At 43.8% G+C, this 71,861-nt stretch overlaps 2 protein-coding genes across 8 annotated transcripts; both read right to left on the reverse strand.

Moving 5' to 3' along the window:
• Nucleotides 1–12,418: 12,418 nt before the first annotated feature.
• Nucleotides 12,419–26,337, reverse strand: prrx1b (paired related homeobox 1b). 3 transcript variants are annotated; one of them, XM_034583279.1, is made up of 5 exons: nucleotides 25,611–26,337; nucleotides 19,774–19,949; nucleotides 17,269–17,450; nucleotides 14,373–14,432; nucleotides 12,419–13,260 (listed from the first exon to the last, which is right to left on the reverse strand). In XM_034583279.1, the coding sequence occupies exons 1-5, from the start codon at nucleotides 25,855–25,857 to the stop codon at nucleotides 13,203–13,205; spliced, it is 723 nt and encodes a 240-aa protein (XP_034439170.1). In that variant the 5' UTR covers nucleotides 25,858–26,337; the 3' UTR covers nucleotides 12,419–13,202. The 3 variants fall into 3 exon arrangements, with proteins under 3 accessions (XP_034439170.1, XP_034439168.1, XP_034439169.1); XM_034583277.1 differs by having other exon boundaries at nucleotides 12,419–13,258; nucleotides 14,367–14,432; nucleotides 25,611–26,334; XM_034583278.1 differs by having other exon boundaries at nucleotides 12,419–13,310; nucleotides 14,367–14,432; nucleotides 25,611–26,333.
• An 8,325-nt stretch (nucleotides 26,338–34,662) lies between these two features.
• On the reverse strand, nucleotides 34,663–40,704 carry gorab (golgin, rab6-interacting). 5 transcript variants are annotated; one of them, XR_004613660.1, is made up of 6 exons: nucleotides 40,455–40,704; nucleotides 39,926–40,340; nucleotides 38,740–38,841; nucleotides 38,487–38,627; nucleotides 35,745–36,288; nucleotides 34,663–35,713 (listed from the first exon to the last, which is right to left on the reverse strand). XR_004613660.1 is itself a non-coding variant. In XM_034583275.1 (6 exons), exons 1-6 carry the CDS (start codon nucleotides 40,507–40,509, stop codon nucleotides 35,832–35,834), a joined length of 1,128 nt encoding a protein of 375 aa, XP_034439166.1. In that variant the 5' UTR covers nucleotides 40,510–40,703; the 3' UTR covers nucleotides 34,663–35,831. The 5 variants fall into 5 exon arrangements, 4 of the variants coding, with proteins under 4 accessions (XP_034439166.1, XP_034439165.1, XP_034439167.1 ...); XM_034583275.1 differs by having other exon boundaries at nucleotides 34,663–36,288; nucleotides 39,926–40,085; nucleotides 40,128–40,340; nucleotides 40,455–40,703; XM_034583274.1 differs by having other exon boundaries at nucleotides 34,663–36,288; nucleotides 39,926–40,091; nucleotides 40,125–40,340; nucleotides 40,455–40,703.
• Between the last annotated feature and the right edge of the window lie 31,157 nt (nucleotides 40,705–71,861).

Here is a 71,861-nt window from a genome sequence, read left to right on the forward strand (position 1 = left end):
CACTTTATTGATAAGAAGATAGAAGTTATTGAGCAGCAGATATGATTACAAATCAATAAGTTAAATACTCAAAACAAACTTTAATCAAATGTCTCGATTGTTTTCAGCTGAAGTTTACTTCATCCTTTTCCTTTGACGTCAATTTAAATGTTTTTTATTTTTCCTTCATTTGACAATTTAAACTGTTTCATTTTCTGTCTTTGATGTTTTATTTTGTGAAGCACTTGGTAACAGCTGTTTTGAAAAGTGCTATTAAATACAGTTATTAAGTTTAATAAGTTTAATTACGGTCGTGTTAGTTCTGGTCATGTTAGTTATGGTCATGCTAGTTAAGGTCATGTTAGTTGTGGTCATGTTAGTTATGGTCATGTTAGTTGTGGTTATGTTAGTTAAGGTCATGTTAGTTAAGGTCATGTTAGTTGTGGTCATGTTAGTTATGGTCATGTTAGTTATGGTCATGCTAGTTATGGTCATGTTAGTTAAGGTCATGTTAGTTATGGTCATGCTAGTTATGGTCATGTTAGTTAAGGTCATGTTAGTTAAGGTCATGTTAGTTATGGTCATGCTAGTTATGGTCATGTTAGTTAAGGTCATGTTAGTTAAGGTCATGTTAGTTATGGTCATGTTAGTTATGGTCATGTTAGTTAAGGTCATGTTAGTTATGGTCATGCTAGTTATGGTCATGTTAGTTAAGGTCATGTTAGTTATGGTCATGTTAGTTGTGGTCATGTTAGTTAAGGTCATGTTAGTTATGGTCATGCTAGTTATGGTCATGTTAGTTAAGGTCATGTTAGTTATGGTCATGCTAGTTATGGTCATGTTAGTTATGGTCATGTTAGTTATGGTCATGTTAGTTGTGGTCATGTTAGTTAAGGTCATGTTAGTTATGGTCATGCTAGTTATGGTCATGTTAGTTAAGGTCATGTTAGTTATGGTCATGTTAGTTAAGGTCATGTTAGTTATGGTCATGTTAGTTGTGGTCATGTTAGTTAAGGTCATGTTAGTTATGGTCATGTTAGTTAAGGTCATGTTAGTTATGGTCATGCTAGTTATGGTCATGTTAGTTAAGGTCATGTTAGTTATGGTCATGTTAGTTGTGGTCATGTTAGTTAAGGTCATGTTAGTTATGGTCATGCTAGTTATGGTCATGTTAGTTAAGGTCATGTTAGTTATGGTCATGCTAGTTATGGTCATGTTAGTTACGGTCATGTTAGTTATGGTCATGCTAGTTAAGGTCACGTTAGTTACGGTCATGTTAGTTATGGTCATGTTAGTTATGGTCATGCTAGTTATGGTCATGTTAGTTAAGGTCATGTTAGTTAAGGTCATGTTAGTTATGGTCATGTTAGTTAAGGTCATGTTAGTTATGGTCATGTTAGTTGTGGTCATGTTAGTTAAGGTCATGTTAGTTATGGTCATGCTAGTTATGGTCATGTTAGTTAAGGTCATGTTAGTTATGGTCATGCTAGTTATGGTCATGTTAGTTATGGTCATGTTAGTTATGGTCATGTTAGTTGTGGTCATGTTAGTTAAGGTCATGTTAGTTATGGTCATGCTAGTTATGGTCATGTTAGTTAAGGTCATGTTAGTTATGGTCATGTTAGTTAAGGTCATGTTAGTTATGGTCATGTTAGTTGTGGTCATGTTAGTTAAGGTCATGTTAGTTATGGTCATGTTAGTTAAGGTCATGTTAGTTATGGTCATGCTAGTTATGGTCATGTTAGTTAAGGTCATGTTAGTTATGGTCATGTTAGTTGTGGTCATGTTAGTTAAGGTCATGTTAGTTATGGTCATGCTAGTTATGGTCATGTTAGTTAAGGTCATGTTAGTTATGGTCATGCTAGTTATGGTCATGTTAGTTACGGTCATGTTAGTTATGGTCATGTTAGTTGTGGTCATGTTAGTTATGGTCATGTTAGTTGTGGTCATGTTAGTTATGGTCATGCTAGTTATGGTCATGCTAGTTATGGTCATGTTAGTTATGGTCATGTTAGTTAAGGTCATGTTAGTTGTGGTCATGTTAGTTATGGTCATGTTAGTTAAGGTCATGCTAGTTATGGTCATGTTAGTTAAGGTCATGTTAGTTGTGGTCATGTTAGTTAAGGTCATGTTAGTTGTGGTCATGTTAGTTATGGTCATGTTAGTTGTGGTCATGTTAGTTGTGGTCATGTTAGTTATGGTCATGTTAGTTATGGTCATGTCAGTTAAGATCATGTTAGTTACGGTCATGTTAGTTATGGTCATGTTAGTTATGGTCATGTTAGTTGTGGTCATGTTAGTTATGCTCATGTTAGTTAAGGTCGTGTTAGTTAAGGTCATGTTAGTTATGGTCATGTTAGTTGTGGTCATGTTAGTTATGCTCATGTTAGTTAAGGTCATGTTAGTTATGGTCATGTTAGTTAAGGTCATGTTAGTTATGGTCATGTTAGTTGTGGTCATGTTAGTTGTGGTCATGTTAGTTATGCTCATGTTAGTTATGCTCATGTTAGTTAAGGTCATGTTAGTTATGGTCATGTTAGTTGTGGTCATGTTAGTTGTGGTCATGTTAGTTGTGGTCATGTTAGTTATGCTCATGTTAGTTAAGGTCATGTTAGTTAAGGTCATGTTAGTTATGGTCATGTTAGTTGTGGTCATGTTAGTTATGCTCATGTTAGTTAAGGTCATGTTAGTTATGGTCATGTTAGTTAAGGTCATGTTAGTTAAGATCATGTTAGTTATGGTCATGTTAGTTGTGGTCATGTTAGTTATGATGTTTACAGTCAGACAGTTAAACATCAGAAGCTCCTGTATGTCGATATTTGACTTAATGTTTCTGTTTTCACATTTTCCTTCATATGAAAAGTCTTTAAGTCGAGATGTTTCCTCACTGAACCTCTGTGTCTGTGTCTGTGTCTGTGGCTGTCTGGTCTCATGTGACCTCACATCCTTTAAGTGCTTCCTTTGTTTCCTTCTTTATTTTTAGTTTCCTTTCATCTCCCCCTCAGCTCCTCCCCCCTGCTCAATGACTGTGTGCCAAACACTGCTCCTGTGTCACCTGGTGGCCAAATGCTGAACTACAGCTATTTCTATTTATTTGTCATCTGCATATTTTGTCAAGGAAGGTTTTGTTTTCTTGAGGACACGGACACACACACACACACACACACACACACACACACACACACACACACACACACACACACACACAGACAGACACACACAATACACTATGTTTTAAAGCTAGTTAATGTTTTATTTAAGGAGAACTCAATGTGCGTGTCTGTGTGAGTACATTCTCATATGGATTTGTGTGTCCTTGCATTGAATGTGTGTGTTTTCTGGGTGTGTGGATGTGTTGGTGAGAGACATTTCTCTGCTGCTCTCTTCAGTTTCCTGCTGTGTTTGTTTGAATTTGTCATAATCGTGCATGACGAGCCGCCTGCGGTCAGGACACTTCAGCCCACTGTTAATATGAGTTCATTCCTGCACTCAGAGCTGATGCAGTGATCAAGAACCTCATCGCTGGAGGAAACGCGCCGCTCGTCCGGGCCTGGCACTGAAACCCATCAGATCCGGGGGCCAGTCGACCCACAGGTGGTTCCATCATCACCAACACATGTTGCACAGCTGCTCAGAGCCGAACGCTTCAAGGCTGCATTTATTTATTCTTACTATTATAATAAATGCTTTACCATAAAAGCCCCAATGGTCCATAACATAAATATTAATGTGAGATGAGTCATTGCTGTATTGACATTTTTAATCTAGTCAGCAGAAAAGTTCATGACGTGTATTTAAGCCAGTTACAGTGAAAAGGCTCAAACATTAGCATTAATTTAGCATTTTGCACTAATTGTTTGCTTCATTAGCTGAATCGTACAAGCTAACGTCACTGATGTGTTTGAATTGTAAATGTTAAGTTTCATTTACTTTCAGTTGCAGCAGTTCCCATGAACTCACTCCAGGCTCAATGCTAAGCTAAATGCTAAGCTAAGACTTGAACAGTGTGGATCCATCGTCACAAACCGTCAGAGATTTTCTTTAAGAATGAATAAAAAACTTTTTTTATTTTTACTTGATCAAATTTAAATTTGTTGTTCTGATGCACAGACCTTTCCAGCAGCCGTGATGGAAACAGGAAAAGATGAAGTGTGTTATTAGGACAAAATGGAGTCACATGGAGTCACAGTAACTGATGAAGACTTGTTAATAAGAGGATTATACATTGGGTGAGAGTCGCTGTGTGTTTCTCTCATTTTCTCCCATCATCCCTTCGGTCTCTGAGGATTTGTGTTCGCCTGATTTACTCAGAGGAAAAGATCCACAGCAGAACAATCCAACAACAGGAGGAATAAAGATGAAGAGGAGTCGGTCCTCGGGGGGCGTGAGGTGTCAGCAGGACTTCACCCGTTCAGACTGATGATCACAATCCCTCTGCTGAGGAGTTTAAATGAGGCTTAAAGGGATAGTTCACTGAAAATCTCCTCATTATCTACTCACCACTATGACGGAGGGTGAAGAACACGTGTGGAGTCTCGGGGGTAAATGGGGACTCCTTCTTCAGATGTAAAGGTCCAGTAACAGGCAGGAGGATCACAGAGCACATTCAGGCTAAAGACTTGGTGTCAGTGAGGTCGTTTCGAGTCACTTGGATGACACCACAGGAGCAGAATGGAGCCATGTTGTGTTTTTAAATGTTGTTTCATTACGTCTGAGCTTCGGTCACCAGTTACTTCAGTTGTATTGGATTTGGCTGCAACGCTGTTTTCCCCTGAGACTCCAGAAGTGTTTTGTGCACTGAAACACTTCACCCCCCCCCTCCATCACAGTGGAGAGTAGGTAATGAGTGAATATTCACTTCTGGGTGAACTATCCCTTCCATGACATCGTCGCTGGTTGTATTTCCATGGGATTGTTTCAGATCAGATTCAACTCTCTCCTCCAAGTTGTGTGATGGAAAGTCACAGTTGTATTTCCAGCAGACAGACGGACAGACGCTGGAAACTGCTGTGTCAGAGCTTATTGTGGATGCTTGGCTGCCCGTGAAGCTTGGTTTAGTTTATCACGCTCCATGAGCACTGAAATCATCGGTGTTTTCCTGTGCATGTGCAGCAGAGCGAGCAGACGCTGGATCACATGGAGGATCCACTACAAGTCCAGAGAGTGGCTGAGAGCAGGGCGTCACCACGACGACTGAGGACACGGAGGTGACGTCCCCCGACTCCGCTCTGGCAGTTTGGGGATTTAACAGCCTGGGAGGAGAGAGCAGTTAAAGTCAAACACATGGTGAGTCTGCCACAGGCTGACGGCTTTCACTTATACAAGTTCAAGGTCAATGAAGTTCCACGTTTCAAGTCAGAATTTTTCTGAAACCACAAAGTCCAATCCTGAACTAACATTTCTGTGGTTCTGTTCATTCTCACTGAGTTTGTTCCATCACTTGAACAACAAACTATTGATTTGTTGAAATTCTAGAGAAAGGTCCCAGTGATGAAGGTCCCAGTGATGAAAGGTCCCAGTGATGAAGGTCCCAGTGATGAAAGGTCCCAGTGATGAAGGTCCCAGTGATGAAGGTCCCAGTGATGAGAAGTCCCAGTGATGAAGGTCCCAGTGATGAAGGTCCCAGTGATGAGAAGTCCCAGTGATGAGAAGTCCCAGTGATGAAGGTCCCAGTGATGAGAAGTCCCAGTGATGAGAAGTCCCAGTGATGAAGGTCCCAGTGATGAGAAGTCCCAGTGATGAAGGTCCCAGTGATGAGAAGTCCCAGTGATGAAGGTCCCAGTGATGAAGGTCCCAGTGATGAGAAGTCCCAGTGATGAAGGTCCCAGTGATGAGAAGTCCCAGTGATGAAGGTCCCAGTGATGAGAAGTCCCAGTGATGAAGGTCCCAGTGATGAAGGTCCCAGTGATGAGAAGTCCCAGTGATGAGAAGTCCCAGTGATGAAGGTCCCAGTGATCCAAGCACACACAGAAAGACCCACTCATCGAAATTTCATACCTAAACATAACTCAACACAGTTTAGTGCGATCATTCTGGGTTTAATATTTTACATTTGTACATTAAAATGTGGATTAAAATGTTGGACATTATTTTGAAATAAGTCTTAATATCAGAAAAAAGTTTTCACACTTGGCTAAAATGGAAAAGTGAATTTATCTGTTGAAATAAAATGTCATGACACTATTTTTTTGGAGTTCATGTTTGAAAACAGCTTCAGGGAAAGAGCTCAGTGTGTGTGTGTGTGTGTGTGTGTGTGTGTGTGGAAGTAGTGATGGTAGGAGTCGATTACTGGAAGAAGAAAAACAAAGAAACAGCAGCGTCAGAGTTTCTCTCCCTCTCTCTCTCTCCCTCTCTCCCTCTCCCTCTCTCTCTCTGTCTCTCTCTCTGTCTCTCTCTCTCTCCCTCTCTCCCTCTCTCTCTCTGTCTCTCTCTCTCTCTCTCTCTCTCTCTCTCTCTCTCTCTCTCCCTCTCTCTCTCTCTCTCTCTCTCTCTCTCTCTCTCTCTCTGTCTCTCTCTCTGTCTCTCTCTCTCTCCCTCTCTCCCTCTCTCTCTCTATCTCTCTCTTTGTGTTGCTCTCTCTCTCTCTCTCTCTCTCTCTCTCTCTCTCTCCCTCTCTCCCTGTCTCTCTCTCTCTCTCTCTCTCTCTCACTAATCAGGCATTAGTTTAAACATCATTGTTAAATAAGGACAATACAAACATTTCCTCTCGGCTGGAGCACATCAGGCACCTGCCACTTACACTAAATGGATAATTGAGAAAAAAATAAACTGAGGGGTCCTCTGCTGCAGGCCAACTGGGGGAGGGAGGGAGAGAGAGAGAGAGAGAGAGAGAGAGAGAGAGAGAGAGAGAGAGAGAGAGAGAGAGAGAGAGAGAGAGTTTCAGTTATCCAGTGTGTGTGTGTGTGTGTGTGTGTGTGTGTGTGTGTGTGTGTGTGTGTGTGTGTGTGTGTGAGAGAGACTGGAGGGGTGAGCGCACGCACAGCCACCAGCGGGGGGAAAATTGAAGGCAGATTTTCCACGGCAGGCGTCGGCTCCAAATTGCTCGTTTTGGACAGAGAATTTGCTCTGGCACGAGATGTGACAATGATATTCATTTCAGAGCTCGCCCCCATTTATACCAGGCTGAACAAACACACACACACACACACACACACACACACACACACACACACACACACACACACACAGAACCAAAACTATTAGTGAAAACTCAAACTGCCTTCAAAGGAGAAAAAGAAACATTCCTCATAGACTCAAGTTCAGGCCCTGATCAAAAGACATAAACTGTATCGCTCTCTTATAGTGACTCTCTCTCTCTCACACACACACACACACACACACACACACACACACACACACACACACACACACACACACACACACACACACACACACACACACACACACACACAGTGTGTCGAGGGATACATGCGCTCAACCAATCCTGGGTCAGTCTCAGCTGTCAATCATTTTTATAACATCGATAACTAATTCAAACCAAACTGATCAGAAACACTTGAACAAACATCAGTGAGATCAGAACGACCTGAAATGACAGAAACTAACGTCTACTTTTCATTTTTAGTTTGATCTATGTCCCATTTGCTAACATGGAGGGGGGGGGTATATGATCTATGCTGCAACCAGCCACCAGGAGGCGATCAAGAGGATTTGGCTTCACTCTTGGGAGCTGTCATGTGGTCTGTGGTTTAATCAGATATTTATTGATTTAGTCATAGTTTTAGTTTTGGTTGTTTGCCGTCTCCCCTGAAATGAACAAATTAAAAGACATTTAAGACGTAAATCTTTGTTAAAAATTCCTTCTTATTAAGTTTACGTTTGTCTGCGTGAATCTGTGAGTTCTCAGAGCAGCAGGAGGAAATAAATCCAGCTCCATGACAACTGGGAGGCACCAGAGGAAACTGTGATGATGATGGAAAGCTCCAGAACCGGCACTAAATGGACCAATGTGTGACTTATATTCATTTAAGTATTTCTCTCAGATATCATTTAATATCTCTTCATTCCACTGCATCACGTGTCGAACGTCTCGTGGGAAGATCGATAGAGAAACAGGTTTCACTCATTCAGTTTAGTTAGAATAAAAGGTTTTTAGTTAACAGACTTGGGATTGAGCAGATAATTAGTTTTCTTATGGTTTTATTGTGTCATGGTTCGATTCTTTGAAGGAATCTTTGAGTCACTTGTTTTTGACACTTTGCTGTGTGGTGGCCTGTGAGGACAGTCAGTGTCCAGCAGAGGGAGGAAGAGTCACACCCGTCCTCTGAGGAAACCGTCTGATTATTAAACTGACAGTTGGAGCAGAGGTCAGACTTTCTTCGTGGAATGGCCGACACTCGACAGATAAATCCGTCTTTTCACCGCTTCTCGAAGGAGGGCGGTTTGAAGGCAGAACGAGTTCGGAGCACAGGCGCACCGTGAGGCCGTTGGATGATGATTCATGTTCAATTCCCTGTGGTCACAAATGTCTGCGCTGTCCAGACTTCTCCATATTTCCCAGGTCGTGCACGTGTTCTGCTCCAAGGGGCCGGACTTCCTGTAAGACATCGACACACTGCTCCAAACACTCAGAATAGTTCCTGCACCACGAGGGAGTATGAACCCGGCGATGATTATATAGCGATGATGATGTCTGGGAGCTCACGTCATGTCACTCACCATAATTGTTGTTTTGGTTGTTGCCCTGCTGGACCTCAGCCAGGACCAGAGCGCTCGCAGCAGCAGCCATTTTAAGTTGAGCCAGAAGCGTTTATCACGGTGGAATTAAGTTACCTCCAGGACGAGAGGGGAACTATCTTTGTCACTGTGGGAAAACACAGAAAGTGACTTTTAGGTCCTGACATCCTGTACTTTTGAGTCTCTGTCATTTAGAGCAAAAGGAGCTCAAACTAAACTGAAATAGACGTTTTCATGTGAATGACACACAAACATGTCACATCGCTAAAAAGAGGTCGTAAACTTTAAATCATCTGTGTAAACTTGTTTATAACTCGAGTTGTTTTATGTCGAGACGTTGACAGAAGACTGGAAGTTACAGTTGAAACCAGACGAGACGCCTCCAGCGAATTTCTAATGAACAAATGAGCAACTAGAGGTGAATCTCAACGTCTCGGTGACACGCGAGGACGTTTCAGAGGTCGTCCGGCTCGGTGGGAATCGTTCCTCTGTGGGAATCCACTAATGTTTGAGCTCCATGTTCTGGTAATTGATCTGATATCAGTTGAGACCAGAGAGAAGCACTGACACAGAGATCTCGACGATCCTGAGCCGCTATAAAAGAAAAGAAAGAAACTTGAAATCATCTGACCTCCAAACCTTCAGTCTCAGTTTGAAACAAACTGGTTTATAGGACATCCTCAGCCCAGGACTCAACCGGCTGTGACGTCACCTGTTGGTTCGTAAGCCTCAGTTTTAACATCTTGTTCAGCGCCATCTTGGTTTTTAGAAGCCAGAGGTAATAAGGGGTGGAGCCTAACTTAGAGCTCGAGGACACCTGTCACCTGCACCCATTGGACGGTACTAGCTGTCAATCACACTGTGGTATCCCCCCCCCCCGAGTTTCTACTCATACTCGACAGTTTCTCCTGACAAATCAACGACGTTTACACAAAAGACGCGTTTCCACGAAGCTGCTGACACGACCAATGGAAGTTAATATTCTTCTGAGGTTCTGATGTTTAGATGCATCCATGTAAACCAAAGACCGTAAGAAACCGCCCCCCTCTCTCTTTGACATTAAGATATTAACACGTGTTGATGTCCACGTTTTTAATGATGTTTCTCCTTCTCTACAGAATCTTGTTTTTTTCTTCTGGGCAGAAACGATCGTAGAAACCTCAACTGAGACTCACGAGTAAATCTGAATAAAATCAGCATCTTTTTCCAACATCTTGATCAGAAAATGCTGATCCCTGAGTATCCAGACTGAAAAAGCTGATTATTGTCGACACTTGGATTTATGGATTAACTCTTTCAGCCAGATCCTGACTTCAGAAAAGTTGGATCGAGACGCTGTGAGAAGATCTGACGAGCTCTTTGTCTGAAGCTGCCTCGCCACATAAAGAAAACGCTATTTCTGCTATTTCTTGGCTCCGACAACTGGCACCAGACAAAAACACTGCTGCACAAACGTCCAATATGAATTTAATACTGAGCGATTCAGAGCTGCTACAAGGATACGACTCAAGTTGTGATAGAACAGAGTAAAATGAAGTTTACGTTGTGAAATAAAGTGTATTCTCTCAAAAACAGGAAAAGAAACCGTCTTCTTCATGTGGAAGCAGCCAGATTGTCTGGGTTCCCGCAGAAGAAGAAACGCTGAGTTGTTGGCGATGGCTGAACGCTCCACATGGTCATCAGCGTTAACCTTGAGACGGCAGATTGAAGTTAATTATGTTTCCTTTACAACCCAGCAGAGAGAGAGTCGTGCATCTGTGTTTAGGAAAAGTGTGTAATAATAGTGACTTAATCACACAAACAGTGCAACCTCTCCGTCAACTTGACTCTGCGTGGAAACTCCACATCGCGGGACATTCTTCTGGTTGTTCACCCAAACCACACACTGTTAACAGCTGTGCAGTATTTCACTCAGAGGTTTCTCTTCTCGTCTCTTCTCTTTTTTCTGCTCTCGCTGCCGAGCTCTTTTCCAAAACCACTCATTAATAAAGTATTTGTGATCATGTGGCACTGACAGCGGGACAAAGATCACTGCAGGCGGAGAGGGAGGGCCGAGAAAGCAAAGGGATGGGGGGGGGAGCAAAAGTCAAGAGAGGAGAAGAAAAAAAACAAAGAGAAAAAGGGGATGAAAGAGGAAGAAAAAAGGGTTTGGATGTTTTAGAGGAGAAGGGTGAAGAAACGCTCTCTTTCCCGCTCGCACTCGGCTCTCAGACTCCCCGCCCCTCCCTCGCTCTCACTGTCTCCTCTGTAATGAGCTCCAGATGTGCTGCTGAGGGTGGGGGTGGGTGGGTGAGGGGGAGGAGAGGGAGTGGTGGTGGTGGTGGGGGGGGGGGCTTGCCTTGTATGTCATGTGCTCAGGCGAGGAGAGACGCTGTCCGAGGGGACGCTGTCAGGCCTGATGGAGTGGCTGGCCGCGGCCTGGGGGCGAGGGTGGGGGAGGGGGAGGGTGAGGTGGGGGGGTCAAAAAGATCTCCACATCTGGAATCACTTCAGGTCAGCCCAGGGCCCGGCCATGAAAGGTGAGAGGGGCGCCTGGCAGGGGAGAGGGGGGACAGGAGTCTGACACTGGACATACCACAGAGCGAAACCAGCACAACACAGGAACCAGAGGAACGAGGAAGAGTCACAGCGAGAAGCTTCAGAGAAACTATTAAACATCTCACGTTGAAAAGAATCAAACCCAAAACCATCCGGAGCAGACTCAACGAAGGGAACAACCTGAGCGGAGCGTTGGCATATTTCTAACAGAAAAATTACTCAAGACTCAAAAACTGATTTTCAAAGCCGTTTCCAAAGATTCTGGGAAAAACAGATATTCACGCTCGTCGCATCTAAAATATGAATCTGCACAAAGTCGAGAAGTAAAAATGACGAAAAGGCTCAAAAATCTAAAGCAGCACTGAAGTAAAATACAACTAATGAGGAGGAAGTGAAACTGTGGACAACTGATGACGGGAGACGCCGGAGGAAGTCGAGAGCCGCAGATCGTGGAGAGAAAAGTTTCCTGAAATAATTTGAATTTAGAAAATGTTTTTCATGCCGAGTTCAGCAGAAGAATAAGATTGAGTCAAAGTTTTACAGTGTAAATCCCCTTCGCCATCATCAGAGTAAATGAAACGTTTCATGAAACAGATTCCCGTTCTCCTCGTGTGTCTGTTGTGATGGATGCTCCTCTGCAGCGGTGACATCACTTATCGAGACTCGACAACACGACCACATCGGCTGCAGTTTCATACGAGAACCCTTTTACGGCCCTTGTGCGCCGAGCGAGGACGACTGTCGACATGTGTTTGTTGACGGTAAAGGTTACGAGGGGCCAAGGAGAAGAAACACCTTGTCTGACAGCCGCGCGGCTCAACGAGGCCCCGGGGCCCTCCATATTAAGGAGAGGATTTCCCTGCTCATAAATATCCGGTTTTTAAGATGGAAATTTCAGGTTGTGGTAATCAGGAAAAAAGAAAACACACAAAGCAGGAACAGCTTGAGGTTTCTTCTGAAGCAGAATCTGTTCTCGAGTTGTAAATCTCCGGTTTATGGGCCGTGCACGAGGTCCGGGATCATTTTGCTTTCCAAATGGTCTGAACCATAAACATACTTATTTCTTTTAGTTCCTGAAGCAGAGTTTCGGCCTCATCGTATATTTTTCTTATGATTCGTCACAAATCTTCCAGGCGTAAAGATCCAGTCAGAGTTTGTTCGAGGACACAAACTGGGAAAGTAAAAACTCTTTAAACTGAGCGGCTGCACTGCTTGAAATGCATTTTTATTCATATACAAGTTTTTATTCTGTTACAGATAAAGGATATCATAGGAAATGAGGAGAATCTTCTGGTTTTGGTTTCAGAAATACATTAGCTTCTCCTTTATATTGGGCTATTATATGAAAATGTTTGATTGTCAGTGGTATAACATGGAAAGAAATGTGAAAAAACAACTATTTAAAAAAGTTTGCATAAATGTCAGAAAGTTCTTGTCGCTTTGTTGTTGATTTAAAAAAGAAAATGATAAAAGAAGAGTTGTTGATCCCAGTTTGAGTCTTTTTATCTCCACCGCAGACGGACAAAGACAAATCCACGTGGTCCGTCCATGAGTCTCAGGCGATGCAAAGACCTCTGGGTAGAAAAAGAAAAAGATCTCTGGGAAACTCGCCCTCCGTCTCAGTCACAATCACAAAAGTAAAACTACGCAGATATTCAGCTACAACTTCCAACAAGACGCCTTTTTTACAAAGAGTTCAGTGACGCTCGGGATGAGAAACAAGGCGACGCTGGGACAGAATCCCGACACCGCGTGGTGTCCTTCATTTTTAAGTGGAGTAGAACGCCATCGAAGTGGCTCCATCAGAGAGGAGAGGAGGCTTCGCCGTCCAGGTCACGTGAGATGATGCTCATCCCGGAGACGGCGTCCGACCGCGGGGGTCCCGCGTCCCCTCGCCTCCCCCTCCTCCTCTCAGTTGACCGTGGGCACCTGGTTCAAGCTGTATTCCTTGGCTTTGAGCCGCAGGTTGGCGATGCTGTTGGCCATGTTCATTCCCTGGGACGTGTTGGTGTTGGAGCAGGTGGGCGGGTAGGTGGCCATGGTGCTGAGAGACGAGAGGAAAAGAGGCGAGAAGGTTACGTCACCTGAAGCTGAGGCTGAGGAAAGAAGAGAAGGAGCCTTGAGATTCAAACTACATCGGACAAAACACACAAAGAAACTTCAACAGGGTTTTTGCATTTGAACTCATCAGAACATGAACGATTAGAGAATCAGGTTCGTTTTAACTTCAGTTTGTAACGAACAGTTAAATGTTCTCGTTAGTTTCTTGGATTAAAACTTTTGTTTTTAATTCACAAACCTGGAGAAAACTTTTCTTTTCTTTGAATCTTCTTTAGAATTAAATTCCACTTTAAAATCATCAAGTAAAATCAAATAATTATTATCTTCATGCTTTGTGTCTTTTGTCCTAATTGTTTAATCTCTTTTTACTCAATTCAGTTATTTCTGTGTAAATTAATAATTTACTTGTTTAAGTTTGAAACTAAATCAATCACACATTTGTGCAGATTATTTGGTAGATGAGGGGAAGATGTATATTTTTCTCCTCTTTATTTGATCCTCGGCTCCTGCACATTAATCATTTCATTCTGTTATTTTCACATGACGACGTTGTCAAGATAAAAAAGTAAATTTTGTCATTGAAAGAAGAATTTAGAAAAACTTTCCGTTTCCTTATCATTGTGTGAAGATTCATCAAATGGTTTTAAAACGTCGACACAACACGACCAATCAGAGAAGATGCTCACTGACAGATTCTATATCTCAATCATATTTTAAGCTTCGTCATCTGCTGGTTAACGGCAGAAAACAGAAGAGAAAACACTCGTTTATAAAAAGATTCTCAGTGGTTCAGGTCGAGGTTTCACAAGAGGAGCTGAGTCCAGCGCTAACTGGACGTGTTTGTCTCTTGTCACGTGTTTACAGGTCTCTTCAGGACGAGAGGTGAAAAGTCCAGAGATGCAAAAACACTGTTAAAGTCATTAAGAGACAAAACACAATAAAAAAATAAATAAACTCTATTTAAGTAAAAATGAACAAATGAAGTCAGACTAAATATGATCAGAAAACATTTGTAAATCAGAGTTTTGAGAACATGAACTTTCTTTACAGACAACAGGAGAAGAAGCAGAAGTAGTAAAGTGAAAGCGTACTTGTTCTCTGAGGGCATCATTTTCTGTGGTACTCGTACTGGCCCCCCCTCCGGCATTGGATACCAGCTTTAGGATAATATACACAAGCGTTAGCAGCACATAGCAGGATTCACACAACAGAGTCCCCTCGCCGCCCCGCGTCCCGCCCAGCAGCCCAACTGTGCGTCGAGGGTTGGACATTTTCCACCGAGTCTCGTGACGGAGGATTACTGTAAATCACAACGTAACCAGAGTCACAAGAACTGTTGCCCAGCAGAGCGCCGTCTCTGTGCAGCGTTCATTATCTGGTGTAGTGTAGCAGCGAGGGGTCACGGGGTCGACGCTGGATTTAATACGGTTTGTTTTCACATTATCACCTCGACAGAGGGGTCACGGGATCCGTCCACGCTCACAGAGGAGAGCGCCGCGAGAGGCGGCGGCGGAAAGGGTGTTTTGATTCAACACAATTAGTGTGAGTGAGGAGAGAGTTCTCTGAAGTGAAGAAAAGGGTCAGAGGGACGAGTCCAGCTCGGAGACACAGAAGGAAAAGGACAGAAGACACTTGTGATCGTATCTGGGACTTCAGTGTTTTACAGCTGCTTCGGGACATTAGAGCTCAAATATGAAGCAGCTGAACAGTGACTGATGCTTTATGGACGTAAAGCATCATCGCATTTAAAAATGTCTAATGATGTCTCTTTGACTCAGAATAGAATTCATTAAAGATTCTACAAAATAATACACTGTGATGGTAAAATCACATTTTATTATAACTGTGACTGAGCTTCACTGTGTTCGAGCGTTAGCAGCATCCACGAGGATTTTATTCAAAACGTCAAACGTGAGAACTTTTAATCAAATTCACGTAACGATTGAAGTTAAACATAAATACTTTGTCACTGAAATTCTGCAAATCATAAAACACAGAAGACTGAAGGTGTCATTTAATGTTTTGCTTGTTGTATTAAAGTTTGAGTTTAAACCTAATAGAACAAAAATCATGCAATAAAAAACAGTTTCATTAGAATCACATGTTTGTCTGATATGAGAATTAATGTCACTTAAACAGAAATTAAATCTGACATTTTGATAATAAAATAAAGACAATGGAGTTCTTTAGTCTCCTTGTTATGCTCGATGGTGAACATGAGAGGTTCAGTCTGTCTCTGTGATTAAATGAGGAACGTGCAGCATCTTGTTAAGTTAAACTTCAGTTTAAGTTTCATAAATAATAAAATCCTTGATGTTTTGTCTCATCAGCTCCACGTGGTCGTCAGCAGCAGGACTTTGAGACGTGTGAGAATCTAATGAAGACAGAGGAAAGTGTCTCTTCAGAGTCGACTGGGACGATTCAGCTCCACGAGACAAACTGGGATTTGTGAATATGAGCTGGACAAATAAAGTTTAATTGATTGATTCAAACAGAGAAACTCCAGAGCATTGATTTTATTAGATGGATTTTTCCTAAAGGATTTTTTTTTTTTAATAACTTTTCTCAAATTAAATCTTTATTCTCATATTTGGACCTTAAATAATATTTTTGTCTTCAAAACGGCCCAAATACTCTGAAAACACTTATTGTATCTTTACTTAACACATTTTGTTTGATTTTTAAAATTCTAAATTTATAAAAGAAATACTTCTCATATTAAATATTTGACGAGAATGAGATTATTCACAGCTACGAGTCACAGGTCCGTTTGTCTTCAAGCAGCAAAGTGACGAGTGACCGTCAGTGGAATAAAGAAGGAAACATTAGAAATAAAGGTTCTGATGAAGAACCCGACTTTCAGCTCGTGAACTTCTGTGTTTGAGTGGAAACTGAAGCAGCTTCAGAGTTAAAAAGTCAGACAGAGAGTGAATAGAACAGATTGAACAGATTTCAAAGGATCAGTCGACATTTTTTCTTATTATCAACAAATCTCCTGAAAAGACTGAAGCCAGTGACGTGTGGTCACTTCCTGTCTGCGGCGCTTACTTCCTGTCTGTGGCGCTCACCACTGGTTCCTCATGACATCGTGAATCTTTAAAAACACGTCACAAAGGTGTGTGTGTGTGTGTGTGTGTGTGTGTGTGTGTGTGTGTGTGTGTGTGTGTGTGTGTGTGTGTGTCATAAACTACAGTGTGAACATGTGTGTGTGTCTCTGGTGTGTTTTACTCGTCGTTCCCTGTGAGTTTTCAGATTTGTTGATAATAAAGAAAACAGAAAGCACCAGCCTCTTCCTCTCGTGCTCTCACACGTTCAGGGCGTGTAAATAAAGGTGGAGTGAGACGCCGCGCGGCACAGATGGTCGAACGACCTGCGGCTCATGACCGAGGGTCAGTTTGAGTCCAGGTGGATCAGAGGAGATGAAGACCAGCGAGCCAAGAATGAAGAACATGAGCAGGTAGAAGAAGAGGAAATGAAACAATAAGAGTGTGTGTGTGTGTGTGTGTGTGTGTGTGTGTGTGTGTGTGTGTGTGTGTTCACATGCAGTTATGTGGTATCAGCTTGTGTTTTTTGAACCGAAGACACATGAGAATCAGTTTTTCTTTCTTTCTCCTTCTAGTATTTTCTGATCTTTCTGTAATTTATTTACTTTCCTCAGTTTTCTTCTATCCTTTGTTTCTTTACTCCTTTTCTATCCATCTATCTATCTCTCTATCTATCTATCTATCTCTCTATCCATCTATCTCTCTCTCTCTCTCTTTCTATCTATCTATCTATCTATCTCTCTATCTCTCTATCCATCTATCTCTCTCTCTCTCTCTCTCTATCTTTCTATCTATCTATCTATCTCTCTATCTCTCTATCTATCTTTCTATCTATCTATCTATCTCTCTATCTCTCTATCTATCTATCTATCTATCTATCTATCTTCATGGTGCAGTTCAGTGTTAATGGAAACGTCAGGTAGCTGGGTGATGTGAGTGTGGACTCTACCTGTAGGGGGCGGCGCTGCCCCAGGACAGGTAGTCGTTTGGGCGTGGCGCAGGGCGTGGTACGATCGGCTGCTCCACCGCCGTCACGTCCCCGGAGTAAGACTTGAGGAGCGAGGCGTTCTTGCTGGCCAGCATGGCGCGCTCATTCCTGCGGAACTTAGCTCTCCTGTTCTGGAACCAGACCTGGAACCAGAGAGAAGAAACAACGTGAACAACGTCTCGACGCAGACACGTTTAAAATCACTTTAACCTCGTCAGGCGATGTTTAAAGTCTGATCCTGTTGTTTCCTCTTTGTCTCTATTGTTTTTATCGTTAGTGACGTCATAGAGAAAACATGAATGCATCACATGACATGATAGAAAACACTGACACCAGTTCTGTTCTTAAAGTGGAGGTCGTTAAGCGTTGGAAGGTTTGTCGTTGTTTCACTGACACGACATGAGCGGAGCTACAGAGGTCGTAAAATTCATTTAAAAAGAAATCAAACAGACCAGAAGTTTTTCTGTTTTTTCTTCCAGATGATTCTCTGCCATCTCTCGCTTCTTTAAAACATCACTCCTCCCTCTCTCCTTCCTCTGGGGGGGGGGGGGTGCTAATGTTGTTCCTCAGTGTGGTGAAATCAAATCCATTATTAGACGCTGCGAGCGCTCGGAGGGGCTCGCTGTCCGCTGACGCACGCCCTCAGGAATGGACCCAAAGTCTCTTTTATCAAAGGATTTCTGCATCGCTCTCTGCTTCACATTAATCACAGATGTGCTGCTTCTCTCCCTCCATCATCACTGTTTCCTCTCCCCCCCCTCACGCTGCCCACGGAACACATACTTTCACTGCGCTGATTAAAGAGACGCCAGAGAAACTGAAAAGACGTTATAGATTCACATCGATCTGCAGGAAATGTTCCCAGTTGTCTTTTTATTTGTGTCGTTGTTGAAAACCAGCGACTCAGACCTTGTGTTGTCAAGTCGAACTTTCTAGTTTCACAGTTTATCTCAGAGTTTCTTCCTATTTTTACAGTTTAAAGGTCATAAACACAACCTGCTCTGCCACTAGATGGCGCACTAGATTTGTGAAGCCCAGACGTTGAATAAAGATGGACGACGCGTCTCCACTTCCTCCACAAATGAAGCCAAAAATATCACAGACACCAACAGACGCGGCCATCTTGTGCATTTGGAGCCAGAGTCTGTGCAGCAGTGATCGGGGGGAACAGGCTCTAAACCAATCAGGAGTCAGTCTCAGCTGTCAATCATGATGTCGCCGCCCGTTTTAAAATCAGGAAATAACTCATTAAACCAAACTGATCGGAAACAGTTGAACCAACATCAGTGAGATAAGAACGAGCTGAAGTGACAGAGACATCTTTAACTTTGATCTGTGGAGACCAATGAAATCGTCCTGTAGACACAACCAGCAGCTCAGCGTGCGTTGTCATGGGAACTGGAATCACGAAGCATCATCATGTGAGCGTCTGAGACACGTAACTCACTAAATGAGTTTAAACTCATCAAACTGCAGCTCAGCGAGTCTCTTCTGCAGCTGCTCAACATGGCTGCCATCGTTCGTGCAGTGTTTAAAACACAGGTCGAGACTCACGTGCACTAACATGAGCACACGAGCGTCTCCGCTCAGCATCAGTCTCTCATCTTTGTGTTGAAGAAGTGATGAACCCGTAGTTCAGTGAGAAGTTACTGAAGTCTGCTGCTCCTCAGAGGGGATGGAAACATTTCTGTTGTTGTTTTCTCTATTTGCAACTTGTTGAGCTCTCTCGTACATATATAACTTAATGACTAAAATGTCATATATGTGACCTTTAATAGTGAAATTATTGTGTGTGTGTGTGTGTGTGTGTGTGTGTGTGTGTGTGTGTGTGTGTGTGTGTGTGTGTTCACACGGTGTGTATCAGCGATCTGCAAACCGCTGAGGAAATGAGACGTCATTACGTCCACTTTTCTGATCAGATCCAATCACGTCCTCTGGGGACCAGCTGCTCACAGGCTGTGGTCCCGAGCTGCTGTGAGTCTGATGGAGTCTGATGGAGTCTGATGGAGTCAGAGCGGAGTCGTCCACTTCTTATCAGACGCTGCGTTAATATGAAACCTCAACGTGGTGACTGATAACTGCTGCTGCACTCAGGAGGAACAGTGAGAGGACGAGGTCAGAGGAAACCAGGAGGATGTGAAGGAGACGTCTCCACTGATATCTGACCTGAGGCCTGATGTGTAGGAGTGGGTGGGATTTGACGCAAATAAATAATATAATAATAATAATAACATAATAAATGTGGATCTAGTGAATTTAAATGTGATTGGATGAGGAGACAGGATCCATTAATATCCCACCAGGTACAAAGCCTTTCTTCTGTGCTGCACGTTTAACGTCCTCAGGTCTCCTCCTGCTACGTAACCATGGTGACCGTTCAATCGGAGTATTACTTCCTGTTTGATCAACAGTTGAATGTGATCAAATCCCTGCAGCTGAGGGTCTGAGGGAGGTCACCGCTCCTACCTGGACTCTGGCCTCGGTGAGGTTGACCCGGCGGGCGAGGTCCTCCCTGACGAAGGCGTCGGGGTAGTGTGTCCTCTCGAACACTCGCTCCAGAGCCTGCAGCTGGCTGCTGTTGAAGGTGGTCCTGTTCCTGCGCTGCTTCCTCTTCTTCTTCTCCTCCGTGTTCATCTGTTCATCTGCAGAGGAAGAGGAGATCAAGTTAAACCTTCATGCGGGTGAAGCAAAGTGCAGCTCTGCCCACAGGTGCTTTGGTTTTTAGCTTCAGATGTTATTTTCTTTGCTGGAGGGAAACAAATGAAGAAGTAAGAAGTTTAAAGCTCCGTGTCGGAACACATCAGAGTTTAATAACAGACAGAGACTTGTCCTGCTGCTTCAGGCTGAAGAGCCTCCTCACATTCACCTTTCAACACACTGATGTTCATCCCGGTAACGGAATCATGACGAGGAACACGTTTCATTTTCATGTGAATCGTTTGATTTGTACTTTCATGATTTTAAATCCTGCTCCGGTTCTTTTCCAAAAAAACTAAATAAATCAATGGTCATATTTGAAATATCTCACAGCGACAAGTTCAAGTTTTAAAATACTTGAGAACGTTACATGACTTCTTTCTCACATGGGAGACGGGGGCCGAGGAACAAGGACCAACCTACAGTCGCCATTTTACTTTTCATCTGTGAGAACAGACGAAACCGTTTCTCCCTCAGTAAAACATCGAGTTTCTCCGTCAAACCTCCGGAGCTGAGACTCGCAAAGTCAGAGAAGCTTTGACGTGAAAATGCATCCAAATATCTGAAGTTTTTCACAGACGTTTCCAACCTGACGCAGCTCTGTCCTCCTCCTCTCTCTCTCTCTGTTCTCATGATTCCTCTCTCGACCACACTATCAATTAAAGGCAGAAATAACAAAGAAGTACAGAAACACGTCCCGTCTTAAAGGGACAGTCCTCCCACGTAAAAGAGTTGGACACTTTGAGGTTGGAATAAAAGGGTTTTTACATTAATTCATTCGTGGCATCGCTCTTCAAAAAAATTAATTATTCTCCATCACAGAGAGAAAAACATACTTATTGTTATTGATTATTATAAATTCATCAGAAACCGAACTCAGCTCAGAAACACACAAACATGGACGTTTACACATTTACTTTGTAGTTCGAGTGAAACATGAGGGATCTTCAGCAAAGACAAATCACTTGTTCCCTGATCTACCACCTCCATAACACACAAACAGACACACACGCACACAAACAGCCTCAATAACACACAAACAGACACACAACAAACACACAAACAGCCTCAATAACAAACAGCTTCACTAATAAACAAACACACAAGTGAGCAAACAAACAAAAGCTCTTCAGCAAAAAGACGATATAAAATTAAATCTGCTGTGAAACACCCTCCAGATCAGTGTGTCTGTGGGTGTGTGTGTGAGTGTGTGTGTGTGTGTGAGTCTGTGTGTGTGTGTGAGTGTGTCTGTGGGTGTGTGTCTGTGGGTGTGTGTGTGTGTGAGTGTGTGAGAGTGTGAGTTGGAGCCTTGTGGCAACAACGAAACCACAAAATAACACTTTCACAGAGGAGTGAGAAAAGAAAACAGAATGTGCTCATCCATGTTCAGGCCTAACGCACGCACGCATGCACACACACACACACACACACACACACACACACACAGACACACACAGACACACACAGGCCCACAGTACATTCACACTCGTCTTTTGAGTATTTACACTTTAAGGAGCTGTTATTCATATTTTCACGTCTACAGATTCTGGTTTTAAATTGTGTGTGTGTGTGTGTGTGTGTGTGTGTGTGTGTGTGTGTGTGTGTGTGTGTGTGTGTGTGTGTGTGTGTCTTCGTGTGTGTGTGTGTGTGTGTGTGTGTGTGTGTGTGTGTGTGTGTGTGTTGCTGGTTCTGTTTTGGAAACTTTTGGTTGTTATTTCAACACAACATCTAGAATCATTGTTTCCTGTCTCGTGTTTTTCTTGTTTCTTCTCACTTGTTTTCACTGAGCTTGTTTGTGAAAGACGTTAAATCTCTAATCATCGTTTTCTGTTGTTGATATTTAGTAAAACTGGAGACAAATTAAATATTTTAACATCTAATATAAATATATTTACTACTTGGCAGCATCATGTGCTTGTTTTTAATAAGATTTATCATGGAAGTGAAAATGTCATTTTCTTATTATATTAAATTATATTTTTACTTTGAGGAGTTTTCTGCAGCTTTCCCTCAAATCTCATGGTTTTCTTCAGCGAATGGAAAATAGATAAATATCCTGAGGACGACGAGAGTCTGAAGCTGAAGAGATTTAAAGTGAATGTGTCTCACTCAGATAATAATTCATTTAAAAATACATCGTATTCGTACGTTTGAAACCCTGAGACATCAGGTCGACTCAGACATGTGACCGGTCACATGAGACGTAAAGCTCGGATTTAAACGTTTAAAGATTTGAATGCTAAACAACCACGACACACAACATTTACTACACACACACACACACTGCAGCATCTTCTCCATGAAACAGTGTGTGTGTGTGTGTGTGTGTGTGTGTGTGTGTGTGTGTGTGTGTGTGTGTCATTGTTGTTTGTTTTGCTGTCAACATGGGGTCTAATGAGACCCCCCCACACTCCCTCCACAGCCTCAGCCAATCAGGAGGCAGCTGAGAGTCAACAAGTATAAACAGATTGAAAATGAAATGATCGATAGTTTCCATCGTTTTGTCTTTCAAACTAAAATCTGTACTTTTATTACCTTGTGTTTAAAAATGTCTGATTTCACGTATATGTTTTCATTCAAAGGTTTTTTTACTTTATTCACTATTTTTACAGGAAATTGGTGAAAAGTTTGAATAATTTCACATAATTTGATGAAAAAGAAGAAACGTTTCTCATTATTTAATGAATTTTATTACAGCTGATTAAATCTTTTTTCTGTTATTTGTATTCTCCCCTCAGACCTGATGTTTTCTTTCTATGTTTTCTCTATATTACTCCTATATATTTTCATTCTGTCTTTATGCTGTAAATCTTTTTCTATAATTATAATATCTGTCTTTATTGTAATTTGTTATAGAGACACAGACATTAAGTCAGAGGGAACATAATGAAAATCTTATTTAAGACCATTAAAGGTGGAAACAGTTTTCTATCTTTAACCTGAGTGAAGTTTATAAAATATATTAAATTAAATTAAATTAAAAGTCTCGAGTATAAAATAAATCTTTGCTTTTTTAAGACTGTTAAGTTAGTGATGCGTTCAGGTTCAAAGTGATCGGGCGTAAATTTAAGAACTGCTGAGCTTCATAATCTTTTTACCCTTTGACCTTTAATTAAAATTAATCCTCTAACACGTGAACACTTTCACTGAAAAGTGATTTGTTTCTTCTGATTATTTCAGACGAGAATTTTAAATTAAATTTAACTGAAAAAAAGAAATGTTCAGTTTTTCACGAAACAAAAGCAACAAGTTTTAATTTTTCTTCGTCTTCTCTTTTTGAAAATCTTTAAAATATATTCAGGCTCAAAAGCAGATTTTTGGTTCCTCAGATTTATCTCATGATTGATCTTTTTTTAAAGTAATGATATGAACTATAACTTTCTTGTATTTTATTTAAAGGTTATTCTTCCTCCGGCCGATGTGTTGCTGCTTTATTCCATTTAAATCAGCACATTGAGTTTCTACCTGTTATACAATTTAATATAAAGCCTCTAAACAAATGAAACATTTTCCTTCTCAAAATTATTTGAGGAAAAGTAGAAAATACGAAAGTAAATCACCAGAACCTGAAATTCAAAGTGTGGAGTTTTTAAATAAATGATGTTCCTGCTGTTTTGATGTTTGGTTTACGACACTTTTTAAATTCATTTATTTTACCACACAAATCTCTGAATCTTTTTATTTTCTCAGTTTGAGTCTTGATTTTTTTTTAATTAATCTGCAGTTTCAGTCTTAAACTCAGTTTTTAATTGGAAGATAAAAAAAAGAGCAGAGAAGTTAAACTGCAGCTGAAAACGCAGATTTCCCCTCAAACATTTCCCCTCAGACAAAATGTTGATTTCCCACCGAACCCAGAGAAAGACGTGAAATGAAAACCGGGACGCACGTGATGATTCTGCCTGTTTGAGGCTTCACCACAAAAAACTGCAGCAGCAAATAAATGTAAAAATATATTTTGGGGAGGAAGAGAGGTATTTAATAAAATACAGTTATTATTATTGTTAAATTACTGTTAAGTTATTTTGATTTATATCACTTTTAGTGGCAGAACATGACAAAATTAAAGTATAGAATTTAAATGTTTCTTTTAACCTTTATTTCTTTAAAATTAAATTGAAACTAATAAACAGTTATTGTTGGAAGTAGAAATTTGACTCTGCAGGTTTCACTCAACACGCTGATCTTCACTTTAATTATATTTAATAAATAAATAGTAAAATTCGAATTAAGTGAATTTCCGAGGTGGACGAAATTAAATCTAAATAAAATCCAAACAGAAATTTAAGTAAATTATATTTTTAAAACCTTCAGAATGTTTTTTTCTTTTTTTCTGCGTGTTCAGGAAGATTTTGATTCAAATCTGTTGGTTGATAATTAAAACTATTCGATCAGAGCCGCTTCTTCAGCCTCATCTTCATCATCTTCATCCTCCTGGTGAGACCAACACGTGGATGAAGCCGAGCTCATTAGCAACAATCAGCCAAAGTTAATTAATGTCCAAAGTCATAAGTGCAGAGCAGCGATTATTGATTCTACAAGAATAAAATATAAGTTGATCATTTCTGCTGTTTCATAATAAAAAGTCCTTTTATTTCCTCTGGAATCAATGAACATGTATTTGTATGAGTTGGTGGATTTTAGTAAAAATTGATTTAAAATGTTGCTTTAACGTCAATAAATTAAAAATTAAAAATACTGACTGCGTAATTCAGTAAAATCTTGTAATGATGTAATGAACCTTCTCGTCAACATTTCACAATAAAGGTAAAAATGTTTCTGCTGATTAAAGATTTTCTGCAGATTTGTCCTCGTTAATTGAGACTCGCGCGCTAATGATGACAAACGGCTCGGCTCCGATGTTGTGAAAGAGTTTGACAGGTCGAGAAGAACCGAGAATTAACGACGTGACCCGAACTTCCTGCAGCACATTTCAAAACCAACAATAACACCGGAGTCAGAGGAACCTTTCTGTTCTGTTGGACTTTCTGCTCTTCGTCCAACACGTGACACTTTAACTCGAGTTAAACTCACCCGAGTCTTCACCTGGTTTATTCTACATTCTGCTCTCTTCTGGTAGTTCCCTCTTCTCCGGCGGCTGCTCTGGGATCAGTAGCCGCCTCTGAACTCACCAAACTCGGACTCATTCGCCTCGTTTCCTCGGAGCAACTAAAACCCGTCGCTTTTATTACGATTCATTTCACACGTGAATCCAGAAACTAACGCGCACGTGGCGCAGTCGTCGCGTGACTCGCTCTGTGTGTTTTCAGAATAAAACCGCGGCCTTGAATTTAGTATTTCCACAGGTTATAAACCTCGTGGTTATGGAGGATGAGCGGTTTGACGCGCGGGCTCCTTCACTGACCGTCAGCCCCAAAGTGACATCACACTGTTAATGGTTAATTAATGGCTGTTTGGAGAGAGGGGGGGGGGGGGGGGGGGACTAAGTGATTCCTTCTCCCGTGCGCGCGGATCCATCCATGCGCTGCGAGGACGCGTTCAGTGGAACCAGGTGAGAAGATGGAGCTTCATTACGCACAGATCTGATTTACACACATTCATCACTAGATCTGGTCTCACTCCGGTTTCAGCCTCTGTCGGTAACTTACTCTCCTGCTGGGTCGTGTCGCTCCCGCTCGTCAGCCCCGGGGACTCCAGCATACTCCTCCCCGCCTCCCCGACACCCTCGTCGGCCTGGCTGCCCACCATCTCCCCGGCCTCCTCCAGATCCAGCAGGTGGCTGACGGAGAAGTTCTTCTTGGCCTGCAGCGTGTCCAGGTTCGACGTGATCGGACTCTCCAGGCGGTTTGATAGCGTCGCTTGCCTGTCCATCACGTGCGCGTAGCTAGAAGTCATGACGCAAGAGGGGAACTGCGCGAAACGCGGACACAGAAGAAGAACCGAGTAGATCCGTGCGTGCAGAAACGCAGCGCGTCCACAGACCAGACCCGGGTCTTCGTGTTCAAATCCAGACCAGCAGCGGAGCCGAGGCGCAAACAAACTTCTGCAAACTTCTCTCTCCTCGTCTGCGTCTCCAGAACAAAACCAATCAATCCATGGAGCGGAGCGTGGCACCGGCAGCGAGTTCTCCAGGAAACTGCTCCTCTTCCTCCTGCGGGTCCGACACGAGAGGTTCCAGAGGAGGAGAAGAAGAGGAGGAGAAGAGGAAGAGCTGTGTTCCTTCTCTGGTGGATTCACTTCTGAGCAGGACGCGCTGCTGCTGCTGCTGCCGATGATGATGATGATGATGATGATGATGATGGTGACCAGATGCGCAAAGCTCCGTGTGCGCGTAAAGTTCGTTCCACCGCAGCTTAGAGGAGAGGAGGCTGGACGTTAGTGCCGCACCTCTCTCTCTCTCTCTCTCTCTCTCTCTGGGTCTCTCTCTCTCCCTCTCTCTCTCTCTCTCTCTCTCTCTCTCTCCCTCCCTCCCCCCCTCCCTCTGTGTGTGTCTCTGTCTCTCTCTCTCTCTCTCTCTCTCTCTCTCTCTCTCTCTCTCTCCCTGCAGAGGGTGGACACACACTCTTACACACTAATAGAAGACCCACAATTACGTGGCGATGCCTTTATACTGTGTCTGACGTTTCACAGGCCCCCATCGCCTGTGCCCCCCCCCCCAAAAAACCCCCTTCCGGCCCTTAATGAGTGTGTGTGTGTGTGTGTGTGTGTGTGTGCAACCATCGACTCTGACCACAAGTTGGTCCACATGAGACCAAACTGTCAAAGCAACATTCTTTAAAAATGTAAAATGAATTAGTAACTTCATGCAGACTCTGCGTCCGGCCCCCGGGGGCCCCTGTGTTTGTCAGCGTATCTTTTGACATTATCCATGGAAATCGTTTAAAAAGGGTTAAATGAGTCAAACGTCTCCGGCCACAGAGGAGTCACTGGTTTGAAAGGGTTCTGAACCCGTCTGTTTCCTGTGGGGACGCTGGTGCAGCTTCTCTTTCTGAGGTGAAGTGACACAAAGGAAATATCGTACGTGAATTCACTGATGTTTCATTTGCGTTGATGAGTCCGAGCTCAGGTCGTCTGTTTGTTCAAAGTTTATTAAAAGTGAGCGTCCACATCGCAGCAGTTTGATGCGGCTCCTCATTGGACCTTTAACACTGAAGCTGAGTGGGAAGATCATTTAACGTGTGCACTCGCCTGTTTAAAGACGACTGTACGCTTCACAATGACAAGTGGAGCTGTGGGACGGATTCAGGCAGACATGTTGGAAACAGACTCCAGAGACGAAGGAGTCGCTCTGTACGTTACAAATATATATCGAGCTAATAACGTGTCGCTAACGTCAGATAAACCTCGGTCCTGATCACAGAGCCGAAGGATCCACGGGACTTTCCACCGTCACCAACTGACTGTGGACAATCAGTGTCCTCTGAGCAGAGAGAGAAAGTGAAGTGGTATCACAGTCAGATTAACAGATCAATCTGCTCAGGTTCTTCAAAGGAGAAGGAAAATCCCTCTTTGGACGCCTGTAACAAGTCGTAACTCCCGATGATGGGTCACAACGTTTACTTTGTTTTAACCGACCACAAACCAGAAGTATTTGGAGCCTCACTCGAACCAGAGCAGATTTTCTGGGTCATATTTTTCTTTTTCAACAGTCTGAAAAAAGTTTCCCTGTGAAGTGAAGAGCAGGAAAAGTCTCTGAAAATGAAAGTAAAGTCTTCTTGGTCCTGAGCTGTTGCTGAGCTGGGTTAGGGCGGAGGTGGGGGAGGCGGGGGCTGAAGGAGGGAGTTGGATGGTGGAGGTGATGGGGGGTGACGGGGTGGGGGTGGGGGGGGTGGGGGGGGGGGGGTTCGTGCGTTCAGATGGCAGGAGTCGACTCTGGGCTCCGAGCTGCCATAGTAGACATCCCGTAGCTTCCAGCCCCCTGATCTGGGAAAAGAACACTTGATGCCATCAAAGGGAAGCAGATTGAATCCAGATGTGCTTCTCTCGGTCTTTCCATGTATTTAATGAAGGCGCAGGGATAGAGTCGACTTTTTCATCATTAGTTTTCCCCCAGATTCTCTTTTCCTGCCTACAAGTCCATTCCGGTGCCAGCTCGGGCAAAAAGGAAAAGGCAGAGAGAAAAAACCGGCCTCCCCACGTCTCAGACTCTCAGTCGTCTCCTCCGGAGCCTCCAGTCTTTGTTCAGAGCTCCATGTGAAACTCTGCGTCTCGCTGCTGCAGTTCGTCAGCGGCGAGAGGAAACGTCCAAACTCCTCTCAGAGGAAAACGCCGTCCTGCAGCTAAACGCCCACGTCACCACGACCATGTTAACGCTCGAGTTCATTTAGAAAAATTGGGTTTTGTTTCGGTTGAATAACATCAGGAGGTTTAAATCAGCAGCTTCGGAATCATCCTGAAAAAGATCCGACATCGATGAATTTAATTTTCCGTGAAGTCAAATCTGATTATTATCGAGCACGTTTACAGACAACAGATGTTTGACGGAGAGGACGAACACAAAGAGATAAAAACATGACGGTCGGTGTATGAACGGATAAAAGCCTGAGGATCCACAGTAGAATCAGTTTGAAGTAGAATCATGTGAAAACATGATTTCAGGATCATCTGAGAGAACTTTCAGATCCTGGTTTGAGTTCAGACATGAGGCCCACGTCACTGCCGGCCCCCCCCCCCAACCCCCAAACTCTGCCCTCGTCACAACACATCACTGAATAAATGCAACACAACTTTACCAGGAAACAAAATGGAGACAAACGAAGGAGAACGTCTCTCAGTCGAGCTCAAACCTCCGTCAGGGCCCAACAGCTCCTGGAATCTGTAACACGACTGAAGACTCATAAAACGTGTGGATTCTGAATCCACGTGATCTCAGCTCCACATCGCTGCTAGTTATCAGTTTGTGAAACATCTAAATTCACTGGATCCAGATTTTAGTTTGGATCCAAACCAAATCAAACACACTCACAGATACAGTCTCTTAAATGTCTCATTTCCTTTCAACAAGATTCGTGAATTACCTTCTAAGAAATTGGTGAAAACATATTTGAAAAAAGTTCTATCTTGCAATGTTGAAGATCTAAAAACATCCTGGAGCATGTAGAAGCTGTTTCCTGCCTCGTGTTCCCTCCTCCCACCACGTTCACTGGAATCTGTTCAGCAGTTTGTGTGACAAACAAACTTCCTCTTAGAAAATGAGTTTCAGGTTCTGCTTGAATTCGATTATTAGACAAGTTGTGTTCAAACAAACAAACTAAGGTTCAGTCACGTTTCCTGCAAACTGCAAACAAACTGAATTTAATACAAACTAGTTCAAGCTTTGTTTTTTCAAAATAAAGCTACTTTACGCACACATTAGACACAGCAGACGAATCAAAACAGCACGTTGCTGTGAGGCCTGACTCTTCAGATGATTGGATCATTAACGACATGTTGAGCAGTGGGAGGAAACCTCATGGTGTCACTTCCTGTTTAACCTTTAAGTGGCCTTGCGTCCCGCTGCCAACACGTCAGTGTCATTTCTTCAGAGGCAGCGTTTTATTTTCTATCTGTTCCACAAACTGTTTGTATCTGCTGCTTTAATCCAAACCAAGCGGTTCTTAACGTCCCCACATGTCAGCGTTACAGTCGCTGGTCAGGACGCTTCTGGGCTCAGCTTCCACTTCCTGCACCACATCAATCTTAAGGAGGATTTTTACCCTGGTTCACGTTTAAACTGCACAGATGCAGAATTCACTAAACGGGTCTGAAGAGGAACCGGATCATAAGACTCCAGAGACTCTGCTCGTCGCGTCAGGACTGAAAGTCTGAGCAGGGAAGAGACGTGAACCCATGAGAACCTGCCGACCCTCCAGGTGAAGAGTGAGTTACAGGTGAGAGGATCTCATCACACATGGAGGTTCATCGTTTCACCGAGCGTCAGAACCTTCAGCCAAACAACAGAGCGTCGGCCCTCATCACCTAAAGCTCTGGAACCTCCTCGTCCTTCCAAGTTCACGTCTTCGTCTTCTATGTGTACGTCTTCTTCATCCTGAGATGTTTGTGTTCTTCATGGACTCACTCTGACATGTTCCAGAGTTTTTACCAGGAGGCAGCAGGAGCAGATCCAGAAGATGTCCAGAGACACTGACTCAGACGTTTGTTCTCACAGACAGAACCTGCAGAACTTCAGACTTCAGCTCATGTCTGAAACAGATTTTTGTCTGGTTGAGTTTGGATAAATATGAATAATCCAAAAGTATAATCCCACATGTTGTTTAATGATGTATTTTGTTTGTGTTTATACGACAGTGCTAGTTATTACTTTATAGATGGAACAGGTTTTCACCTGTCTCCGTTTGATTGGCTGATTTCTTAGCATCAAACTACAAAGTTATTTCTTCCCTAACCTGGTGGTGCGATGGTTCTTGAGGAAAAGACTTTAAAAAGGCAGATCAGATTATCTTGTTCACTTTCTCTCACAATGTTCGAAGACAAATAAATCATTTCCCCTGTTGTCTTTAAATTCCCCCGATGGGAACTAGATGATCGTGCAGGACTGCTGGCGGTGGCGGAGGGATACGCTCTCCATTCTAGTTGTAGATTAAACTGAATGAAAATCAGCTACAGCTTTAAAATGATATTTAAAAGTAAATGCGTGAGTAGAACCTCTCCTGTGATAAATATGAAAACTACAACATGTAAATATTGGGACTGCAGAACATTTGGTTTTGTAGTGACGCGTTCTCGTGATGGATCCGACACGTTTAAATAAAACGCTTCCTCTCGTGTCCTAATGTGTTTTCTTTCTCTGTTGATTCTGTGTTGACTCAGGCTCTTTGTGCACAAACGGCCCCCGGGCTAAAAGTGATGATGATGATGGTCCCGGGCCGCCGCCGCCGCCGCCGCCATGCCCGCCGCCGCTGTCCAGTGACCCCTGGTGCTGATTGGAGTAGCGTCTTGGCCCCTGTCCTGTTTTATTTCCCTAATTGGAGGTAAATGGCCTCTTTGTTGACTCTTTACATCCTGTGCAGGGAAACATATGTTACAGACACACGTCCCCCCCCCCACCAGAGCTCTGACTGATTGCAGCGGCTGCACCGGGATTTCTCATCATATGTAGGCTGCCTGTGGGTCTGGACAGCCGAGCCGAGCCGAGCCGAGCCGAGCCGGGCCGCAGACTCTGAGCTGTCAGCACCGTGTAGTGTCGATACTGAACGTGGCTGCAGGTCATTTATTTTACTGGAACGTACAATACGACTCAAATAGTTTCTCTACATTAAACCTGATAATAAAGCTTATACAAGTTTATATATATTTATATGAATATTTCACAGATGTGTACTCCTGCCATCGTGATGTGGAATATTCGGAAGCAGCTTTTTTGGTTTCATAATTACAGTTCATCTTGTTTTTCTGTTTATCTTTAAATAAATAAATCATGTGTGTTGATGTTAAACTGGTTTTACTGTTACTTTACAATAGAGTTTGATGTGATTACATTTAAAATCATCTTATTTTAAATATATTTAGGAAAATGCCTGCATGTCTAAATATAGTAAATCTTTTGTTATATTTTATAGCTGACAGATATCCCACTAAATGTAAAGGTGTTGTGTTTGTTAAGGTGTTCGGATTTAAATGAAGTGAAATGAGTGTTTCCCATGTTGAAGTAGTGAAGTGGTGTCAGTTTAAACAGAACTGTAAATAAGAGTCTAAATTTCCACAGGAAGACGACAGCCTGGTTATTTTTATATTTTAAATCGTGGCTCCGGCTGCCGAACGCGGTGCATCCGTGTAAACAGCAGTACTTCTGCTCCGCTGAGTAAATGTAGGTTGCATGAAGCATCTTTATGTTTTACGACCGGTTGTGTGTTGCGCTGCTGTTGTGTCTGTTGTTGCTGCACCGTTGTGACTGTAAACGTTCTGTGGTGGTGTTCCACAATCTGCTGCTGATTACAACAACACGCAGACTTTATTTAACAGAGCTCAGGGACCGTGTGAAATTAATTCTCATTATTACAGCACCGCAACCAGGGGCCGTTCAGACGTCACCACAGACTCAGGCTGCTCCGACGTGTTCATCATTCAACGGTTTCATTTAATGTCCTGAAGTCAAACTTTATATTGATCATTTCTTTCTGTTTTAACTTGAGTTTTTTATCATTTATTTTCCCCTTGAAGTTTGGAAGACCAAATCCACCAGTGATAGAAAAGATGAAAACCGAGCTTTCATAACTTAAAACAAAAACAATGCTAAGAAAGGTTAGGAAATAAAAAGTCAACGCAGCATTTTGACTTATTTCAGATTTTGACTTATTATCTGGTAACTTTGATTTTGTGTTATTTTCTTTCACTTCCACATTCAAACAGAATTTTATTTTCTCAGTTATTCAAGCATCCAAATCTGAAGAGTTTCTTTCAGTGAAAGTGTTTAACTTCCTCTTATTCAAAACTTTATCAAGTTGACAGTGGAGAAATTATTAATTTGACTGCAACAGTGAAACTTTAAATCATAGTAAAGTTTGATAATGAGATTATATCCAAATTATATTATTATCCTGCAGTTTAATTAATCTGGGGAAAAAAAGAGTGAATGAGCTCTGATATGAAACTCAGTTTTATATAAACACAGATTATATATTTCTCAGTGATGAGTTTAGATCCGAGTTCAGCTGATCAGTGAATCCTCCACATGGACGAGACTTTCAGTAAAACCTGAGTTTTTCCTCTTTGAATCTCGGACTTCTCAGGTTTCAGGGTCTTTCTCGACCTGTCGAGGGACGACAGCGCCACATAAATCACACTTTACTTTATAAAGCGTCCACTCTCTGAAGTCTGGCCCAACACACACAGACACACACACACACACACACACTTACCGATGGAAATGTGATTTCCAGTGTAGAGATCCCTGCAGCCTGAAGCTCGGTTGGATGCCTTAATCTCCGCAGCCTGCATCTTCTCATTTTCTTGTCATGATCCGGGGCACGTTTCTTTTCTAACACACTCACACACTCACACTAATACACACACACACACACACACACTAACACACACACACACTAACACACAACTCCAAACATGGTGACAATCGTCGCTCTTCTTCCCTTTTAATCTGAAAAGAAACGAAACAGCCTCTCAGATTCAGTTTGTTCAAGTTCAAGCTGCAATAAATAAGAATTTTTCACATGAACTTAAATTAAAAATAATTTTAGTTGAATTAAATAAATATAAAAGTGGGACTTTATCAAAGGAGGAGACTTTTAAAAACAACCATTTGAAATGTACTCATGTTCAGGGCCTGAATTCAGAAATGATCAAAGCTGCTAAATGGTCATCTCATCATGTTATATAGTTGTTATACATATATAGTTGTTATACATATATAGTTGTTATACATATAGTTGTTATAACATATATAGTTGTTATACATATACATGAGACTTCATTTCATTATTGATTTATAAAATGTTAAAGTTCATTTATTAACTTTATAAACTCTCAGTAAAGATACCGTCCTGGAAACTAAAAACACATTTTTGTTAAGTGTAAAACATAAAGATCCAACTTGTTTATCAACTAATCAACTTGTTAAAAAGGTTTTATTGTAAAGTGAGGGATTGAAAAGAGGCAGATTTACATCAGCTTATTTATTTTTAATTAAAGAGTAAATTACAAACTTAACACACTTAATTTAGATCTTTGAATTTGCATCACTTCACAAAGATGCTTCATATTTAGTAAAATTTTAATCTGCAAAGTTTCTTTAATTCAAATATTGAATTAAAGAAATATTGTGAAGTTAAAATGTACAATATTAAAATAAGTATCAGAAAACTATGAATACTCACACTAGAATTGAAGCTGAGTAGAAGTGTAATTGTGTGTGGTTGAGGTGAATTTATCGGTAGTCTGGTGAAACGCTGGACTTCAACGTTGACCCCGGGGCAGACGAGATGGTGGTCGCTCTCCTCTCCGAGCTTCTGCCTCCCGACTAATTAAAAGAGCTGTTTTTACGGCGTCTCTTCAGCTGGCAGATGTGACCGGAGCGCTGTAAAATCTCAGAGCAGTGTTACAGAAACACTTACTGCACTTTAAAAAAAGAGCGAGGACTTGAAACAGCGAGGGGAGTCGCAAAGTGCTCCCTCCGTCTGAATTCTTCCAGCAGCAGAAACCTCAGTCCCGCAGGTAAATCATCCCAAAACTAAATGGAAATCAAAAGAAACAAAATACACGAAAGGAAATAATGTTCTTTTAGTTTATTTTAGTAAAATATCAAACAGTAGTGTGTATAATAAACCCTCTCACCTTTTAAATATTTCAGCTTTAAATAACTTTTCTTTGCACCGTTTACTATGAACATTCAAACTAATGAAAGTTTGGTCAGAACCACAAACTGGAGATCTTTGTGTTTTGTTCCGTGTGCAGCGACAGAAACAGTCCGTGTGCAGCCGAGAGCGTCGGCACAATGTGAACAGATATCATCTTACCGCTCAGAGGCTCCGCTGCTGCAGCGACAGACGACAGAGAGCTCTGAGGAACAGACCCAGGGTCAGCTGCCACGACACTCGAACACGGATTCACGCTCACTACAGGAAGTGAGCGGGACCCGTGTTTCCTCCTCGCCACAGAGACACAATCAGAAACTGTCGTCATCTGCAGAGATTAGTTCACGTCTGATGTGAAACCACATGTTCTGCAGCTGAACGTGACCGAGTTCTCTGTTCTGCTGCTCATACAGACACCAAGAGTTTCATAGATTCACTTTCAACAAAAAACCTTTGGACAAACAGAAATCAAAGTCCTCAGATATCAAATAAATACACGCAGCCTGGAGTGATCTTAAGATTTGTACAGTTGATATTTGCGTTGACGTGTTCTCATTCTTTTCTGTCTAGTTTTCTATATTCATCTTGTGAGTTGTTGTCGAGTATCATCGCCGGCTTTGTGTTTTTATGTAAAGTTAAATGTGTCTCTTGAATCATCAATAAATTCAATCAATTGATTAAAATTCTGAAACAGACATCAGACAAACCCCGTCTCCAAACAATCATGTGTAAATGGCAATTTAAAAAAATAAAGTTACATGGATTCTTTTTTTTTTTTTCAGCCCAGAATCAAAGAGAGTTTTGTGCCTCTCGGACGAACTCGTACGTTCTGAGTCGAGGAGACGATGGCTCCTTCATCAGGTGCAGGAGATTCAACCTTCCTCCTTGTGTGAAGCAGAGTTTCTCTCATCATAAAGTGTCTCAGTGGTCAAACCTTTAAACCTTAAACATTATTAACTTGATACCGAGGTCCCATGATATCACCGGTGTGGCGACCGTGGTGCAGATCCGGTAACTACGCTCAGTGAAAACAGTAAAAACTGTTGGTTCTGATCCAGAACCAACTGAAGTGACATTTCTGTTGACTGAAGAGGTTTTTTATATTTAAATGTTGTCATACGACACTTATGTGGAAAATTCCTGCTGAAATCACATTTCATTTGTTTTCCTACAGACGGTTTTTGCAGCAGCTGAAGTTTACTTGACGTTTTCCCGTCTGTTCTGGGTTCAGATTAAGACAGAACTGCTCATCTTGGTTTAATTGTGCAAACTGTGACAGATGAAGCTGAACCTGGACCAGAGCGCCTCGCTGCCAGACCCTGACGGCAGCTGATACGCTGGACGTGGAACCTCCGTTTGTAGAGAACACATTTGGATGAAGTCACTTCAGTCGGGACCAATGACTTGAGGTTTGATGCCAGACTGAGACAAACTGTTCAGCAGACCTGCATCAAGCTGTGACTCTCACTGACAAACTCAGTTTCATTTTGATCCCACGGTGGAGAATGTGTGATCGTGTCCAGATGTTTTACAGAGGAGGTGACAAACTGTGCTCTGTGATCATCAGGACGCCACCGTCTCGCTCCGGACGCCGTTCTCTAATGTGTCACAGTCCTGTTCAGTCTTTGGTGGTTCACTCATTGTTTTGAAGTCTCCCTGGACGTCACCTCCGCTCTCCTCCCTCACACTCTCGTCCTCTGTCGGTTTACAGACTTCGGCTGATTGCACTGCTCCCTCCTGGTTCGCCACTAAACCGTTTCTCTGCATCTCCGCACAGCTTCTCCTCTTCTTCTTCTCCTTCTCCTCCTCGTCCTCCTCCTCTTTCAGCTTCTCCAGCACCTCCTCGGTAGCCTGAAGATGCAGCTGCTGCATCAGCTCCTCCAGCTTGTGGGCTTTACGCAGCTCGTTCTGCTGGATGATGGCACAGAGGTGCTCCGTCATCTGCTCCTTCACCTCCGTCTTCTTGTGCAGGTCCAGTTTGGCCGTCACGTACTCGGCCTCCGCCTTCTCGTAACGTTTCCTGTCACAAACGTGAGGAAATAAAGAGTTTGTCACATTATGGTTGATTTGTGCATTAATCTCAGTTTTACTTTCCCTTATTAAAAACTGTTTCTTTACATGTAGAGCAGTGATTCTCAACCAGGGGTCGTGAGATGGTGGTGAAGAAAAAATATATATATTCAAAATAAACGTACTTATTTTAGACTGGGAATTGTTTCTATGTTACATCTGCTGCAGCATTGATAAGATCAGCTGGAGACTCAGAGTCAGAGAAAAGAATAATCGAAGCATCATGATCCTTCTTCAAGTGAGAAAACACTTCTAACACAGACAAAGATTTCATCGCAACAATTTTGATGATCAATAAATAGTTTAAATAATTAATGAGGACAAAACGTGTTCTGATTCTTTGAAGATTTTTCTGATTTGCTTTATTCTTTTTAATTTGAACATCTTCTCGTCACATGTGACACACGTTCATTAATCCTTTAATTGAATTTAATATATAGTTGACAGCTGCAGCTCGTGTTTGAACATTAATGATTGTTTGGTGACTGAGAGAGAGTGTGTGTGTGTGTGTGTGTGTGTGTGTGTGTGTGTGTGTGTGTGTGTGTGTGTGTGTGTGTGTGTGTGTGTGTGTGTGTGTGACCCTGAACAGAATCTTGTTTATCAACGTTTGATCAAATAAAAATCAACGTTTTAAAAACTTTGGCTTCTTTTGTTAAATAAAAAAAAAAAATAGAGAAACGTATTTACATTACTCAAAAATAAAAATATGCTGTACTGGCACTGGCTGTGGATACTTTGGGTCCCAGCCGTGGTGAGGACAGAGTGGAATCCTCCCCCAGCGCCGGACACAGAAACGTTGTTTTAATTGTGAGGAACAGAACACAGAACAACTCGCGCTGCTTGGAAACGCTGCGGCAACAAACCACACAACGTCAATCACTTTCAAAAGATGAATTTTCCCGTCAGGGTCTCATGTTCAAACCTCAGCGAAATCTCCACAACTGATTAAATCAACACAACCATAACACAGTCCAGTGTGATGAGTGTGTGAAGGTCAGGTCCACGTCCCGTTACACAAACACGTGTAATGAAGAGTGCGCATGACGACACAACAGGCTGCACAAGGTCAACTGGAGATTTACTGGATTTCTGTGAGCAGATGTCGTGCTTCATTATAAAACTCTTTATAAACACCACTTTATTTTATATTTTACACGTTATTCAGGATTTTACTGTTGCAATCATTAATCTGTGTGAGCTGGAGCAGAAGTGTAGAGAGACTCTGGTGTGCATCACCAGTGTGTTAATAAAGACCGGTTCCTGGAAAGCAGCTGCAGGGGGCAGTGTTTGGAGTTTAGAAAGGGCGTTTACAGTAGAGCTGCTGTGTTTCACCCAGTGAACACAAAGTAAAAGCTCCTCTGGGAGAACACAGCTGGAAAATGGTGTTTTTATTGATTATTTCGTTGACGCACACATTTCTGTTCAAATGTTAAAAACAAACTTCATTCACTAACAATGTGTCCCAGTGAGTAAACGTCAATATTCTGATATTAAACCAGATTTATACAATATTCTGAATTAGGCGTCTTGTAAACTGCTTGTTCTGAGCATCACAAAATGAAGACATGTGGACTTTTCTAACTTAGTCACATTATGTAGACATGTATACGTCTTATTCACATTATAACGTCCTGTTGGAGTTTTCACATTAAACTTTCTCAAGTTGGGTTGTTTTTTAATTCTGGTGGGAACATTTGTTGCATGAGTCATAATCAGACTCTGCTCATGTAAACAGGAATATTCTATCAGCAACTCATGTAAACATAACAATGTGAGTGATGTCTTATTCAGATTAAAAGTCAGGTTGTTGGTGTCATTGTAAACGTCGTCAGTGTTTGGTGGAATCAGATAAAGTGTTTTAATGTTTTTCTTCCTGTGGTTAATCTGCCAAAGCGGCAGCAGTGTGCGGGGCCAGTTGTCCACGATGACCCAGCGTCACTGAGACACTTAAATCCAACTGTGACTAAGAACAGCTGTGACCAGTCAACGTGTCTGCTGTGAGACGGCTCGGTCAGATGTGCACGAGCTCGCAGTCAGAGAAGCAGGTGTTTGGGATTCGTGCCTCTGGAAGTCCCCGACTCGCCGTTTAAAGAGTTTCCTCAGCGTGTATATCTGTCCCTTTTCAAGTGAGTGGAGCTTGTGTTGTACCTGGCGGCGCTGTAGCCCCAGCTGGCTTGTTCTATCTTCTCTCTCAGGATGCCGATATCATTGGACACCATGTCATCGAGGGCCTGCAGCTCCTTCTGGATCCTCTTCAGCTTCACAGCTTCCGCCTGCGTCTGTTTGGACCTGTGCACAAACACACACGTTTCAATTCTTCTCCTCCACCTTGTTTTACTTCCCCACAGTTTTGACCAGCGCCTGCCGTCACATCGTGCTGCTTACACAGACACACACTTACTTCTCAGCTATGGTTTTTGACAGCAGAGCTTTCTTGCGTTTGTTCCCCTCTTCCATGACTTTTTGTTCTTGCTGCAGATGCTCCAGACGCGTCTTTTCCCGTCTGACACACAGAGACAACACAATTATTCAAAAAGAAATTCAGAACATTCACCTAAAGGAAAACATGCACCTCGAACTTAGTGGAAGTTTGTATTCTATGGTTTATGTCAAAATAATATGAACCAGATTCAACCATCTGTAGAAAACTATGCACACTTCAGAGTTCAAACACTTTAGACTCAGCAAATAACATCGAGTAACCTCAAACAAATCCCTGGTTCAGGCCTCATGGTCACTGATGTGATTTGCTGCTGAAGTTACATCATCAGATCTGCACTGGATTCACACGAGTGTTTGTAAGAGCTGGAGCTCCCACATGCATGTGCTGAACCTTATGGATGATCATACATAAAGATGGACTCTCTCCATCAGCCTGTAACAGCCTCAGACCTCAGACTCTGCTCACTGACCCACGTCTGAGCATCATGAAGAGAAGAACTGTGTTCGAGTCTCACATCTGTAAAAAACTATGATGTGTTTCCAGTGTCAATCAACACACGTTTAGATTTGACCTGATTGACAGCTACCGCCCGGTCTGCTCCAGCAGATCTAACCAACACTGGTTCCTCCCTGAGGTTTGAGTCCGAACACCGACTGATCACAGGGAGACTACGAGGGTTATAGACAGAGCAGCCTTCATGTTGTTCTACAGAACAGAACCAGGTGAGAACAGAACCAGGTGAGAACAGAACCACGTGAGAACAGAACCACGTGAGAACAGAACCAGGTGAGAACAGAACCACATGAGAACAGAACCACATGAGAACAGAACCAGGTGAGAACAGAACCAGGTGAGAACAGAACCACGTGAGAACAGAACCAGGTGAGAACAGAACCACGTGAGAACAGAACCACGTGAGAACAGAACCACATGAGAACAGAACCATCTCAGAACAGAACCAGGTGAGAACAGAACCACATGAGAACAGAACCACGTGAGAACAGAACCAGGTGAGAACAGAACCACGTGAGAACAGAACCATCTCAGAACAGAACCACATGAGAACAGAACCACATGAGAACAGAACCAGGTGAGAACAGAACCAGGTGAGAACAGAACCAGGTGAGAACAGAACCATACTAACATTTCCACCTCTTGTTTCTCCAGCTCTTTCACAACCGGGGTTTGATCATCTGCGGCCGGCAGGTGGTTTCCACCCTGCTTCACCTCGCCGGGCTTCGGCTTCGCTTCTAGTCTGACAGCCGGAGCTCCTGCTGGAGCCGGAACTCCTGCTGGAGCCGGAACCGGAGCTCCTCTTGGAGCCGGAACTCCTCTTGGAGCCGGAGCTCCTCTTGGAGCCGGAGCCCCTGCAGGAGCCACGGCAGCTGGCTCTTCTCTCGGCGGCGGCTTGGTGAGTTGCTGCTCCGGGGGAAGCCCACCGGCTCCTCCGGCTTTCTGAGCGGCGAGCTGAAGGGCTCTCTCCCGCAGTAACTGCTGCCGTGTCCGGTTGGCTGGAGCCGGCTTCCGCCCGCGGGCGGCCCCCGGGGGCCCGGCTGAGTCTGGAGACACAGAGGTCGAGTTTACTACAGTTTATCACACAGGGGACAACATGTCTGCTGAAGCCGGAGTCAGGCGCTGACCTGCCCGACAACATTAGCAACAAGCACCGTTACCTTCCAGCTGCATCCTCCGCAGCTCCGCTTCGGAAAAACCGGCCCAGCCGCTCATTTCACTCCTTCACACCGAGAACAGCCCGAGCCAGGCGGCGGGGATCCTCCACACGGGCCGGTCCCGGCTACTCCCCGGGGATCACCTTCATTTTAAAGCCTTAATTATCCAAACAAGCTCCAGGAAGCTCGGAGCTCCGCCGCCATCTTTGTTTATCCCTGCCACGTCAAGGACCCCGAGAGGACCCGGCAAGTGAAGCCGCAGATTTCGCCTGAATAGAAAAATACTGAGATGTCGACATTTAATATGAGAATAAAAACCAGTCTGTTCTGCTTCAGACATTTTCAACGTGGAAGGTTTTATGAATATGTTCAAATAAACACGACTTTAGTTATTTACTTGTATGACACTTTTACGTTTAGGCACAAGTTGGAGAGAACACAGTTGGAGCGTTTCTGAGCCAGTGGAGATTCTTTCTGGGTTCATTTTATTTAATCAAATAAATTAAAGTAAAAAAGAGACTAAAGATGAATAAGATTTAAGAAATAGATCATTAAAATAAAATAAAAAATACATATCACAATGATTTTGGATATTTGTTATCATCACTTCATAGATCAAATAAAAGTGTCAACGAACATAAAGACGATCTATATGGTTTATCAATACATTTAGTTTTATATATATATATATATATAATTAAACAGCCATAAAAAAATCTAAATTTTCCCTGTTTTTAGGAAGTAAATGTTTTAAAAGTGACGTATCAGCACACTCTCTGTAAGTATAGACAGGAATAATACTATAAAGAAACATGTAATAAATCTACAAACACACATAAGCTGTTTTCAGACATGAGCTGCAGGTCAAATCCAGAGAATCGTCTCCAGAGCTCCTCTAGAGTTTGTGTTTCACAGCTGAACAACTCAGCAGCAGGTTTTCTGCACAGACTCGTTCACAGCATCAGATCCTCCTCCTGGTTCAGGTTGAGAGGGGGGGGGGGGCAGCCGGGTGCAGCAGACAGAGGACAGGAAGTGACGTGTTACCTCTGCTGCAGAGGTCACGTGATCATGTTGACATCACCTGACACCGTCGTCAGCTCTGATCACCACAAACTCTCTTCACATCTTCGTCTGTGTCTTCATCGTGTGTGTCAGCACTTCTTCACCTTCTCCGGGAAGTGATGATCACTTCATCCTCCGTCTTCATGACTACGAGGCAGAATTAAACCAATCAGTTGATCAGAAAATGTGTGATTGCACAGATGTGATGGGTTAAATGCTGTTTTCTATAGTTTTCTCTGTCTGTAACTGTCCTGAAGTGACATTCATCCCCTGCTGATGTTTTAACTGTGAAACGATGTCAGACCTTTAATCAGACTTTTCCTGTTACCCAGAAAGCCGTAAAGTTCCTTACTCCCGTCATGCCGTGTGCTTCTCTTGTGAATATCGCCTGCTAAGTCATGCAAATTGACAGCAGACATATCACAGTGAGTCGGTCGTGTGGGGACTGAGGACAGGAAACAGGACTGAAGTTATCTCAGGTCAAGTCTATGTGATTAGTTTTTTTATCGTTTTACTGTCAGAACATCACACGCTGCCTCCTTCACGTCTGTTTTTCATCATTAACTTTTTTTAAATGTACAACTTAGCTCAGACTCCTTGTTTTCGTCAGTAATTGGTCTGAGTACACAGGGACACAGAGCGTGTCTTTTTAACCTTGGCAGAGCTGCCGAGCCCCAGCGATGCAAAAACAATGACCTCTGCTTGGCAACTAATAAAAACTGGCCTCCACATCTTTTTTGCATCTGGGGGCCAATTATGTGTGAGTTAAAAGGCGAAACACCTCAGGAGGGCATAAATCGCCGGCAGAGTGGAGACAGGGCCAGGCATGGAGGCCAGATGGCAGCGAGAGAACCACTTTGGGTTCAGTGTGTTTTGCTGCGGCGGCGGCGGCGGCGGCGTCGGGCCGAGGATGGGACGGCCTTGCATCCCTGATTAGTGGCAGCCAGAGGGGAGCACATGGCTCATTAGTGAGATGACCCGCCGAGGCACTTCAGGGTTAGAGGTGGAGAAGTGAATAAATGAGTGGTACAGATACGGGAGAAGGGGGTTAACGTGACGACTGCGCTCAGTTCAGAAGTTCAAACTTGTCAGATCTGTTGTCCACAGTGTGTCGAGGAGCTTTTCCAAAGAGCAGGAGAAAGTTCTGCTTCTCAGTTACACAGCAAGTGGACGTCAGTCTGAAATCAGTTTACATGGGAATAATTAAAACAGATTTCCTGTGTTGGACAATTAATAGATAAAACTTTACATATAAACTCAGCTACTGTTACACAAGTTAATTACTCAATGTGTCACTCAAATCAACCAACCGTCTGACACACATTACAGATCACACAGATGTTTTTGTATATACGATACAATTTATTAAAATCATTTATATTTGCATTTATGACAATCATCTTTCAAAGCATGTTCCAAAATCCCGTGACAGAGTCCAAAGTTTGTGGCTCAGATAAAGACATGAAGCATGAAAGATGTGAGATGAACAACCATGTGAGAAAAAGTGTGATTCTTTGGTTGGACACACACTGAAGGAGAGAAGTCAAATAACTTCCAGCTGTCGTGTTCATGGTGCAACACGAACACTGAGGGAGGTTTATGATGAAACTCTGCAGAAATATTCAGCAGATTAAGTCTCTTCACTGGAACCCAACCCCCATCAGCAACTATTCAATCAACCTAAACCTGTTACACATTTCTCATATATTATATTAATACATTATATTATTATGTAACAATATATTATGTTTTATAACACATACAATGTCTAATGTACAAATTAAACCTCGTTAAAGTCCCAAATAATCAGGGAAATGTCCATAAAAGTAAAATCACTGTGAGAAAAAAGCTCATCACATTTATCTATAATTTGAAAATTGCAATAATTCAAACCTGCAGCTGTAACATAAACCTAAAGCTGTGTCTCTATTCGGGGGCCACGTCCTTCGGAGGACGCAGTTGTAGACCAATCACATCCCAGCGGTGCCACTAGACTGTCTCGATTCGAAGGCTCCTCCAAATGTGGGCGGATCCTTCCCGGCCCGACATATCCCATGGTCCTTTGCGCTTCAACTGTTTTTCAAAGAGGCGGAAACGTCAGAGGAATTTATTTTTAAATCTAAGTACTCAAAGAGCAGCTAACGATACACATGATAAAAAACACATTTTCAACAAGTTTAATCAACCCAAGAACGTTTTCGTCTGTAGCTCTGTTGCTAGGCAACGGCTGTAAGGGGCGGGACAAGCTGGTGACGCATAGGAAGACCAGACCGTCTCATTTCGGTTCGGCCCGTTGGAGGAGGCAGGAACTGGAAACTTAAACAGGAAGTGTTAATACTTTGTATTGGCCGCTGGTAGTCGAGTCATGTGACTGATGACAACCAATCAGGAAGAGAACGTCTGCGTCATCGTTTACACAAGTCTCTGATTTAGAGCCTGGATAGCTCAGGAGTCGTGTGGATGCCTGGTGTAACCATAGCAACAGTGATGCTATGAAACTAAAAGGTATTATTGTGGGTGGAGCCTGAGTCTCATCAGTGCTGTTGTATTTACAACCATGAGCTGTCAAGAAACACTTTGGTGAACATAAATTGAATCTGTATTATTGTTGTCATTATGTTGACAGGAGTGTCCACATACTTCTGCCCCCTTCAGATGCCGGTGCACATCCCCTCTGCCCTCCCAGAAATAAAGACACTGAGCCCGTGGCGCTCAATCAAACAGGAAGTGCTGTGAAAAATAAACAGCCAATCGGAGGAGACGTGTATCCGAGGGCTGCAGCCTGAGAGAAATTGAGGATGATTAGGGGTCAGGCCCTTCGCCATGGCTCGGAGCCGGGAGCTGCAGGAACGTCTAATTGCTGCTTAAAGAAACGTGTATGCAGAGTCCACGCTGACCCGTCGGCCTCGCTCCCTTGTTCCGGCCACGGCGCCTTCTCGCCCCTTGGCTGCTGTTCTGAATTTGTTCTTTAATTTCCATCCCTGACCTCTCGTCCTGCCATCTGCAGCCAGTTTGCAGCGCTAAGCAGCCGCCCTGACATCATGCTCGCTGTTTCCCTTTATCTCTTCACCCTCGAGTCTGCGTCTCCGTTTCTCTGTGAAACTGTTTGGTTTTTCTTTGGCCTCTCGGTTCGTCTGTTTTCTTCTCGTCATCATTCATCAGGATTCATCTTTACCTTCTGTTTGTCGGATTTTCAGCAAGAATGCACCAAAACTACTGAACCGATTCTATTGCAACTTGGTGGAAGGAAGGGACGTGGGCCAAGGATGAAACCATACTTTTGGAGCAGATCAGAATAAAACGAGCCGATCCAAGAATTTTTATTTCACATGGAGAGAAGGGGCGTGGCCTTGGATCGACTCTCTGAGTGTCCTCATCATGTGTTTCAGCTTTTGAAAACAGCTTTTTTAGGTTTTTAACTTAAACGAAAACGGCTTTAGTGTCACACACATACATTATACAAGATAAACTGACATGTTGGTGCTGTTGGAGACTAAATATATAAATCATGCGAGTCTGAAACATCTTTGGAGTTAAAACTATCAAACCTAAAACTATTGAACCTCACAATAAAAAGATCCTCCACCATGGACCTGAAAACCTCATGCCAAGAACCTCTTAATGTTCTTGGAGAGCTTCCCTGGTCCATCTGAACCGAGGTCTGTGCTCCAGACGCAGAGGAGTTCCATCTGTGAGGAGGAGAAATGGGACGAAACAAAGCCTCCTTGTGTCACCTGCCTCCCAGCTCTGTTTCACCTGGCAGCGTGTGCAGGCCCTGTTGTTCGCACCGCTGAGCTCGCTGGCCCCTCAGCCTGAGGGGCCAGAAATTGAAAGTGAAAGTCCGCGGCGGAGTCGACCTGTCAGTTGTGTTGAGGTAGAAACAGATATGACAGACCCTCAGACTGAGAGACAGGAGGGAGGACTGGAACCGAAGGACCTGATGTAAGGACTGGATGTGGAAATAGGGGATCAGAACTGGCCTGAGGCCTCCGGACCTCTCATCCATCACCAGCCCCCAAACAGACTGAAAATATGAATCTCATCGGGCTCCTCTAAAAGTTAAACTCTGACATTTTTGGCAAATATTCTTGTTTCAGTTTAATGTCTGCGGCTTCTGACCTCCATCTTAGTTCAGCATCATTAAAGACAAACTGGTAGAAACAGCTCGATTTAAAATATTCCATCAACTCCCAGTTGAATCATACACAAAGACATTAACAATCCTTTGGTTGGAAATAGAAAAGTGAAGCTGGTTGTTTGTTCCAATGCTTCGAGGAGGCGTTGCTAACTATGTTTACATTCTTCATGTCAAACTGACTCTTGCTTTAGCAGAAACATGACGACTCGTCTCTGAGGAGCAGCGATGATTTTATTCTGGAGTCGATAAAAGCTGGAGGTCGGGGCCGATGTCTGGGTCAACAACGTTTCTGACTCTGACACGATCTGACGCAACAGAATTTATAGATTAAGATCATTTAGGTGTTGTTGGTCGGTGTATTGTGGTTTTCAGAGTTTTGGACGTTGGTCTCTTCTGCCTCATTTATTAAAATGTATGTTAGGTGATCAGATTACAATTAGATAGAGTTTGACCAAATGACAGTTCAGGTGTAAATCATAGACTGTAAATAAAGACGGGTCTCCATTTCCTCTCACATGTTGCACATTTAGAGTCACAGTCTGTGCAGAGTCAGTCTCATGAGTTTTTAGATCATCAAATAACTAATTAATTAAATGTTCAAATCAGTGGGATAGCAGCAGCTAGCAGCCGTTAGCGAGTAAACACAGGAAGCAGTCGTGTCCTCGGTCGTCACGTTATTCAAGAAGTTTCTGTTCGTCCAAAACCACAAACTTAAACACAACCCCAGAGTTTTCAAACTAAAACGAGACCAGCATGGTTAATAAATGTTTACTTGAAAACTACGTAGTCGAATGGAAGCCAGGTGTAACCATAGCAACGAGTGTGAAAAGAAAAGCCCTAACCCCCAAATGTGTAACCGTTAATTTCACAGATTGTATTTAATTCTTCTGACACGTATGTACACATGTGATGTTATTAAGTTCCTGCATTGAGCCCAAAAAAGGTTCGTTCCATGGCTGAGGTTTCTCCTGAAGTGAGATGACGGGGCGCTGGAGACACTGGCGGACGCAGGCAGGTCATTGGCTGAACCGAGGAGTGTTTTGACTTTGCATTGACCCTGGCTGAACCTGACTAAACACAGTCAGAAAGTTTGGGACTTTTTAAACAGGCAATCACATGTGATGACAACTGATTCATCGGGCCTCAAGCGCTGCCCAGAAATCCCCATAAAAAGAGCTCGATCGAAGTCTGGTCGAAGCTCATTAGGGAGGGAAATGTGGTCGTGTACATCAGAGCTCAAATAAAGATGCAGCTGTCTCCAACATGGCCTCCAACAATTTGGCCGCTGAATCAGATTCTTAATCAAATTATTTTTAGCTATGGCACATTTAATCCGCTGTTGTTTTATTCATTAGCCATTCCACAAATTTATTGTGGCTCGGGCGGCCTCGCTGTCTCTCATCTCAGCCATTTCCCAGAGTGTAACGCACACACATCTGGTTCCCATCACGCAGAGGGAGAGCTGGAGAATGCATATTAGCCGTCTCTGGCAAAGGTACACTGAGAACAGCAGTGCCCCATCTCCCCTGGAGTCTCTATTAGTCTTGTGCTGAGTGCGAGCGCTCGCTCAGCTCGCTGCCACGCCCTTATTACCTGATTTCATTACAGGGGAAACAGACGAACAGAAGTTATGATTTTCTTTCCTTGTGGTTGTGGGGGTACAGAGCTCCTGCTGAGAAGGAGAATGCAGATGTATGGCAGAGAATTGTTGAGCCTCAGCCGAAGCCGCGCTGCAGCGAGACATTAAATCCAAGTGTGTGTCGTGTTTGAGGCAACGAGAAGCAATAATGACTCATTGTTCCAAACAAAATAACATGTAATAATTACACTAATTTATGTCCTGCTCTCGTCAGGCTGTTTTATGGTCTTCATAAACAATAACATAAAACTGATTTGATTATTTTCAAAATAAAGTTTTATGGGCATCACTGGGTCTGAGATTAAAAAACGATACAAATGTGGATTCGTTCATTTTAAGAGACACAGAAATGATTCCTGTAAACAAGATTTTATTCAAAGTGGCAGCCGGTCGATAAAAAAGGCTCTGATGCTGTTTGGTCCGTTGTAATTTTTGAATGAATGATTCAGAAAACTTGTGAATTGAATCCAAAGAATGAAACTCCAACACCACCGTGACCAAAACCACAACCACCATCACACACAGAATTCATCCGCGAAACACTCGCCCTGAAATCTATGGAGAGCTGAGGAATGGACAAAATATCATCACCTTCACAAATGTCCATAAAATGTCCTTTTCTTCCAAAATTATATTTAAACTAGAATGTAACTCAGTGGAGTTGATGCTTCCGCCCACAGTCTCCTTAAGAAACCACATTCAAATTTACAAGATCCTTATTTTTATAAATATCAGCTGGCCAATCATGCCGGATTTTTTTTCAAGCAAGATCCATGAACTATTCTCTGAGAAATATTGAAAAACTTTCGATCTCACACTGTCAAAGAAAGAGAAAAACAGATCCTGCATCTGCCCCCTGATCTGGATCTGCACCAAAATGTAATGAGTTGTTCTCTGACCCATAAAACATCCTTCCACCACGTTTCATGATAATCTGTTCTGTAGATTAATTTTCTTAAGGAATAAAGAGACAAATTCCAGCAGAACGGAAACAGGAAAGGGTATCTGAGGAGACTGAAGGGGTTGTCACTCTCACACACACACACACACACACACACACACACACACACACACACACACAGATCTAGATATCCTCCCACAAACACACGCTAATCAGATCCAGGGAACGAGTCGCCAGGCTTTCCCCCCAGAAACCACCTCCATATTTTGTGGTCCTGATTCTAAACATCACGATGCTTTTCGCTCCGGGTGACACATTCCTGAGCTGCATCATCAAACCACAGCGGACCAGCTGATACTGGCCGACTGGGAGCGTGGTGGTCTGATACCATGAGAACCAGAGAGAGAGATCAGAAACGTTCACACAAATCCACACTGGTACACAAAGAAAAACACAGAACGAGGACATTTGTATTTTCTTGTTCTGATTATCACTGCAGACACACAACTTATTTAATCTGGAACTATTGACACGCACATGAAGCAACAAGGCTGTGTCATCATTACAACATTCAGGAAACTACAAACAAAGTTTTGTTTGTTTCTATTTGAATGGAGGAAATGAACTAGGCGCTTCATCTGGTTGCCATGGTAACATCATGATGTATCACTAGCAGCATCAGCACCTTCAGGCGCAGTACTGCACAGTACTACAGTACTCCACAGTACTACGGTACTCCACAGTACTACAGTACTATATTACTCCACAGTACTCCACAATACTCCACAGTACTACGGTACTCCACAGTACTACAGTACTACAGTACTATATTACTCCACAGTACTCCACAATACTCCACAGTACTACGGTACTCCACAATACTCCACAGTACTACAGTACTCCACAGTACTACAGTACTACGGTACTCCACAGTACTACAGTACTCCACAGTACCACAGTACTACAGTATTACAGTACTCCACAGTACTACAGTACTCCACAGTACTCCACAGTACTACGGTACTCCACAGTACTACAGTACTACAGTACTATATTACTCCACAGTACTCCACAATACTCCACAGTACTACGGTACTCCACAATACTCCACAGTACTACAGTACTCCACAGTACTACAGTACTACGGTACTCCACAGTACTACAGTACTCCACAGTACCACAGTACTACAGTATTACAGTACTCCACAGGACTACAGTACTCCACAGTACTCCAAAGTACTAAAGTACTCCACAGTACTACGGTACTCCACAGTACTATGGTACTCCACATACTACAGTACTCCACAGTACTACAGTACTACAGTATTACAGTACTATATTACTCCACAGTACTCCACAGTACTCCACAGTACTACAGTACTCCATAGTACTACAGTACTACAGTACTATATTACTCCACAGTACTACAGTACTCAACAGTACTCCACAGTACTACAGTACTACAGTACTACAGTACTATATTACTATATTACTCCACAGTACTCCACAATACTCCACAGTACTACGGTACTCCACAATACTCCACAGTACTACAGTACTACGGTACTCCACAGTACTACAGTACTCCACAGTACCACAGTATTACAGTACTCCACAGGACTACAGTACTCCACAGTACTCCAAAGTACTACAGTACTCCACAGTACTACGGTACTCCACATACTACAGTACTCCACAGTACTACAGTACTACAGTATTACAGTACTATATTACTCCACAGTACTCCACAGTACTACAGTACTCCATAGTACTACAGTACTACAGTACTATATTACTCCACAGTACTACAGTACTCCACAGTACTCCACAGTACTACAGTACTCCACAGTACTACAGTACTCCACAGTACTCCACAGTACTACAGTATTACAGTACTATATTACTCCACAGTACTCCACAATACTACACAGTACTACAGTACTCCACAGTACTACAGTACTCCACAGTACTACAGTACCATATTACCCCACAGTACTCCACAGTACTCCACAGTACTACAGTGCTCCACAGTGCTACAGTATTACAGTACTATATTACTCCACAGTACTCCACAGTACTACAGTACTCCACAATACTCCACAGTACTCTACAGTAATACAGTATTACAGTACTATATTGCTCCACAGTAGTACAGTACTCCACAGTACTCCACAGTACTACACAGTACTACAGTACTCCACAGTACTCCACAGTACTACATTACTCCACAGTACTACAGTCCTGTGCATTGACAGTGCAAACAACTGAACTGAATTCATACAGAACCCAACAAAAATGGGATCATGCAAAACTAACCCACGAGTTCTGGTGCAGCATCATAAGCAAGCGACACTGACACATTGAGGGGTTATGACGCCACTGACAGGCGACCAAATGAAACGCACCATTACAGGGATTCAAACTACTGGTTTTGTTTTTAACGTGGAAGAGTTGAGTTTTCAACCTTTAACCCTGAGGAGGATTTGTTCAGTGATGCTGATTCTTTCGTGTGAACAGACTCTGTCTTCACACGCTGTGAAGCCGTCGAGCACAACAGACAATTCTGCAGTTGATCTGATTCCAGTGACAGTCTCATAAATGCATCTGCTGTCGCCACCGCAGCTGTTTTTCTTAACGCCCGTCTAAACGTATTCTTGAAATGAGGCGTTTTAATCGGCGGCTCGGCTCTTTCATCAGAGCGTTTGTTGGTGTTGATCACTTTTCAAAGAGCTTCTCCCTCTCTGGGCGACATGATTACCACATCACCACATCAGAGCCGCAGCGCTGGTATAAGCAAACACCAGGGGTTGCTATGTAGAGGCTGGCAGGGCCCATCTCTGCTCCGACAGTCATCATCATCATTACCATCAGACACCTCCTAACGTGACACATCTTTACACCACAGTGTCACAACGCTTCTTATTTACCTTGAGCAGCTTTCAGCCCGGCACAGACATTTCCAGGAACGTTCTGGAGAGGTTTTATGTGAGAATACAAACGACAGAGCCAGTTTCTCGGGACATTTTCTGTAATTTTTCCTGCCGGGCCCAGAAAAAGTCAGCAGGAGAATTCATAGCGTGCGTGCAGGCGTGTTGATGATGTTTCTAACACGTGACGCACATGTCAGGATAAGGAAGAGGAGCCATTTCTAAAAATCAGACCATCATGACTCTGACATCAAGCTCTGACTCCGTCTCATGCGTCCACTCCTGAGGGTTTAGTCCACACTGAGGCAGTTAAAGACGTCTTTTATGTGCAGCAGTTTCATTTCATATTGTCAAGCAGCTAAATCTCTTCTACTTGCAGCAGCATCTGGAACAAACATCTGCAACCACCTGCAGAGTGGACCATCTACTTCCTGTTTACACCACATGACCAGTGGACGTGAACGGTCATGTGACGTGTGTTTTCAGGTGTGTTAGTGTGGACGGAGATTATTTCTGATCCGTATGCATTGGGGTGTGGATACCGTGTGATTGACAGCTAGTACCATCCAATTGGTGCAGGTGGCAGGTGTAGGTGGGCGTGTCCTCGAGCACTCAGTCAGGCTCCACCCCCCACTCCTGGTTACTTCTGATTTAAAAAAAACAAGATGGCGCTGGACAAAAAGTCAAACTGAGGCTTCAAACGGCTCAGAAACGGGTGACGTCCCGGTGGGTTGATGCTCCGTTTGAACAAATGACCTCCTGCCAACACACCCATTCGGCGATGACTTATGAAAATCTGGCGCCAGTGTTACGTTGATGAAAGTCCAAACGCCAATGAACGAGACGTGTTTTGACAATTATCGTCTTTACGTTTGTTTCACCTTTTTAACACATTGAACATTACTCTCTCTCTCGCTCAGGTCCCCTGGAGCCGCATTAATAAGCATCTGTTTGTGATTTCATCGCTGCAGCCACCGGTGACACAGAGGTGCCCTGGCACAGATTCACTGGCAACCAGCGCCTCAGCCTTAATGTCAGCACCCCCCTCCCTACCCTCCGCACCCCACCACCCCAACCCCTGTGCCCAAAATAGTTTAATGAGGAGATTTTAATGCCTTTATTATGGTAGAATCTGGCACCGTGCACCGAAGCCTAATGCCACGCCGCCCGCACCTCAGCTCGCTAACTAACCGCCAGAGGTAATGCTGTGTGAGCGACTCTGGATTGGGTAACATTTAAAGCTTGTGTTGCCGTCTTGTTTTTAATACCCTAACCCATAACCACACACTCCTGCACGTACCCACCCCCGTGTGCATCTTGCTTGCACGCAAAAAACGCATCCATGCAAACACACACGTACACATGTAATCCTTGGGGGCAGTGATTTACTACCCGGGACTATTTTATTAATTTAATTACACATTTACAATCATTCTTCTCAGAGGAAAACAGCGAGGGAAAGTGCTGCCTGCGTGTTTTTTTGCGGAGGCAGCCAATCTTGTTTCATTTTATGGCCGAGAGAGAAAGATGTTGTTTTATTTTACGAGCGGCCTGAAGGTTTCCTTAATGTGTCAGAAACACAAAGGGTGTGTCGTGTGAGGCAGAGACGTCTTTAATGCTCTTTTTCTTTGTTTGGTTTCTTCTCTATAAATATCCACCATCGCCGAAGAGGGAAACAATCACTCACCATTAAACAAATAAGAAAGCTTTTATTTTCTATTTCATTTTCTAATCCCGAGCTGTCCGTCAAAAAGAAACAACAATGCTTGGCCTTCATGCTGAACCAGGACGGGATCTGCTTTTCATTCGGTGTGCCGTCTTTTCTTAAACGGCAGATGAAAATGAGCCATTAGTCCGTCTGACGGTTTCCCACATGACAGGAATACAAATGAGACGTGTTCAGTTTGGCTCAAAGATGGATGAGAGTTTCATCCCTGAAGGGGAAAGAAGACAGTCAGTGCATCAGGAAACGATACAGCAGGTCAGGAGGGTAATTTCAAATAGTGCCCAACTTCACTCCAGGTGCAGAAGATGAGACCAGTCAGTCAGAACCTCAGATCTATTGTAAACAAGTCGGTGTAAAAACTGTCATGATATTAGGACCTACTCTCAAATCATTGTGCTGAAACAAGTCCCATTTTCTTGACTCCAAACCCTCAGAACACGGCCGTGTTCCCTCTGAGCTTTGAACGCGCTCCTCATTTCCCCTAAATTGCCGTTTCCAAGCCGCTCAAGTCACATTAACACTTTGATATTACAACTGGGTTTGACAGATGAAAGTTGAAATCGTTGAAGAAGTTCAGACACAGAAAAAATAAACCGTGGTGCACGCTGCTTGTCCTCAAGGCGTCCTCTCTCCCTCGTGTTGTAATCTCAACCAAAGAACACACGGTACCAAATATCGACACTGCAGCGGGTCGCAACCTCGACCTGAGACTGTAGTGGGCGTGTCACGCCAATCATCTCATCGCCTTCCTCTATAGGGGCCTGTCAGATGCGCGGCCATTGCATCCACGGATCTGTCATTAGCGTGTGGCCGTCAGCTCTCGGGGAGGTTCGTCTGCGGTGGAAAACATCAGTCAGCCGCCAGCGTCTGACAGAGCTCATTACTCACGTTACCGACTGACGATGGAAAGGAGCCTCGGCCTCGAGTCAAGACATCCAGCCTCTCCTGTTATTTGGACCCTTCAAGTGCCGGAGCAGAACACACACAGACACACACCAGCCACGGAGCCACCAGGAATGTGCTTTTTGCCTTATTTCTGTTGACGTGTACAAGCAGCGAGCGAGAAGCATCTGTCTTCGTTTTCCCTGAAACTCTATATATGCAGAACAAGCTTTAATGCTGTCATTACACCAACCGTCTTATTGCTGCAAATCAAATCCACGGTCAGGGAACTGGTAACAGATACGGCTGACGATCAGTGTGTGTGTGTGTGTGTGTGTGTGTGTGAGTGTGTGTGTGTGTTTCTGTGTGTGTGAGTGTGTGTGTGTGTTTCTGTGTGAGTGAGTGTGTGGTGGGTCAATAACATGGCTTGGATATTATTTGTGTCTGTACTTGTGTATTTAACTTTAAAAGAATTTGATCAATTAATGACACATATGACTTTATTCTAAATATACTTTCACTACATTTAAATAACGGACAATCTTTTCTGCTTCAGCATCATTAAAATGTCAGTAGCGTTCCAACGTTTGACTTTTAGAAATTGCATTTTAGTGATTAATAAAACACTAGAAGGTTAAACATTTAAAATAAACATCATTTTAAAAATACCTAGTTTGAATTTATAATACGACGGTTTACGAAAAATGTCGAGAGTAAAAGTAAATAAACAAAGGTGATAAATTAACATTTATGACCAACAAGTGCATTTTTCTATCCAGACTAATTTGCCCAATGAGTGACGTAATATCGTGAGAATTAAGTTAGAAACCGAACTCGTACGAAACCGTAGAACCGACGAGAACATGACAGAGCCGAGCAACACGTAGGACGACTGGATTTCATGGCTCCAAACTTTCTCCTGATGCTGCTGATTAAGAGATTGTAAGAGTGGGAGAGTGAATGAGAGAGTGAGAGAGTGAGAGAGTGGGAGAGTGAGGGAGAGAGTGAGAGAGTGAGTGAGAGAGTGGGAGAGTGAATGAGAGAGAGAGTGAGAGAGTGAGAGAGTGAGAGAGTGAGTGGGAGAGTGAGGGAGAGAGTGAGAGAGTGAGTGAGAGAGTGGGAGAGTGAATGAGAGAGAGAGTGAGAGAGTGAGAGAGTGGGAGAGTGAGGGAGAGAGTGAGAGAGTGAGTGGGAGAGTGAATGAGAGAGAGAGTGAGAGAGTGGGAGAGTGAGGGAGAGAGTGAGAGAGTGAGTGGGAGAGTGAATGAGAGAGTGGGAGAGTGAATGAGAGAGTGGGAGAGTGAGTGAGAGAGTGGGAGAGTGAATGAGAGAGTGAGAGAGTGGGAGAGTGAGTGAGAGAGTGGGAGAGTGAGTGAGAGAGAGAGTGGGAGAGTGAATGAGAGAGAGAGTGGGAGAGTGAATGAGAGAGAGAGTGGGAGAGTGAATGAGAGAGAGAGTGGGAGAGTGAATGAGAGAGTGGGAGAGTGAATGAGAGAGTGGGAGAGTGAATGAGAGAGTGGGAGAGTGAATGAGAGAGAGAGTGGGAGAGTGAATGAGAGAGTGGGAGAGTGAATGAGAGAGTGGGAGAGTGAATGAGAGAGTGGGAGAGTGAGAGAGTGGGACAGTGAGGGAGAGAGTGAGAGAGTGGGAGAGTGAGGGAGAGAGTGAGAGAGTGAGTGGGAGAGTGAATGAGAGAGTGGGAGAGTGAATGAGAGAGTGGGAGAGTGAGTGAGAGAGTGGGAGAGTGAATGAGAGAGTGAGAGAGTGGGAGAGTGAGTGAGAGAGTGGGAGAGTGAGTGAGAGAGAGAGTGGGAGAGTGAATGAGAGAGTGGGAGAGTGAGTGAGAGAGTGGGAGAGTGAGTGAGAGAGTGGGAGAGTGAGTGAGAGAGTGGGAGAGTGAATGAGAGAGTGAGAGAGTGAGTGAGAGAGTGGGAGAGTGAGTGAGAGAGAGAGTGGGAGAGTGAATGAGAGAGTGAGAGAGTGGGAGAGTGAGTGAGAGAGTGGGAGAGTGAATGAGAGAGTGAGAGAGTGAGAGAGTGGGAGAGTGAGGGAGAGAGTGAGTGGGAGAGTGAATGAGAGAGTGAGAGAGTGGGAGAGTGAGTGAGAGAGTGGGAGAGTGAGTGAGAGAGTGGGAGAGTGAATGAGAGAGTGAGAGAGTGAGAGAGTGGGAGAGTGAGGGAGAGAGTGAGTGAGTGAGAGAGTGAGAGAGTGAGAGAGCGAGTGAGAGAGTGGGAGAGTGAGTGAGAGAGAGAGTGGGAGAGTGAATGAGAGAGTGGGAGAGTGAGTGAGAGAGAGAGTGGGAGAGTGAATGAGAGAGTGAGAGAGTGGGAGAGTGAGTGAGAGAGTGGGAGAGTGAGTGAGAGAGTGGGAGAGTGGGAGAGTGAGGGAGAGAGTGAGTGAGAGAGTGAGAGAGTGGGAGAGTGAGGGAGAGAGTGAGTGAGTGAGAGAGTGAGAGAGCGAGTGAGAGAGTGAGTCAAACAGGTGCTGCACACTGTTCCGTAATGGCACAAAAACAATGTTTAAGATCTTATATGTTATTATGAGTGTGTAAAAAGCTTTCTGTTCATTATGGGAAAAAATTTACGATGGTGGGCTGATATCTCCACTTGCATTACGCACGCAAACTGCATCTTTCAAGTGACCTTCAGTGACCTTGGAGTGAAAAAATTAGTTCTAGTTATTTGTAACCCAAACCCCCACTAAGAAGAAGAAGAATGTGGGTCATCCCTGCAGCCAATCAGAGGGACAGTTAGCCTGTGAAATGGACCCTACAGGACCAATCATGGAGGCATTAGGGACTTGGGGGCATGTGAGGGACCAGAGAGGCTCTAGGGCATTAGGACTGAACATCAGGGGCAGTTAGGCAGCGCACTGGAGGAGCTGGTGCCAAACATGGGGGCACGAGAACCACCTGGAAGAGCACGAGGACCAATCACACGACCCCTAGCTTGTGCTACATGGGCACTAGAGGGTATTTGGGCCCCTTAGGTGTCTTTAAATAAAAATGTAATTAAGACAGAAACACATGACGAGTTTAAAAAAATATGTGCTGTGATTAGTGTGGTTCTTAACACACAGAATACACACAAACACACACACACACACACACACACACACACACACACACACTCTCTCCATGATTGAAGTGATTATTACGCTAAACTACGACACCTGTTAACATTCACGTCTGTTACTGTGCGTGAGCCTGAATTATGGCGAAAAGAAACCATTTCCCTCCACCAACGCCTCCGCCGCCGAGCTACAGCGAGTCGAGTGACCCCTGATCTGCAAACGGCAGATTATTACAAGAATTTAACCTAATGAAAACAGACACACACACATTAAGATGAAATGCAACAGGGATTACAGCTTCGTCCGCGAGTCAAACGTGTGAGACGCTTTATGAGAACAAGCGAAAAACAAAAACACATGGATCCACTTGGATTTTGTAAATGGAGGATCTGTTGGCTTAGCGGTGACCAAGGTCGTGACACGTACACAAACAAAACGCCCGAGCACACACACACACACACACACACACACACACACACACACACACACACACTGGACTCACACTCAGACCTGAATCCCATTTGTACCACAAAACATTTATGATTGCACAGACAATTTTTTTCTAGTATGAGAAAAGTGTAGATTTGTGTGTGTGTGTGTGTGTGTGTGTGTGTGTGTGTGTGTGTGTGTGTGTGTGTGTGTGTGTGTGTGAGTGTGTGGTTCTAAATGAGACGGTAATTGAAAACAAACCCACATGGTGTTGTAATGAGGTTAAGTCACTGCTCTGCTGCGTCTAACTGAAGGATCATGTGAGACAGAGACGTGCGAGTCGCTGCCTTGTGTCTTGGCTGCTCCTCTGTCATGGGAGAATAAAGCCGGCATCACACTTCATCCATCCAACTGCTGGACAGCTGCCACACACACACACACACACACACACACACACACACACACACACAAACCTAATGTTGTGGTCAATCCAAACGTGAAGCGAATTTTCACCTTATATTTCGAGAACACACACAACTGATTTATATCAATGTATTTATATATTATTTTAAACTTTCATCTGCACCTTCAACTCACATGTGTAATAATTCAGCTCCTGTTGAATTGTCTTATTTTTATTTGTATCTTTGCCCTTTATTTAATGCAGTTTGTAATTCTTGTCTTATTAATTATATTATTATAGATTAGATTTCAGTTGTTACAGAATTTGGTGCATTGCATATCGTACACTTTGAATCTGTCCTGCTGCTTCTTCATATGAGAAACACATACTCTGCAGAGTCCATGTCTGAACACAGCTCAAGTCACGGAGACGATGAACAGAGAGCGTTCATGGGTTTTATTCTTTCCGGCTCTTCAGGCAAACTCTGCTGCAAAGTGTGTGGACACAGTACATCCGTGTTCATTTACACGCCAACTTGCACATCCCATGATTGGTGCACCTGAAGTGAACGAGTGTGTGTGTGTGTTAACTGGAACAAAAGAAGAGTGGAGGGTTTTTCCTCGCCACATCTCGTCTGTGGTGGACGCTCCTCGGCTCTGGGATATTAAACGCTGGCGCGGTGCTTCACCATAAGAAGCCTCCAGTGTCTGGCAGCCGCAGTAATGCCCTCTTATTTCTAACGAACAAAAAGCTTTGAGCTGTCAAAACGCACCCATCTGGAGCCAAAGAGAGAGAGGCCTCATTGTTCTCCCTCGCTCCACCTCTCCTCCACGACCCCATCTTCCTGTTGTGCTGGCTTGGCGGCGAGAGGGGGATTTTTATTTTGGTTTCTCTGCTGGAGGTCAAAGTTCCCTGGATGTGGAATCAGAGGAGATGTTGCCATGTTTCCCCTCCTTCATTTTTCAACCCTTCCCAGCAGCCCCTCTGGAATAGCGAGCAGCGCATTTCATCTTCCATGAGAAACGGCGGTGAGTACTGGGATCACACGGCATGCAGAGGTCTGTGCAAGCACGCGATATGATGCCCACGCAAGCATGTGAGCGAACACATGTGCTGCTGCAGATGATTTCACAAACACTCCTGCGCTCCTCCATGTTGCTCAATAGTTCGTCTCTTTTACAACCAGGGTGTTGTTTCTTTCAGCAGAACTTCTCCCAGCTCAGAATCTACTCATCAGCTTTCAGAGGTGCGACACGATCACAGCCGGAACCAGGAACATTCCTGTGCATTAGAATCATGGTCTGCACTAATGACTTGTGGTCAGCGTCATGTTCTTTAAGTTCTTTAGGAACTCGTGGTGAAGTTGTGTCTCTGCAGCGTAAAATGTGATCAGAACTAATGAGCATAATGAGCAAACCTTCAAAATAAGACGCAGCTTTTAAAACAAACACTTTTTCCTTACAGTCAGTGGGCGTGTGAGACGGAGCCAATTACATCATTATCTTAACCAAGTCGACTGAGGAGAGAGTTTCTCTAAACACAATCACACCAACATTCATCATTTCACTTCCTCCGCCCACATGTTGGCTCTTTTCCTTTCCGCTGCCCTCTTTCCTCTTGACTCACTGGGGCTGTTCTGGTGACACAGCCCCGGGACGCCAGGTGAGCCTGACACAGCGATGAGTGCGTTGCAGATGTGTCCAGCGGCAGCAGGAGCCGCAGCATTCCGCTGTTTCTGGCCGACAGACGGACAGACAGCAGAGATGACTCTCCCTTGTTGTGCAGCAGAATGATGAGTCATTAAGTGTTTTTAGGAGGCCTCTTTAGATGTCTGCTTCCCTCCCCGCCCCCCCGCCTGCTTCAGCCCGGCTGTTCATTGCAAATTAGGGGGGTTTAATATTTTCCGTGCACTGTGTCCAGGACATTTACAGTTGGCGTCAGGGTACGCTGTTGGTCTGAGGGGAGGCACTTTGAAGTGTTTGCGGTTTCGCCACATCTGCAGGCAAGATGTGCATGTGGGTCCGGGGGGGCTGGAGGGCGGGGGGAGGGAGGAGGCGGTTCAGAGGAGGAGGCGGAGCATTTCAGTCCGAGCTCCTAATGTCATGTGACAATGAACAACATCCCTTAACTCTTTCCCAGGTACACTCGGTCGCTCACTTTTCATTTCTCCGAAATATGCGCACGTTTTCCATCGGGAACCTAATGTGCAGACTTTGTGTGTTTGTGCACACACACACACACACACACACACACACACACACACACACACACACAGGAAGAGGAGGAGCATGGGGCTGCACCGAAGCAGGGACTTTCCCAACATGTGCTCTCTCTGTTGATGGGGAGGTGTCTCTGTGTGTGATGTTGATAAATGCCCCACATTACTCAACATTACTCAACAACTCTGGCTGAGGTGATTAAACGCTTATTTGTACAAGTTTGCAGAATCATTACTTCAGCTCGGCACTTTCTAAATATAGTTAAAAACGCTGTTAAAACAGAATCCAAACATGAGCATCATGGTTTTAAAGCTGTGACCACAGGGCAGGGGTGAAGCCGGGGTGGTGCCGCACTGCCCCATTAAACCATGTTTCAGTGCCCGTTAAACATCTCGTCAGACGTCGGTTGTCTCGGTTTGCTCCTCTTCTTCGAGGCCAACACTTCGCCCTGCACGCCGCCAAAGCAAAGTGCAGCGTCTATACAGAATTAAGCCCCCGCCGCAGGGACATCGATTTAATCATCAGTTTATGGAGCTGGATTTCGCTGAGCCCATAGCTGCCGCACCCACAAGTATTTTCACATTTCATTAGCTCGTGGGCTTTGCCAGGGGTGGCGGCGGAGGCGGAGGGAGGCAGCGGTGAGCCGGTGTTGATCCCAGCTTGGAATTTTGACTTCTTAACTTTCCACACTTTTATTCCTCTCCCTCCCAGCTCCCAGACGCTAGCGCTGCCATTTGCAACCATTATTAAAGTCATATTTCACAGCTTAGTTCATAAAATCACCCAACTTGCTTCAAATTAGTGGGATTGCTCTCCAGCGCCCCCGCACTCAGCGTCCTCCCCCCGCTCCCTCTCCACTCCCCCTGCCTCAGAGAGGATGATGGGTGAGCAGTGGATTTCTCAACGTTTCTGAGTTTTCGCTGTGAGCTGCCATCTCAGGTCAGCATCACTCCGCTCACATCAGGTTCAGGTTTAAGTCTTGGCTCCTGTTCACATGGCAGAGAATTTCCTCACACCATAAATACTGCGATGATTGAGACTGTAGGTGTGACACAGATGAAGCCTCGTTCTTCAGGCTTCAGCTAATCTACTGGCTGGGAATCCATCCACACACACAGACGCATGTTTTGCACTTTGCTTTTAATAAGGTGACGATCACACCAAAGGTTGAGGACATGTGTTTTTGTTTTTTGCAGCAAACTTGAGCTCATATGTTTCGTTGAATCTTCATTAAAATGAATTTACTGCTGAGTCTGTTAAAAAGTGCAGATGATTCAGTTTCTGGATCGTGACCCTGAACTCATGTCAGGTATGTGAGGTGGAAGGTGGCCCAGATTTTCCATCTTCCAACAGGAGCCCAGTGTTTTTCTCTGCATACGCTCAGAGCACTTTATTAAGAACACCTGTCTGTTCATGCAGTTATCCAATCAGCCGATCCAGTGTCAGCAGTGCATCGTGTAAACTGCTGATCTCCAGAGGTTTTTCCTCAGAATGGATCCAAACACAAACCCGTCCAGTGAGCAGCAGCTCTGTGCTGAAGAGGTCAGAGGAGAAGTGTCCGAGCTGACAGCTACAGTCACATCACCACTCCTCACATCTCTGAGCTGAAGTCCGGACGTTTCCCCCCAACGGGTCGGAATGGGTCTGGATTTGACTCGGAGTTCATTGCGAGTAGCGGGTCGGGCCCAGAACAGAGGTTTGGACGCGGTTTGGCAGAATTGGACCGGTGCAGGCCTGCTCAGCCAGGCTCCGCCCCTGACCTGACTGTTCCCCTTCCTGTTTGAACGATTCTGACCCGGAGTCTCCGTCCTTTTAGTTTTACAGTCTTTGGTTCTCTAGTCCACTTCGGCTCGGTGTTGTGTTTACACCTTGTTGCACTTCAGTCCAGTTTCTGCAGGTTCATGGTAAAAAGGCTCATCATCAATAATCAATCAATCGTTTCACTGGGTTCAGTCTTGTTTTTTAGATTTTAGGTGTAGTTCCTCCATGTTTCTTCACTTAGTCCCTTTATTTATTCTCATTTACTATAATTTCTTTGTTGTGTCTCGTTGTTTTCCTGTTTTTATGCACTTAAGATATTAATGACTGTGAAGCACTTTGTGGGTTCTGATCACATGAATGAACTTTCTCTAACTTTCTAAACCCAGTGAGTTTTTATGATTCTCCCTCACGTTCTCTGGATTTCTTTTTCTTTCATTCTCATATAAACCAACAAACAAACACATAAACCTTCTGACTCTTTTATGACGTAAACTGAGATAAAAAGCTAAATTAAAGAATTTCCTGCCCACATCGATTAAAATATTTGATTTCAAGCATGAAACACTTTGATGATGAAAGTTTTAATTGATCATTAGCTTCATAATTAGCATGGTTCATGATCTCAGTTACACACAAATTACTTCTAACTATCCTCCTCCTCTACCCCCCCCCACCCCCCGTGAAGGGCAAATTACTATTAGGTTTGACTAAAAATGTCGCCCATGTGAGTCCAATAAATTTCCCCCTCACATCTTAACCACTGGGGTGTTTCAATGTTCCCCCTTGTATACAAGCCCAGAACACTGCTAAACAATGTCTCCTTCCATCATAAACTCCTTTAGTGTGGTCTTAAAAGTTCACATCCTGTTTTCCTCAAAATGCAAACACCCTGCTTGAGGTTGAGGAGCTTCGAGCGGCTGAAAACCAAGAGGAACAAACACACACACACAGACACAGACACACACAGACACACACACAGACACACACAGAAAGCTAAAAGACGCTGCTGTCCTTCTCTGTGTGGGAGGAAGCGAGCGAGGGGTCGTCTCAGACTGAAGGAGGCGTTCACTGTCTCCTCCTCGCTGCTTCTCTAATTGAAAACAAAAGCATTGGTCCTTTTCTAAATGTCTAAGACAACAGTCTGTGTCTCCTGAGGAAAGACAGAAGTCGTCCTGTGAAACCTCTTCGACATGTAGGACGTCTGCATTTGTCCACGTTCCATCTGAAATAATAAATCAGTCATTTCTCCTAATTGACCACAGTCAATGAAATGGTCCAGTTAACCTGGAGAAAGCCGCTCGTGTAGCCGTGACCACGATGTTTCCTCAGCCATTTAATCTTTTGACCTCTGAAGGTGGCAGAACAGAAAACACTGTTTAATGCTCCTTCAGAATATTTTAGGAAGTAACTATCAACTCAGTAATAACATGAAGGTGTCAGAGGTGTTTTACTGGGACCATCTCATATCGTCTGATGGTCCCAGTAAAACACTCCGAACAGTTTCTTTCTGCATCTCACTCGTTGGGACTAAACCTGAAATCGACAGTAAAACCAGGATCTCAAAGCAGCTGCTGATGATAAATGAGTTCCAACCTGTTCACGCTGCTTGTGAAGCCGTTTCACTCCTTGTGAATATAAACATTTGATTAGTGGAGCTTTAGTGAAGTTTTCTGCTTCATGATAACAACATCTTATTGTCAGAATAACTTAAAACTTTGGCAGTAAATGTTTGCAAACTTTGCCAATGAGTGAAAGGATTGTTCTGGATCCTCCAGTTACGGCAGTTGGCTGCTCTCACTGTTCACAGGACGTTCACACACACACACACAAAATGAAATTTAATAATAAACTGTTGACATCGAACCGCAACTTATTATGAAGGCTGAACCCCCCCACCGGCAGAAATGAGCTCTGCCTCCCAAGATCAAGAGGCAGGAAATACCTGCCGCCGAGCGGCCGCCTCTCTCAGGTCCCTGCAGATTTACTGGAGCAGCTAATGGCTCCAGCAGCGGGGCCTGTTCCTTACCTCGCAATCATGAATACATCACATCTCACACACACACACACAGGCACACACACAGGCACAGGCACACACACAGGCACAGGCACACGCACACGCACACACACACACACACACACACACACACACACACACACACACTACGCTCTCAAATCTTTTCTTCCATCAAAATTCTTATAATTCTGTGAAATTCCCCTTCAATAAGATCAAGTTAATGAAAAGAGATTGAGAAATGAAGCTGTTCCCAACCTTTTAAACCTTAGTGAAGGCGACTAAATGTATTAAAGGTTAAAGGGAGATGTAATGTATGAGGCCAGGAAATCTGAAGCTGCTGCAGAATCAAGTATAAATCAAGATGAACCAAACAATACACCAGAAGGAGAAACTCTTCCATCAATGAAATGTTGTTTAGGAAAGTAGGAAAAACTAAATGTGCACATTTAGTTTTCAGTTGTAACTGCTACCTGGATATTAAACATAACAAAATAATCGTTCATTAATACGTCTTCAGTCACTGAGGCCACATCCACACTATATGTTTTCATTCAAAAGTCCAGACAAACCCAAACCCCTCGTGGGTCAGGTCAGAACTTACAGGCTTTAATCTGGAAATGAGCCACAAAAACATATCGAGTGAAAGTCTCTCATTGTTCTTTATGTGACTACAGAATAATTTTGAACAAGTTCAATCCCATTTCCAACAAGAAGTGGGAGTTTTCAGCTGTGGTTACTAAAATAACCTCCAACTCAAAGTTCACAATAATATAAAAACATTCTGTCTGTTAATTCACATGACAATTGGCAGAAATAGTTAAACCGTCACCATGAGATGAAACGTGTGTGTGTGTTGCATCCTGCGTCTGTGGCTAACATTAGCACACAAAGTATTTATCTTGTGTTTATGACCAAACTGAACTTTCAGTCCAGACGTGTTTACAGGATTAAACACATCAGCTGCTCAGGTGAGTTCAGATGACGTCTCTCACCGATGAGATGGTTCCTGTGAACGTGACGTCAGCTGGAGCTCACACAGGGAAGTTACGTTCAAAGACTCATCACCACTGGTTTAAATCAATTCATTAGCTTCTTATCCAAGATCGATGCTAACTTCCTGCTGCAGGTCCACCAGGAAGTGACTTTCAGACGGAGCTGATACCTGATTGGCTGAGCTCGTCGCCTCCTACGTTCACACACAACTTAAATAGAAGCCGGAACTTTAATATTAGTAAAGAAGTAAACGTTTGTCTTTTCTGTTTATTTTCCCTCAATGTGCATTTATCACATATTTTTATGTCTCTGTACGTTTTCTTACAGTTTAAAAAAAATCTAATTCAAACATATTACAAACAAACAAATAATTCTAATGACACATAAAACAATATCCACAATATAAAGATTTATATACAATGTAAAGAGCGAGTGGCAACAACAGGTAAATATATAATATATGATACAAAACAAAAAAGTTGTGGAAAGTGGAAAATCTGGAATTCAGGTGCAAAGATACTTTTAAAGAGATTTTTCAGTTTGCAACATATGAGATATTTTTGTAAAAGATAAAAAGGAAAGGAAGGAAAAGTAAAGTAGAACAATAAGGAAAAAGAGAAGGAGGTGAAAGATGGAAAGTGAAAAGGAAAGAAAGAAAAAGAACTGAGAGAAGTGAAGACAGAAACCAGAAAGAAATGAAACAGATAAACACGATGCATGATCAGTATCTGCATCATCAGATAAACACAGTTACACACTCACACATTCAACACACACACACTTGACTCCCAACAGACACACAACCCGCTCCAGCCCGCCGCCGCGCTGAGTCACGCAGGGAGAGCAGGTTTAACGGTGGGAGTGAGTTCGGTGGAAAACTCATTGGTCGAGGCAGAATGTGCATGTGCGAGCCATTTGGACTCATTACGCCGTGATCTGAAAGGTTATGGAATTGAAACCAGCGTTGAGGGACGGAGCTTCCAAGGGCACCGAGAGCGCGGGGCCCCGAGAGTGGCTCCACATGTTGTCAGGCAACACGCTGCCACGGCAACGGGGAGGGCGGGGGGGCCACGCCGTGGACTGCGGGTGAATCTAATTGGGTGGTTGGGCTCTTAGACCTCACTCAGGGCAATGAAACGAGGTGTTTGTTGTACCAAATTGCTCTGAATTAATGTACACACACACACACACACACACACACACACACACACACACACACACACACACACACACACACACACACACACACACACACACACACACACACAGTGTGTCTCCAGCTGTGTGTGTGTGTGTGTGCTGCATGTTGTTTGTTGTCAGGGGAAAAACTTGTTTGTTTACAGGAGAACACACAACACGTGGCCAAATGTAAGTGGACGAGTCAAACGTTCCACCCAACTCGACACGTGACTGTGGAATCATGGGAACTCGCCACTTGCCGACGCCATGAGGAGTTTTGTGATCAACGTTCATCATCATCATCATCATCATCATCATCATCATCATCATCATCATCATCGCCTGTTCTGACACTGCTCAGGTTTGACGGCAATCAGGTAAAACATGAAGTGAAAACCAGGAGCCTGATGTTGGTCTCTGGAGTTAAAGCGTGTCTTGATAAAACTGTAACTCTTCTAACACGCAGACTGAAGAAGCATCACTCTGGACTCGACAGGAGACAGCAGGTTTAGAAAGGTTTCATGTAAAAGGTGTGAGGGCGGCAGCTGCAGGAGAGAGATGGAGGTGGGTCAGATCAGCACCAGGTGATACACTCAGGAACCGTTCACACCTGGTTGGGTTCAGAGCTTCAGACTCTCCAGTTCAGTCTGAAGCTGAACATCAGGTGTGAAAGGTTCCTCAGAGCAGAAGAGGAGTTCTGGGTCTGGATCAGACTGAACCTGGTTCTGTTGGTTTGCAGTGAAAACACTTTGTTGGATAGTTTGGACTTTTGGACCAATCACAGGAAGTAGAGACAGAATTAAACAATAGAAGAAGAAGAAGAAGAAGAAGAAGAAGAAGAAGAAGAAGCAGCTGCAGTCTTCACCTCCGAAGATATAATGTTTGAACCACGAGGACGTTCATTTGGTGCATTTGAACTAGTGGAGTACTGTAGTACTGTAGTACTGTAGTACTGTGGAGTACTGCGCGCGAAGGTGCTGATGCTGTTAGTGATACCATCATGATGTTACCATGGCAACCACATGAAGTTCTTCATTCATCCCCCCCCAACTGACCACACGCCCACGGCAGACGCCGTCTACAAACCAATCAGAGTCAAGTACAGGTAGTCGCCGCCCATGTGGTGGAGGTTATGGAACCATCCTGATCATGATTAAAAAACACGTTGACTGTCAGTTGGACTCGACAACGACATCATCTCGACTTCCTCCTTTGTTCATCGCCACAATAAGAGTTCTTTGTCACTTGAACAGAAACATATGTTGTTTTTTGGGGCTGTTGTTCTGTGAGGATGTGGTTCAGTGTTCTCCGGCTGTTGTTCCCCGTGTTCCGTGTCCTTGTGTGGTTCACTGTGTGTTTGAGTTTGTGTGTGTTTGAGTTTGTGTGTGTCATTGTGTGTGTGTGTGTGTGTGTGTTGGCCTCTTGTTTTCCACCAATTAAACTCGCCTGCACACCTGAGACTCGTCGGCCAATCAAGTCTCCCTCCGAGCTGCAGGACTCTGACCTGAACGACTTCACGTACACAACCCGACGTCCAGCAGAGCAACACAAGACAAAGTTCAGACTCACTGTGCAGAAGCAACAACACCAGGTCGACATCCTTTAGCCTCTTTGAGCTCAACGAGTGAAACACTGATATTTACTCTTTACTCCTTTCTTCTTCATCATCTTCAACATCCTCTTCGGTTGCTTTGGTCCAATCTGAGAACGTGGAGATGGTTGTGTATTACAGCTGTAGCTGCTTGTTGGTGTGTGTGTGTGTGTGTGTGTGTGTGTGTGTGTGTGTGTGTGTCTGTGTGTGTGTGTGTGTGTGTTTGACGTATATATGTTATTTCTTCTTTGATAAAAACTACAAACGTCACTTTGATTTCATATCAATGTTCAATAAAACAAACCATCATTCCAACAAGAACTGTTGTTGCACAAACATCTGTTGTTTTTGTGTTGTGTAATACATGTGGAAGACACACACATGCACTTACACAACACACACGTGTACACGCACATTGCAGAAAAGTTGCACTACAGTGTATAGTATGTATGTATAACTCTGGGTCTGCACATAGAGCCAGTAACACACTGACCGTGCACGGCTCCATGGTGAATCACAGACACACACACACACACACACACACACACACACACACACACACACACACACAGACACACACACACACCAGCTCCAGATGGGAATAAATTCCTTTTTTTGTTGTTGTTGTGAGCAATGCTTTCCATCCGAGCTGCTCAGCAGGGAGGTCATTTTTGGGAAGAGAAATGACTCCTTCTTGGTTTGTGCTCAGTTTCTCCTCCAGTGAGCAGTTTTTCTGATCTTCGTATATTGGGCTTAAGTTATAACTTCAGGCAGTTATACATGTGAACATTTGTCATCGTTTGTTCATGGTTGGCTCAGAGATTAAACCCTCACAGTCAGCCGCACCTGATCCCGGCTCCAAACCCACATCGCTGGATGAAATATTACATGTTCGACGCCGGGCCTCGAAACGGCCTGTGTAACTAATCCCTGCCCTCTGAGCCGAGGAAAACTGAGTGAGGCTGGAAACCCACCGTCAGACCCCCGGCGACATGCTGGGAGAGTTAAAACCCTGCACGGGCAGCCAAAGAAACAACAGCCCAAAAATCACCAGGTCTGTTTCTTTTAGTGACATGAGTTACTGTGAGAACAAGAGATGAGGAGCAAGCACATTCCTCTGGTCTGAAGTCTCCCAGGGATGGAGGTTAGGCTCTTCTCTCTCTGTCTCTGAAACCATCGCGACTCCAGAGACCGACTGGCTGAGGTTTCTGTCCACTGTCGACTCCACAAAGACTCTTTTCAGGATGAAAGCTCCGGCTGTCTGAGCTGATGCCACTGCTCTGGAAAGAGAGTCCTCTGGTGCTTCCTGGGGGTGTTTACTATCACGAGGAGGGAAGCTGCAGCGTAACCACCACCACATCTTTCCACCCAGACGGAGAAGAACGTCTCACCAGCAGCCCCAGAAGCTCCAAGGGCTCATCGCAGCCCATGAAATGAGAGTACTGACAAGAACAATGACTTCAAGTTAGATTCTTGTTTGGTAAATTACAAAAACAGTATTTCAGACAATTTAGATTTCACAAACATCCACGTCAAAAGTTATGGTTTTCCAGCAGTGGGGTCATAAAATACAGTCACAGACCAGTGAAAAGCTTTTAGGTCACAAAGACGTCTCAGAGTCATCTTGTGGTGACACAAATACCATCTGATTATGGCCAGTAGTTATCCAGATGTGTTGAAAGACCAATATCTTCATTCTTAACCTCATTAATACAGCTGTTTGTCGAATGGTCAACCACCTTCGCACCTTGTTGGGGAGCTGTGTCGTCCATTTCTGTTCATCTTCACCAGTTGGTTTATTGGAGTTCAGCTGGTGGTGGCAGCAGGTTAATCAGGATGTTCCAGATGTTTCTCTCCCAACGCTCTCCACCTCCTCCCCAGGGTCCTGAGACGTCCCCAGGACTGATGGGAGGTATAATCCCTCCAGTGAGTAATAGGTCCATGTACTGGGTTTCCTCCCAGTTGAGCAGGATGATCTTAATCAACCCAAACCACGTCAACTGGCTCCTTTTGGCACAAGCAGCAGCTCTAATCCAAGATCTCGCTGGATGTCCGAGCTCCTCGAGCTGAGGACAGAGACCCTGGAGAGAGAATTCTTTGTGATGATCATTACTGAGGGTTGAAACGTGGATCAACTGTTGATCAAGCTTCACCTTCTGGCTGAGCTCCCTCTGCAACAGTCTGGTGCATCGTCATCCAGTCCGCTGCTTTCTGACGTGTTGGACAACACATCGTACATGAAGTCGTTTCACAGCTGGACAAACATTACCGGCTCCAATGCTTGACGTCATCTGACGTAGTGTGCAAGTGCAGCCACACCTTCGAGAACAGATGCTTTAATTAAATATATATATCTTTTAATTTAGTAACGTCACAGCAGAGCTGCTGTAAAGTTTCTGAAAAAGCATCTATTCATCGATAACCAGCACTTTTCCTTTGAGAGTCGCAGTGGGGCCAGTGAGCTAACTGGTTTTTGTAAACATCATTTAAGTTTTGATCGTGGTTCTCAGAGCAGACGACCTCGATGGGTGAAGATCTCAGGTTCATGCAAACATGAACGTTCTTCTGCGGCTTTTCCAGAAACATATGTTCTTTTCTTTTCTGCATCTATATTTTTACTATATATATATAGTAGTTATATATACTATATTTATACTGTGATGATGTTAACTTAGCGTAGCAGCTACCAGGGACAGAAAACTGGGGGGAAACTGTAGATGAGCATTGTTCTTATATTTTTCTATGTTTTCCACTTGTATCCTGAAGTATCCTGGAGTAATGACAATAAAGATCTTTGAATCTTCTACACTTTGGGCTAAAGTGGTAAAAATACCAAACATTATCCTTCACTTTTAAAATGTTCCTGTTCTATATTACAACGACGCATCCACATAAACTTTAAAATGAATTTAATACAGTAAATACAATGTTCCTCCGCTGTGTGTCTCATTTCCTGTCTGTCTCCACCTTGTCCACTGTCCAATAAAGTCAAACGTCCAGTCACCAGTTGGCAGCTGCTGCGATTCCCAGTCACCCAGACAAAATGTTCAGTATGTGTCTCGACCCGCCAACAACGGAGCCTGTTTACTTTCCCGTATTTTGACATTTGACTTCAGCGCTTGATGCTGCAGGGTGAACTGCTCCCAGTTGTGTTTTGCATATTTAACCGATCGCAGTTGCGAAACACAAACTCAGTGTTGGTCACATCTTCCCCCGGAGCTCTCTGTCTTCCTCCCGTCAGCTGTCGGAGATACACTCGCTCTGGACTCGGGCCCAAACCTCTGCTGTGCCGATGTGACGGGACAAATTAGTGTTACTGCTGCTAATGTATTCAAACTGCTGCCGAGCGTCTGCAGAGGACATTGAGCCGTATTAGAAACGATCGGCTTGACTGTCAGCGGCGCTAAACTCTCCTGAAAAGGTGACAGCACATTTGGCTGCTATTTGCTGCAGAGAGAGAAAGAAAAATTACCTACAAGTTTAACTTTGGGGCATTTTTGATCTTTAATGCATACGGGATGTGGAAAATGTGTTCGTTCTATTCACATCTCCAGAGCGATCATCTCACGCTATCTCGCCTTCAACACTCGCATGATGTTGTAGTTTCTCAGCGCCGGGCGACTCCCTGACAAACTCTCCTTTCATGAGAAGCTCGGGAGGAACCAGCCCGCTCCGCTGCTGTCGAGCGCTCACGCACGCAAACGCTGAATATTTGAGGCGACTCCTGGATGTGTTTTATGCTGACGACATGTGACAGGCCTGAAATGAAGCCAGGGCAGATATGAAAGCCGGCACTGTCTGTCAAAATCAGGAAATAATCAACCCCCCCCCCCCCACCACCACCACCACATCCACCTCAGGGGCCCAGCTGAAAGTCATTAGCCCAAAACAATGTGCTGCTTCTACTGTTAGTCTGAAAAAATAATAACAGTAATAATACTTAGGAGAATTACCATAACCGTTTGAGAGGATCTCAATTATCTGGTGTGTTTGGTGGAAGACTGCAGCTCGGTCCCTGTCGGATACTCAGGGGAAATCGGTAAGCGTTCATGTTCCAGCCTTGATTGTAATAGCCAAAGGTGATTACCCTGCTATAATCCCATTAGTCTTTGTTTGGAACAGGGATGAAAAACATTATATATGAAAATACAATCAAACTGCATCCATATGCTGTCAGAGTTTTATAAAAACACTCAAACTTCAGTGTTGATGTCGTTCAAGTGAAGCAGCACAATTCTACATGTACACACACACAAGAGAAGTCAATATAAAAATGCAATATTACAAGCAAAGTATAAAACACAAGGTCACATAAAAACAAAATGTACATCTGACCGACCTGAGCGCACCTGAATGTGATGAACGGACGTTTGTATCTGAGATATTTTGGCTTAATGTTTGTACAACAGGTGAAAGTAGAGATTCTCCGTTCGTCTTTATTTACAGTGTTGATGCGTGCAGCCGCCATCTTGGG

Source organism: Hippoglossus hippoglossus, chromosome 4 (genome assembly GCF_009819705.1).
Source record: "Hippoglossus hippoglossus isolate fHipHip1 chromosome 4, fHipHip1.pri, whole genome shotgun sequence".
Lineage (NCBI taxonomy): Eukaryota > Metazoa > Chordata > Actinopteri > Pleuronectiformes > Pleuronectidae > Hippoglossus > Hippoglossus hippoglossus.

What these genes read in the sequence shown, in the direction of transcription:
- prrx1b (XM_034583277.1), bottom strand. Translation starts at nt 25,857, where the DNA reads ATGACTTCTAGCTACGCGCACGTGATGGACAGGCAAGCGACGCTATCA. An exon ending in CGACACGACCCAGCAGGAGA is followed by an intron (nt 19,950 to 25,610) that starts GTAAGTTACCGA and finishes CTTCCTCTGCAG; the next exon opens with ATGAACAGATGAACACGGAG. An exon ending in GGCAGCGCCGCCCCCTACAG is followed by an intron (nt 14,433 to 17,268) that starts GTAGAGTCCACA and finishes ATTATCCTAAAG; the next exon opens with CTGGTATCCAATGCCGGAGG.
- gorab (XM_034583273.1), bottom strand. Translation starts at nt 40,509, where the DNA reads ATGAGCGGCTGGGCCGGTTTTTCCGAAGCGGAGCTGCGGAGGATGCAG. An exon ending in GCGGAGGATGCAGCTGGAAG is followed by an intron (nt 40,341 to 40,454) that starts GTAACGGTGCTT and finishes CTGTGTCTCCAG; the next exon opens with ACTCAGCCGGGCCCCCGGGG. An exon ending in TGGGGCTACAGCGCCGCCAG is followed by an intron (nt 36,289 to 38,486) that starts GTACAACACAAG and finishes CGTTTGTGACAG; the next exon opens with GAAACGTTACGAGAAGGCGG.